General features: G+C 38.1%; 2 protein-coding genes across 3 annotated transcripts in view; one reads left to right on the top strand and one right to left on the bottom strand.

Moving 5' to 3' along the window:
* The window catches only part of LOC753849 (pyruvate dehydrogenase phosphatase regulatory subunit, mitochondrial), a 23393-nt gene extending 17174 nt beyond the window's left edge, over positions 1-6219 (top strand). For both annotated transcript variants that reach the window (XM_030975464.1, XM_030975463.1), the window contains 5 exons: positions 1-83; positions 907-1114; positions 1591-1680; positions 2213-2395; positions 5221-6219. The exon at positions 1-83 is cut by the window's left edge and continues 66 nt beyond it. In XM_030975464.1, coding sequence (XP_030831324.1) covers positions 1-83; positions 907-1114; positions 1591-1680; positions 2213-2395; positions 5221-5571 — 915 coding nt within the window. In that variant the 3' untranslated portion in view covers positions 5572-6219. The remainder of the gene's footprint in view (positions 84-906; positions 1115-1590; positions 1681-2212; positions 2396-5220) is intronic.
* Positions 6220-14215: 7996 nt separating this feature from the next.
* On the bottom strand, positions 14216-67027 carry LOC581452. Its single transcript, XM_030975647.1, has 21 exons — positions 66815-67027; positions 55732-55759; positions 40445-40519; positions 33268-33356; positions 32397-32475; positions 31848-31965; positions 31443-31621; positions 30448-30675; positions 29943-30083; positions 28970-29110; positions 26810-26956; positions 25089-25544; positions 24504-24650; positions 23697-23834; positions 21978-22106; positions 21006-21134; positions 20029-20481; positions 17827-17949; positions 17028-17147; positions 16594-16754; positions 14216-15970 (listed from the first exon to the last, which is right to left on the bottom strand). Exons 1-21 carry the CDS (start codon positions 67025-67027, stop codon positions 15599-15601), a joined length of 3666 nt encoding a protein of 1221 aa, XP_030831507.1. The 3' UTR covers positions 14216-15598.
* Positions 67028-72089: the final 5062 nt, after the last annotated feature.

The raw sequence follows: 72089 nt of genomic DNA, 5'->3' as shown, positions 1-72089 counted from the left end.
GGATCAGTAGCACACACACCTATGCTCAATGAGAGGGGAGGATACGAGAATGATTGCAGTGTCGCCAGAGTATCAGAAAACAAGTAAAAAGCAATTCTCATTCATTATTTATTACTCATTAATTGTATGTTAGTAACAGTAATGTTATAGTTCATTCTGGTTGTAATTACTGTGCTAGGACAGCCAAATCATTGTTTGGAGCTAAAGTTCTCCTATTACTTATTTCATTTGTTGATACTAAGTGAATATTCCCTTTGTAAACGTAATAATATCAAGAATATTCTATCCAAGCTGATCATAGATAGCAGATAATAAAAAAGAACTCAAATTTTATATGAAGTTCTTCTGCTTCAATGTGTAATTAACCAATGTACTTCCATTGGTGGTAAATAAGCTGAATGGTATAAATGCAAGTATTCCATTGGTCTTTACAGACTGTTCAAAGTGTCATAAAGAGGTCTCTTCATTACACTTTGCACTATTGTCACGTCCTCTGTTGTTGTTTTCTGTATTTGAAGATAAAGTTGAGTTGTTGTCATGTGATCACATTGTGAAAGTTACGTTGTGGAAGGTTGATCATTGGTATTGGTGTGTACTGCACGATTCTGGAATCATCAAAATGATAAGAAATTTGGCCCAGTCTTGGTAAAGTTACAAGCACTGTACACAGAAAGACGTGACAAACATGTGACATAAAAATCCGTCCCGATTATTATGATGTAGCATGCCATATTTAGAATAATAAGCCATTTCAAGAGCCATGCTTTTTAGGGAACATTTTTTATCTGATGTTCTTCTACACTTGTATAATACAACGATAGCGCTCACAAAGTATTTTTCTCCTCTTCCCAGAACTCAACCTTCTCTTTTAACTTATGTTTTTTCTTTTATTTCACATCTCTCCAGGTACTTTATCATCTCCCCCACCCAGCAGCTGAGACGAGGATTCAAATGGATCTCCAAGCACTTGCCTTCGGACGGTTCTGTACAACTCAGGGATGTAACGAGCCACTACACAGGAATCAATGTACTGGGACCAAGGGCAAGAAGTGTGTTACAAAGGCTCACCACGACATCCGTTGCTCTTGTAGATATGAAGCCGTTTACTGTCAGGGTAAATGATCAGTTTGTTTCTTTAAGCTGAATTTAGTTGATCTAGTGAATTGTATTCTTAGTCCTTCAGAGGCCCATTGAGTACCATATGTAAGCCTGGTGCCAGCCAACCAACCACTGTACTTAATGAAAGTTATGTCTGCCTAGTTACGCAAGTCATTTTGAATGAAGTTGAATCAAGTTAAAGAATTCACAACTTAGCCACATGATTTCTAGTCAAGTCAATTCAGATTACAATCACATTTAGTTGAGTTATAAATACATTTGTATCGAGCAGTTTCGGTCAAGTCATGGTTCATGTATGATTTTTCAAAAACAAAAATATGCTTTCCAGATAAACGAATTTAAAACTACATGTTCAAAATTCAAATATCTGCAAGTTAAAATGATAAAGAGTAACAAATATCAACTGGATTTTTGACTTGATTTTGAGGTTATTATGATTATTATGTTTAATTTTTATCTCTAATCCTACAGGACATAAGTATAGGATATGCCAACGCTGTGAGGGCCATATCGGTCACACATGCAGGAGAAGATGGCTGTGTACTCTACATTCCTAATGAGGTATGTTATCTACATAGGGAATCTTAAATATCTTTACATGAGGAGTTGGTCAAGTCCAGACTGATTCCACATTTGAAGTGGGGCCTAGGCTAGGTTTTGGTGTGAAATGTATTGGCATGCTGTTCAAATATGCTATTTCCTTTGATATTAGTTGTATATAACCAAGAAAATATAGGGGGACAATAAAGATTGGTAGGTGTGGGAAACTATATTGTTATTGAGTTTGGTAGATGATTTTGGCACACACAATGTCTGCTATTCTCTGTCCTGACTGATTCTTTGTGAAGCATAACCATGAAAGAGGTTGGGACATCGTAGTTGTTGTATGGCACAAAGGTGGGCTAACGGTCCTCGAGACCAACAAAGACCCACAGTAAATTCGCCAGATTGCCTGCAAGACCGATCTAGCGGATCTTAAGACAACTTTTCAGATGGTTCATAAGAATGAGACTGGTTGATCTCTCAAAACCTTTATTCAACTGGGCTGTCGCTGCAAGCGGTAAATAATGACTATAACCTTGTTTCTATACAGATGGCTATCAATGTGTACAATTCGCTGATGAGTGCCGGGAAGTCATACGGAATACGCAATGTAGGCTACTATGCCCTCAGGTGGTTGAGGATAGAGAAGCTCTTTGCTTACTGGGCAGATGATTTCAACGACACGCACACCCCATACGAGATTGGAAGGGAGCACAGAGTCAAATTTGACAAGGTTTGTGAATTTGGAAATATATTATTTTCTAAGGAAACAAATTTTGAGTCATACAGTAGGCTTGCGGATGCACCATGTGAGAGAGAGGGAGGATTGAGGACTCTCTGTAATCTTTCTTGAGGGTGTGTAGTCCTGAAATTTTGAGTTGTATACGACAGTGCTTGCTCAAATGTTATATCTTTATTGTAGTAGTAGTAGTAGCTGTCTGTCGCGAAGCGACAATGACCGCCTTCATTTTCACTTTACAGCTGTTCTCCATACAGCTCGCTGGCCTGCAGCAGTTGTCCAAGTCTTGGTTTCAATTTGCCTCCGCTTAAGGTTCCTCTTGATCGTGTCCTTGTAGCGAAGCCGTGGACGACCAATCCCTCTTTCGCCAGCGGGTAGTTGCGAGAATAGTACTTGCTTTGGTAACCTCTCAGAGGGCATCCTGATGACATGGCCTGTCCATCGTAGGTTCTTCCTGATGAGCAGGTCCTCCATAGAAGGAAGGTTTGCTCGCTCTAGTACCTCTTTGTTGGTCACCTTGTCCTTCCAACTGATTCTCATGATTGCTCGAAGGTGTCTCATCATGAACGCGTGAAGTTTCTTTACTTGACTTGTGTAGAGAGTCCAGCTTTCCGCACCGTATAAGAGAGTGGATAGGACGATAGCCCTGTAGATTTTGCACTTCACTCTTGTTGAGACATGATGGTTGTTCCATAGCCTGGTTCGCAGTCTTCCAAAGGCACTGCTGGCCTTTGACATTCTTTTCACCAGCTCAGAGTCGATGCGTCCGTCTTTGGATATAGTGCTGCCGAGGTAAGTGAAGTCATCTACCTGGTTTAGGGCTGTACCATCCACTAGGATCTCCTCCTCCTCTCGGTGGTCTGTACCTGGTTGGAATAGTACTTCAGTCTTTTTGATGTTTATTTGTAGACCGAACTTCTTTGATGCTGATGAAAATACATCTATAACATGTTGCATCTGCTCTGGTGTATGAGAAACAAGAGCACTGTCATCTGCAAAGAGGAGTTCCCTCACGAGAATCTGTGTAGACTTCGTCTTAGCTTTGAAGTGTGTGACATTGAATAGGTCGGCGTCTTGACGTGATTGTATGTAAACGCCTTCCTCAAAGTCCGCAAAGGCCTCCTCCAGCATCGCTGAGAGAAAGATGGAGAACAGCGTAGGGGCCAACACACATCCTTGTTTTACACCGTTACTTACAGGGAAGCTATGGGATGTTTCGCCTGCTTCCTTGACTTTAGCCATCATACCCGTATGTAAGGACTCTACCATTCCGGTGAACTTCTCGGGACATCCATACTTTCGTAGTAGTTCCCAAAGACCTGTCCTACCAACAGTGTCAAAGGCTTTCGTGAAATCGACAAAAACCACATAGAGGGATCGGTTGTGCTCAATGCACTTCTCCTGTAGTTGTCTGAGGCAGAAGATCATATCTACTGTGCTGCGGTTGTTCCTAAATCCGCATTGCGTCTCCGGCAATATATTTGGTGCTATGTGGGTATTCAATCTGTTCAGAAGGATCCTGGCAAAAACTTTCCCTGCTATTGACAATAGCGATATTCCTCTGTAGTTTCCACATTGAGTTCTATCTCCTTTTTTGAAGATGGCGACAATATTAGCATCCTTCCATTCCTGAGGTACGGAGCCTTCTGCCCATGCTTGTTGTATCAGCATTAGTAAACTGTTGGTTAGTGTGGCTCCTCCGTGCTTCCATATCTCGCTTGGTATCCCATCCACTCCGGGTGCCTTGCCATCACCCAAGGAGGCAATTGCCAGGTTTAGCTCTTTTCGTGTTGGAATATCATCGAGTGCAGTAACTACAGGTCGCTGGTTGATCCTATCACGCGCTGCAGGCTCGATATCTCCTGGCTGGTTGAGTAGTGTCTCAAAATGCTGCGACCATCGTTCAAGCACCCTTTTGTTGTCTGAAAAGGTTGTGTTACCGTCCAGGGACTTGAGATGAACTGTACTCCTAGTCTGGGGGCCCCAGACTTCTTTCAGTCCAGTGTAGAAGGACTTCATGTCATTATTGTCTGCGGAGCGCTGCAGGACCTCTGCCTTTTTCTCCCACCAGGTGGTTTTCATTTTCCGTGTGTACCTCTGCAAGTGTCTGCAGGCTTCCTTGTACGCGGTGGTGGTTGACCTGGTGCTTCTAGTCTGTAATACACGTTGGTGTGTTTCATTCCTTTTCTTCACGAGTATCAGAAGCTCGGAGTCTTCTGGGTCAAACCAGTCCTGGTGTTTTCGCTCTGGTTTACCGAGGGTGTTGCTCGCTGTGTCATATACTACTTTGCTGAGTGATGCCCAGGTCTGATCAACTGTCATTCCCTCTTGCACTCCCCAAGTCGCCAGAGCTTTCTCCATATCTTGCTCTAGCTTTAGCCGTTGTGTGTTGACGTGTAGCCGGTCTGTGTTCAGCTTTGCAAGTTTAGTAGCTCCTTGCTTCTTACGCTTTGAACGTAAAGCAAATGCAATCTTTGATCTTAGTAGCTGGTGATCGGTCAAGCAATTAGCTCCACGCATAGTTCTTGTGCTGTGAACATCCATTCTGTCTCGTTGTTTTGTTATGATGTAATCAATCAGGTGCCAATGCTTAGAGCGAGGGTGCATTTATTGTACTAGTATGTATGTATATGTATATCCATATCTAAGCGTCAGCCTTTGTGCCTTTGTTACTTTGAATGATGACTCTGCAAGATAAGTCTTGACAACGATAATGATAATGAATTCTCAAATCTCATATATCAGTTATTAAACCAATCATGCATGATTCAACCTCCCTGTAATTTTTTTGATGCTTTATTTCTCTCACCACAACTCAGGACATTGACTTCATTGGCAAGTCTGCTCTCCTGGCTCACAAGAAGGCAGGGATCCGATTTCGCCTCACTCAATTCACGTTGGAAGACCACGACACCGACTACCACCACTGGCCTGCCGGCGGCGAGCCAATCTATCGCAATGGTCAGTACACCGGTCTCGTCACGTCGAGTGGCTATGGCCCCAGCCTGGGCAAGATCGTCTGTCTGGGCTGGGTCACGAACTCTGACCCCATGACCCATGAATACATCACAAAAGCCAGCTACGAGGTGGACGTAGCGGGTCAGCGGTATAAGGCGAAAGCGACGTTGTACCCTCACAAACAGGCTACAAGACATGCCCTTATAGGCTGAGAATAGGAATAACAATCATTGCCTCAATTAAATGCTACATGAAGTAGGAAGGTTAACATTTATTCAAGCTATTATTCAACAATCAGTATTAACATTACAGGATGTTAAGGAATATGTGTGAAAATGGGGCAAAGTAATGCTTTCATATATAATGTCAATCCTAACATAGTCATTAACCAGAAAGAACAATGGCAATACTTTGTTTCAAATAACAAATAAAAATGTTCTCTCTAAAAAAATGATTTCTGACTTAACATGATTTTTGCCCATATAGTATCTACTTTCTAAGAATGTACAATAAACACCAACAGAGCTGCCACTTTTGATGCAGCTACGCAGTTTCTCAAAACAGAATTATGATGTGGACATTTTGTGGGGATTGAATTGAACATTATGAAGTTTTGAGATATTTTAAAGCCTGTTTTTATCTGCAATCCTCTGTTAATGTGATATTCACTTCCTACTCCAAGTCCAGCAAACAGAAGATGATTCTTCACTCAGGATAATCAGTTACTCTACGAAGAATCCAAATTCGTTTTTAGACTTTTGCTGATGACGGTTTAGACTTTCCTAAATGTGGCAGAGATTCTTTTTTATGCCTCCGTTACGAAGAAGCCAGAGGCATTATGTTTTCTGGTTGTCCGTCCGTCCGTCCGTCCGTACGTCCGTCCGTACGTCCCGTTCTCGTGATCGCGTTATCTGAAGAACCGATTGATGGATTCCTGTCAAACTTTGGTCATGTATGTATCTTGCAGAGCCGATGAACTGATTAGATTTTGGGGTCATGAGGTCAAAGGTCAAAGGTCACAGGGCTCATTATGTATGCAAAAACAGCTCGTGATCGCGTTATCCAAAGAACCGATTGATGGATTCCTGCCAAACTTTGGTCATGTATGTATCTTGCAGAGCCGATGAACTGAATAGATTTTGGGGTCACGAGGTCTAAGGTCAAAGGTCATGTGGCTCATTATGTATGCAAAAATAGCTTGTGATCGCATTATCATTAGAACAGATTGATGGATTCCTGCCAAACTTAGATCATGTATGCATCTTGCAGAGCCAATGAACTGAGTAGATTCTTTGGTCATGAGGTCAAAGGTCAAAGGTCATGGGCTCATTATGTATGCAAAAATAGCTTGTGAACACATTCTCATTAGAACTGACAGATGGATTACTATTTAACTCGGAACATCTTGCAGAGCCAATGAACTGAGTAGATGTTAGGGTCATGAGGTCAAAGATCAAAGGGTCATGTATGTATATGAGAAATTGCTTGTAATCACAATATTCTGAGAACCTGTTAATGGATTACAATTGAACTTGAATTTGAAAAATTTCTTCTGTTTTGGTTTGTAAATTGCTCTATGACGGAGGCATCATTTCGACTGCGTGCAGTCGAAGTTCCATCTAGTTTATTTGTGAAATAATCCAGTGCAACAGTTTTACAGTATTGGTACTTAATTTGTTTTATATTGTCAGATACTGATGGATTTAATGATATGATTTGTGTGGATGATACAAACTCTCCCTGAATGAAACAAAATTATTGTTTGGCTAAGGTCAAGGATTTGGTTCAAAAATTGGATTTCTCATGCTTCCAGAATATCAAATTTGAAATGAAGACCACAGTCGTCCAGAAGCCTTGTCATTCTTAAGGACCCTAAAATAAATGTTTTTATATGAAGTTAATAATTTGAATGTCAGGCTGGAAAAATCATGTTCCTTTAAGGCTATCCCAAATGTTTTATGTCAAAGATGTATATTTTTGTTCTTAGATTTACCATTTTTAAATGAACCTTACGTACATGTATGAAAATGATATAGCGTACTGACAATTTTTATCTTTGAGAGTGAATCAGCTGTTATAAAAAAATAAGTGTCACTATGCAATACAAATACAGCACAAACTACACAAGTTCACAAACTACATGTTTTGTGTAGTGCACTATTTTGTGTGTACACCTTAGTTTTAGGAGAAAAATAACTTAGTTTCAGGCTTTTTTATCGCTCTGACTTTTAACCGCACTTTGCATCACCTTAAATGCATGATAGATACCCTGTATGTGAAATATTTTCATGTTGAATCCATTTGGTACGTTACACTGTTACCTCTTGTCTTAATATTTAATTGTGAGAATGATTGTTTTATATGCCATGCTGAATTCAAGATTAAACACCCATACTATTCTGCCGTTCTGCATCCCCAGATAATTATAATTGATAAGGAACTACATGTATTTTTAATGTTCCATGTATAATAGTTTTTTAGAAGGTTGCCATAAATGCTACTTTATATACATCTCTTTAATGATTCTATAAATTCGACTTGCGGTTGATGATGTCCAATTTTGTTTCGATTGCAATATGATGATTGATATGTCATTAATGTACAATAAAATTTATCATTACGAATTGTAATTTCAGTTTCTGTTTACCTTTCTGTAATTCTAAATGGATTGTATATTGATGATAAACATGTACTAGACTATGTAGATAAGTTTTAGGTATATCTTTTCTGCTTTAAACATGAAGCAACTCCATTAAGATATTTTTTCCCTTTAACATAAATCATTGTTAGTTTTATTCATGTCCTTTCCAAGCTTCTCACAATTCAATACTCACTTTCTCTCCTTTTCTAACTATTTATTAATCATCAATAAAAATGTATTCACAACTTTCAGACTCCTCTCAAAACAACAAAATAAATGCTTGTAGAAATAGAAACATTTTGGTTTTTGAAGCAATCCGCCGCTTTTAAACTGCTCTAGGATTTAATTTTTTGTTTATCATCGGTGGGAAAGAATATTTTTAGATAGGATAGACTCAGCCTTGATGATTTCTCGCAAAACATATATAGGTCTCATTTTACTGGAGTTGCCCCTCACAAATATAAATGAATAATGGGGGGGGGGGGCACCTATTCAAGATCAACCATTGTCTTTTCAATCCCAACACTAAACTGTATAAAAATAGAGGGGGAACACATTCAGCTTTATTTCACTTTATTTCGAAGTACACACATATACTGTTTCCATGGCAAGTTGATATTGCTTAATTTGTACATTTTAATTTCTGCCAGATGGATCATGTTGAAGTTGCATTTTGGGTCTTTTGTCTTCAAGACGGTTGATATTTCATTGTAAAGCGGATAAGTGTTCTTATTAATCGTGATTCCTGATGCCTTGCATCTTGCTCAAGTTTGACAGGAAGTACAGAAAGTTTTTGGAGGAGGCGCTTAGCACAGAAGATTGAGATGGTGAAGAGCCTCATTGTTTTGAATCATTCTCAATAAATCACATGCTCTCGGAGGGCTGTCCATGTGTTCCTCCATGTAGTCTTGTGTTCTTTGAGAATGGTTCCTTCTCTGGACTTGGTCCTGTGCAAGTTGGTCATGGTTTCCTTCTTCACTTTTTGACCAGATGTTCAACCCTTTAGTTCTAATTGGCAGTCTGTCCTGCTTCCTGCTCATACTCATCATCCACTTCCTAGATGTTTCCTAGACTTATATGCACCTTATGAGGAGTTCAACCTATGGGTTCTGAATGGAAGTCCTGCATAACTTGTCCTTCATTGGAACATTGTTTGTTATGTCCTTACTCTCCATCCTCTTCATAGATGGTTTCCTGGATGCTTGCCTTCAGCTTCCTGGTGATTACCAAGGGATAATCTCTGCTCCAGAGCTTGTTCATCTTCCGCATGATGGCAGCATGACCCATGCGCCAGTCGCGACACGGTCCTCTCTTCACCAGGATGGAGGCGACAAAGCTGTCCTGCTGGGCGCTGACTTTGTCCATCTGCTCTTGGACGGTGTAGAAGGTCAGGAAGTTCTTGTTCATTTCTCCAAGAAAGTCCTCTGAGTCACCCACAAGCTTTGTGCACTTTAAGTCGATGATCTCAGTTTTGGTAAGACCAGAGCCGGGAAGTCGAGGGAAGGGACCACAAGTGATACGAGCTGCTCGTCGAAGAGCCTTCTCAAGCTGGCTGGTGGTGTTCTTTGAGAGCTGGACCATGTCTCTCAGATTCCGGAGGACCTCTGTCGGTGCGCACTTCCTCAACACCTTGTCTATGTCGAGGTAGTCATCGCCCTGTCCATCGTTAGCCTCGTAATATTCAATCTCCTCATCTAGTTCAGAATATTCCTCCGTGGTTGTTTCCCCCCTCTTGACCCAGGGGACTTTTGTGTCGGTATCATCAGGCTTGCTAAAGTCCACTGATGATCCGATACTCATACCTTCCTCTTCTGCAAGATCTCCTTCAACTGGAGATCGTGTCTTAGGCTCTTCCTCTTTCCAGCATTCCCTCCCCCTTCTCGAGAAGGGTCTTGGTTGCCATACCTCATCCACATTCAAGTCCTTGTCTTGAAAGTTGATATCAACCTCACTGTTGGTTCCACTACTTGGTGACGATGAGGGTGAGTGAGTAATGACGGGTATATCGACCGGGTGATGGACTTCGTCTTTTGACGGCGTGTCCTCACTTTCACCTTGGATAATGTCTCTATCATTATCTGAGTTTCGAGTCGATTCCTTTTCAACCTCAGAATCGTAGAGGTTGGCTTCAGATACAGCATCTAGAGCGGCTTGGTCGTTATCTCGACCCTTTCCTACGTGCGGGTAGATCAAGTGATCGCTGTTTGATTGACTATTATCAGTTCTATCGGTCGCGAAGACTTCACTTTCACCCACCGCACCAGGAAGGGAGAATCGACTGGGAGTGCTGACATCACGAATTCCACTCAGAGAGGAGCTTGATGCCACCGGTGAGCTCTTTTTGCTGATATATGGCCTGGGGCAGTTATGACTGCTTGTTGAGAAAGCAGCCGGTGTCAGAGGCTCACCCTTGTTGCTCCTGCGAGTTGATGACCTCTGTTCAGTACTGACGTCATTGACAATGTCACTGGGTTTGAGCATTGTCACGGGTGTACGTCCTCGAAGTCTGAAGTAGAGAGAGCGGAAAGCAGAAACGATGTGGAGATTGGGGATCCTCCAGCGCCAAGGACCACACGTAGGAGTCTGCTCCTTGCTGTCGATGATGGCAGGACTGGTGGTCGTCAGGCCGTTCTGGACTCGGGGATGTGATCGATGAATAAGCTAGAACGGAAAAGATGTCATACACTAAAGTTCAATATTTGGTTGTTTGCTCTTGCAATATTTCTTAAAGTAATTTTAATATGGTTAGAAGTAAAAGCAAGACATTTTGATTTACACCTGATGAACAGAAATTTGCTATAATTCTCAGTTTTATGATTTACACATTGACAATACGAATACACATTTTCCATATCCATGTATCTTAAACAAAAACGTATTTTTAAACTTAATATTTCTAATCGCATTATTTTCTACACCCCTAATTATATTTTATATCTGAATACGAAAGGTTTCTTTGAGTTTGAAAGGATCATACTCAGTAGAGGTTCAAGAAGGGGCGTGGGTTTGAGCTTCCGTCCCAAAGAATCTTGATTATAAATGATTTTAAGCATGGCACATGTAGACAATGAATGCAAGAACACCAAAGCTCCCAAGCCCCCCTAAAGAAATCTAAGACCTCCCCATATTATAATGTCGCCTTCTCTCTTGCTTTATTCAATCGACCTACTCTTTCTTATGAAGATTATTTTTCCGTAGTTAATGATAATCACTTATTAGTAAGACATAATTTATTCAAAATGAAATAAATTCTGTTTATGTTCATACGGTATAAGATAATTATATGGCAACTTTGTGATATTCTACTTCTACTTCTGCGACGATATTTTAAAAGTAAATCATAATTAAATTGATTTTTCTAAGGACTCACCAAGTTATTCATTTTGTTCAACGTTGTATATTTCTTCCTTTGCTTAGCAAAAATATCCCGAAATTCACGAATTGATGCCGGTAAGAAAAAATTCGTAAATGAGATTTGAAGATCAAAATCAGCATACGTTTCAAGTGAACTTGAAATGCGTCAGAAATGATTCTAATGCTGTGTTTGCGTTGCTATTAAACCCGTTGCGCGTTAAAATGATATCGATGACGTAACAATGCCTTGCGCGTCAGATGACGTAATAATGATATACGCAGGGTACGCAGGAGGCACAGCTGCAAACCAAGGATCAAAATAGTGGCATGTTTTTGTGGGGTCGGGGGTGTTGGAGCACATCCTTTTTTGTTATTTTATTTTTTGTAAAGATTTTCACTTCTTTCTTTGAAATTTGCCTCATCAGTAAAAAAATAATTCTTCTACCTTGTAAAATAAAATGTAAAGATTGCAAAATCTACGTACTTTGCGGACATGTTTCTATTGAGATCAAATAATGTTTGAAAAATGAAACATTAAAAGAGCCCCCTCCCTCCCCCCCCCCCCCAAAAAAAAGAACATCATTAATAATTGTTTTGTCAGAAATAAATGTACACAAATTCTAGAATCTGGACAGTACAATACACAAATAAAAATACTCGAAACCAATATGCACTTGCAAACATGAATATTCGTTTATGAGGTTGCGATATTCTCTATTAGGAGAGAACATCGAGGGCAGCATATTTTGTTCTTCTTTTCTCATTCCCTTATATCTTTTTCATGATTTATCTACTTTCCTTCTTTCCCCCTTTCACTCTCTGATATATATCCCATCTCTTATTGTCAGTCTCATTCGCATCGCTTCTCTTTTTCGCCTTCTTGCACATCCTGACACCCCCTCTCTCTCTTTCAATAATAATGTACTGTAATTTGTATGTCGCCCCCTCTCTCTTCGCCGCTTGCTCCTATATCATTTTATATAATATGTATCGTGAAGTCGAATCTCTCTATTCCCCTTCTATGTATTAAATTATGTCAATTCTTCCACCCTCTCTCTCCCTCTCTCTCTCTCTCTCTCTCTCCCCCTCTCTCTTTCTCATCCACTCTTATGTACTGTAATTTGTATGTCGTCCCCTCTCTCTTCGCCTCTTGCTCCTATCATTCTATATTGTGTATCGTAAAGTCGAACCTCTTTATTCTCCTTATTAAATTATGTCAATTCTCCCGCATCTCTCCCCCATCTCTCTTTCTCTCTCTCTCTCTCCCCTCTCTCTTTCTCATTCACTTTTATGTACTGTAATTTTGTATGTCGCCCCCTCTCTCTTCGCCTCTTGCTCCTATCATTCTATATTATGTATCGTGAAGTCGAATCTCTCTATTCTCCTTCTATGTATTAAATTATGTCAATTCTTCCACCCTCTCTCTCCCTCTCTCTCTCTCCCCCTCTCTCTTTCTCATCCACTCTTATGTACTGTAATTTGTATGTCGTCCCCTCTCTCTTCGCCTCTTGCTCCTATCATTCTATATTATGTTTCGTAAAGTCGAATCTCTCTATTCTCCTTATTAACTTATGTCAATTCTCCCGCATCTCTCCCCCATCTCTCTCTCTCTCTCTCTCTCTCTCTCTCTTTCTCCCTCTTTTCGTACCCTATTGTGCATCATACTAATATTCGTTTATAGGGTTGCAATATTTTTTAATAGGAGAAAACAGAGGACAGCACAGAGATCTTTTTCTTCTTTCCTCATTCCTTATATCTTTTTCATAATTTATATTTTAACTTGATATCTCCTTTCCTTCTTTGCCTCCCTTTCACTCTATATCCCATCTCTTATTTTTCAGTCTCATTTGCATCGCTTTTCTTTTCCCCCTTCTTGCGCATCCTCACATTTCTCCCCCCCCCCCTCCCCATCTCTCTCTCTCTCTCTCTCTCTCACACACACACGCACACACACACACACACACACACACATACTCTCTCTCTCTCTTTTTGTCTCACTCTCTCTCTTCTCCCTCTCTCGTTCTTCCTTTTTCGTACCCTATTGTGCATCATACTAATATTCGTAATATAAGGTTGCAAAATTCTCTAATAGGAGAGAATATAGAGGACAGCATAGATATCTTTTTCTTCTTTTCTTTTTCCCTAGATATCTTTTTCATAATTTATATTTTAACTTGAAAGTGACTTTCCTTCTTTTCCTTCCTTTCACTCTCCTATATATATATATCCCATTTCTTATTTTCAGTCTCATTCGCATCGCTTCTCCCCCCCCCCCCCTTCATGCGCCTCCACATTTCCCCCTCCCCTCTCTCTCTCTCTCTCTATCTCACCCACTTCTATGTACTGTAATTTGAATGTCATCCCCTCCCTCTTCGCCTTTTACTCTTCCCATTCTATGTTATTTATCTTATAGTCAAATCTCTCTCTTACCCCTTCTATGTATTAAATGATGTCACCTCCATCTCTCTCATCCACTTCTATGTACTGCCATAACGTCCCCTCTCTTTGCCTTTTACCCTTCCCATTCTATATATATACTATGTGTCGTATAAAGTCAAACCTCTCTCTTCCCCTGCTGTGCATATAATTCTCTCTCTCTCTCTTTCTCTCTCATCTGTTCCGGTTATATGTATCATGATATAATGCCATCTCTCTCTCTCTCTCTCTCTATCTCTTTCCCTTCCAATCACGTCTCTCACCCCCTTCACTCCCTGTTTCTCCCCCTCTCTCTAAATATATTTCTACACCCTCTCCCAATCTCCATCATCATGCATGATCATGATCTCATGTTTCCTTCCCACTATTCTTGAATCTCTTTCAACATAAACCAACACAAACTTTACAAACGAAGGACTGAAGTATACTTTTATCAGAAAAAATTAGTTTATTTCAAAAATCTATCATTAGTATAAAATTAAAATACACAATACTTTGAACATGCAAATTTGTAATAAAACTTTTTTTCTATCGTACATAAAATAATTTTACTTGCTCTGAAACTATACAATACTATCTATTAGCAATAGACAACCTTGCTACATTCCCCAAAATAAAACAAATCAATATTTGTTTTGTTCAACTGAAATTAACAATAATTTTGCTGTTGTTTCCATTTCTCCATAACCATAAATTGATAACGGGAACGGGTTAACTACATTCTTTTTGGGAGTAAATTTTGTCAAGCTTCTCCAAGATACAAGACAATTCCCCTTCGTTTTAATTCATAAAGAAAACGAAACTTTTACAAGATACATTATGGTCTGAAGTGTACTTGTCTGGGCTTTTGAGAGTAAAGTAATAACACAAATATTTAAACAAAATTAATGTCTATGGATTTCAAGAAGAAAATGTAAAACTCTGAAATTCCTGTAACTAATAATATTAATGATAATGTGATAATGAAGAAGTAAGAAGAAGAAGAAGAAGAAGAAGAAGAAGAAGAAGAAGAAGAAGAAGAAGAAGAAGAAGAAGATTACTGAGTAAAAAGGTAAATGCACAGATTTTGTCGGGGATATTTAGTATGGGTTCGGGCACAAATTATTATTTCAGTAGATGAAGTCAAATTAATGTACTTTATATCATTATGACAAGTAGTATGAGATGAACAGAAATTGCACGGAATAGTACCAATTGAATTCCATCTTGACAGTTTGACCCGCAACCTTTGACATTTGACCCTTCGTCACTGCGTATCAGATGTGCAACTCTTTCATCACTATTAGTATGTAATCGTGATTCTGAAAATGAAGCATCGAAGCATACAGCAAAATCTTTATGAAAGATTCAAGAAACAAAACGCTCTTTCAGATAGTTCTAACCCTTACGAACTTCATTTTAATCCTCCAAAATGTATTATAATGCTTTAACATGGAAAAAATATGTCATTCCAATTTCAATCATTTTATTCTTAAAATTCGTATAATCTTCCTACCTAAACACACACCTGAACGATTACAAATACACCTCAAACATCCCAGCACTAAATATAATGCAATTCCACCACCCATTACGTAATAATCTTGCGATTTTTATACCAAACTTTCTCTGGCGATATAATCTACACAAAACCGACTGCATTTACTTTAAAAAAATGAGCCATGGGCTATCATATCGGTATCGTCATCATCGTCATCATCATCATCATCGTCATCATCATGGCGATATTCCGACCATGATTTGTCTCTCTAACTTTTAATCTTTGAGTCGTGTCATGAAGGAAGAGAAAGAAAGATGGTATCAGCTTATCATTCGCGAACGGCTGCTTCGTCAAGTCGATCTATGATAGGTTCAGTCTCGCGGTTGAGGTTGTTCAGTTTGGCCTTCTTCTGGATAGCTCGGAGCTCTTTCTCCCGTTGCTGCCTCTGCTTGATCGCCTTCCGTGCCCTCTTGAGTGATTTGATCTGTTTCGCGGTCAGGTCCCCGTCGGTGTTGAGCAGCAGCCTCTGGACTTCCTCCAGACCCAGCGCGATGTAGCCATCGTCCTGCCGCTGTCGCTCCCGTATCTGTTGCTCCACGCGTTGTTGCTCCGCCTCCTGCTCTTGCTGCTCAAGCTTTTGTTGCTTTGTGAGTCTCGGCTGCTTCGTCTGTTTGGTCTTCTTTCCCTTCACTGGCGCAGTCTGGAGAAAGGAAAAAAAAGAGGAAAATTCAGGATAAGCAAAGTTAATACCTAAATTCGATTGGAAAGGCTAGCAAACCTCTCTTTCTTGTCGCTAAAAATGGTATGTCAGGTTTAAGAAAAAGATGAAGTGGGGAGACTACAGTAAATGTAGAAGTCATATTCTGTTGTAATTTGCTCCGCCATAGTCATATGGAGTGAAATAAAACAATTTTGATTAGAAGATCTAAATTAGAACTGACAGTACTCACCATTGATTTTATTTATCCCCTTTGTTTTCGTTCAGAAATTGAAGAGACACCTTTTTTGTTTCTCTCCACATCAACGTGATTTTGGATCAATAAATTTGAATTCTTTATGATGCGAGTGTCTTCAATAACAAATCTAATGCAGTCAGTGCGGACTGGTTAATGGGATATTTGAGATATTTTCCCTTTGGTATAAAAGGACTGGTCAGTTAGTAATTGGAGGACTTGTAATAATACAGTGGCCCTTCATATTCAACTCCTCCTACCGAAAATTAGTCACAAACTACATCTAGATATTAATGAATTACGGTAGGTCTTTCCAATCCAAGTTGCTTGGAGTGTCATAAAAATTAATTTTTATTAAACTTGTAATCACCTCTGGTACGGGTTGAACCACGGTGACGTTCTGGTTTCCTTGTCTGTTTTCGTCACAGAGTCCGCAGCTCGGAGCACAGAACTTCCTCATGAATAGGGGGCTTCGAGTACACCAACCTCCCTTCTTCCACTCACGGCACTTTCGATGGACGTCTCGGCATTCTGATATGTGATACAGGATAAAAAACATTAGTTTTAGTCTCTTGGCATCGATGGCAGTTCCTCCAAGACTATATGGCCCGAATTCACAAAGGAGGTTTGTCGACAAATCTAGGTTTATGTGCGTCTTATGACGCGTTTCGACGCGTTTCAAACCAAGGTTTTATTAAAGAATTCCGCATTATAGACGGATATTTCTGTCTCCCTTCAACCCTACTCTAATATCCCCCCGAATATCCTAGATCTGCCTTTTCGAAGATCGTCATATACACGTACCTTCCACTTCTCCGCAGTGTCCGCAACTCTTCTGACATTTATCACGGAGTCCCTCCTCGTTGGTTAGGCAGTGTCCTCCTCGAGCCCACTTCTCACAGCCAGCATCTATGTCAACACAGGCTGTAATAAAAAGTATTTAACAATTAATAATATTGGTCTCGTCCAGTGCGATTAGTTATTAACAAAAAAAAAACAAAAAAATCGGTTAATTGCACAGTTTAACATACACTTTAAATAAAAGAGTTAATATTTTGCCTCATTTTCGCCCACAGTAGCCAATTTTAGAAATTATACGTTAGAATCATCATCCTGAAAGAAAAGTAAAACGTGAGCACATTTGTTTGCAATTGGTCGGCTCATCTTTTACCCCTTCGCTCGTATTATTTTGTCCATGTATAGACTTGCCGTCAGTTTATTTCGTTTCAATATGTTTTCTAGACGTTCGTGTCAGGGGCGGATCCAGCCGGTGGCGAGGGGCCCAAGAGGGGGCCCAATTCGTAAGAAAATACTTAGCGGAGACTCAGCCGGCCAGCCGAATAAGCGGGTGGGAGGGGGGGGGGGGGGTGTATGGAGCTCTTAAAAAATTACTTTTTTTCCCAGGGGGTGGCTCGTCTTCTTTTTCTTTTTTAAAGGTAAAAAAAAAATCCGCCCCTGATTCATGTACATCAATATCCCAAACAGTTTTTCATTAATATTTTAGACGAATAAAAGTCGATTTGGTCAAGTACTTTACAAAGAGGTTGAAGAATAATATGATTACAAACGACTTCGATTCAATGTCAATCTTGTTTCTTCATACTTTCTACAGGTGGACACCATTTGCAGCTGAGTTGGCAGTTCTCCTGCATGTAGCCCTGGTTGACGAGGCATCGGGTGGTCTTGGCCCAGGTCGGGCACTGGGGGTTGCGGTCCCTGCACTCGCCTGGTGGAAGGGGGTGTGACACCAACAAAGAACAGTTGGGCGGGGCAGGGAAGTGATTGGGCGTGGTCGGGTGTGGTGGTAGGGTGTGACGAGTGGGAGGGATAAGCGGGATAATGATAACATTGACAAGACAAAGACGGGATTGAAAGTAGTTTGCCATCGAGAAGAGAGAGAGAGAGAACGAAAGTACAGAAAGATGGAGAGTAGCACAGAGATATAGGGAGTTAGAAAGACATTTTAATGAAAGAAACGTAGATTTGCACACACAAGATAATGAGGTCAGACGGGACGAGGATCACAAAGAAAAACACACAGACAAAGGAAAACAAAATAAAAGAACAAAATATATATTTAATACAATTTCACAGAACACAGCATTTTAATTAAGGTAAACCTTTTTAAGGATGTAACCATGCATGGTCTTGAATCTGGCAGATCGATCTAATTTTGTACTTGAACTGAACTATTTAAAATATAATACGAATATAATAAATGCATAAATCTTCTTCTTCATAAAAGCTCATGAAACCTTCATTGTCTTCTATGTCATCATTTATGTGGAAATAGTCCCACGCAAATATTTAGCACCTTTTTAAAGGTTGCTATAAATATTCATTCAAACTTGATACGGGGAGTTTCGGGCGTTTCAGTCGTTAGAAAGTCACTTTCATAGTTTGACAAAAACTAACCATGCTGTGTCAAGATGCATGTCTATTATATGCTTGATGCAAATTACATAATAAGTCATCGGCAAGTTCGTCATGCAAAACAACGAATAACGTCATAACAATCATACTTTGAGATTTGTAATCTTGCATTTTGGTATTGAACAAGCTTACAACGTTTTCAAATAAAATCTATATGCAAAACAAGGCAAAGAATAGAGCCAACATGATTCTTCAATATATTTTTAAGTCCAAAGAGATTGTATGACAAAACTTGAAAATGCACGTGCTTTTCAAACTGAGCAATTTTACATCAACACACACACTGTACAACATAAAGAGAAGCATTCACTGTCACATATAATACATCATTCAATAAACAAATACACAAACACACCGATCACAACACAACACATTGTAAAGAAATATTTACTCCAAGATTTTTTGTGGTATTCACCTGTGGATAGAATATAAACGAATGTGATTTCCTAAAAGAGCAGGAATTGGGAATAGATATTATGCAATTTCAAAAAGCGTCTGTGGAATGTATGCTCGATTAATCTGCTCTTTTTTAAAACACGCCTATTATTTTGTTTTCATCTAGTAAATTGTTTTAGAGATAGAATTAGCAGGAGTGCATTTTATTACGAAAAGGGTGAGGAAATGTTAGATCTTTAGACAGAAAGAAAGCGTAATTATGTTGGCAAATATATTTTATTGTTAAGGGAATAACTAGTAATTAGGCCTACTTTTCAGCATTATAGTATATCTTTTCTTTATCAGGTATTTGAAATGTTTCAATAATATGAAATTAGGTTTGCTTTAAAGAAAGCGAAATTATTAGGAAGGTATCGTGCATCAATTAATAGTTAGACGATTGTAGAGATATTGATATCAACAGGTTGAACATTCACTGCAAAGCAAACAAACAGGAAGAAAACAAAAACAATTAAAATCACATTGGTTACAAACAATACAACATAAAATGCACCATTTCGTAATCTATTTAAATTTTTTTCGAAACCTTTAAAAAAAAAATGCAATGCATAAGTGCAAACGCACAATAAAGTTACGGAAATTAAAGTACAAATAGTAATTTAAAAATGGTTTGTCTTTACATCATATAAATTTCATGGCTCATATAATTATGATAAAATGTGAAATACTGATTTTGGAGATAGATAAACATACAAATACCTGCATTCAAAACATTAAGAGGCCACTCAAGCAATGTTCATCCATGTGAAGACCAGAGGGAAATTACGGACATCAATAATTGCAAACACAACCAGAACAAAACTATATCTATACATTTCAAACAAATTCAGACAAGGGTTGGAATATTGTTAGTCACTCCTCGTGCGGGATTTTCTGTTTCGAAGTCGTCGTTTTCTTTGTTTTTGTTTGCGTTTACGTGAGTTATTTTGTCCACTCGATGTGAGGAACCGCCCTCTGCGGTTTTGGTTGGTGCTGACGCTGTTATTGCTGTTGTCGTTGGTGCTGACGTTGGTATTGCTGTTGGCGTTGGTGCTGACGTTGTTATTGCTGTTTTCGTTGGTGTTGACGTTGTTATTGCTGTTGACCCTAGTACTGGAGAGTCGTAGACGCGAGCGCAACGACTGATGCGGTCGTCGCTTCGACGCCGGTAGTAGTTCGTTTCCCGCACCGGCGCCGTTCTGTTCGGTTTGCGTTTGCATGCCTCCGAGCAACGCGGGGTCGAACGTCCGGTAGCGACCGCTTCGTAGAGTTTTGCCGACGCGACAGAACCCGCAGCTGTACGGACATACGTCTTCCATGAACAGCTGTCTCGTGTGGCACTGGCCGTCAGCAGCGTACTGCTGACATCGCCGAGTTTTGTCCCGACATTCTGTTGGTAGAAGGGAATAGGTGATTTGATACAATATTTATATTTGATGGTTTCGGTTTGTATTTATAGGGGTACATTCAACTCTGCTGTTCGTTAAAGTACTGAGCTTTATAGAATACTATAACCTTTCCAGCTTATAAGAATATCGGCTCACACAAAAGTTCATTCCTGTCTAACGAACCAGATGACATTTTAATGAATAATCTGAGTAAGATGATATTGATAATGAAGCCCCTTCTCCAACCTATCAACATTTCCCTGAAAGTAATAGATTAAAGAAGTGACATTTTCAATCTTAACGAATGATTAATGTGTGAAAAGATAAAATATCTTTCAATTTCTTTAAAACTCATAATATAATGTAATCAACCGCAACGTCAAGCAAAGTCAATAATCTGTGGAGGCCAAATTGAATTTGGGGCGATAATATCCTTCCATTTTACTTCAACCATATGGCCCACCGCAGGATATTTCATGATAGATTCATGTTTTTTGTTAAACATTGAATAAATTTGCCATCTTACCTTCAAATCGGTTCTGTTTCTTGCATGTATCGCAGCTGTGAGGGCACTGGTAGGCCATCCAGCCCCGATTAGACCGGCACTCCCCTTTGAGGGCAAGCTCCCGGCATCGCTGCTGGGAATCCATGCATGCTGGTTATACATGAAGAAGATTAAAAAGGTAAGGGGAATATTCATCGGGAAACACCGTACAAAGAAACATATTTCTACAACTCCGTCAGCTGCGAGAGATCTCGCCCAACCTAAAGTGATCAACTATAACACTACTTTTTCCTAATCTTGGATTTTTTTTCAAGCGACATAATCAAATATCACAATCTTCATTGTAAGATACGGGTAGCCCCCCCCCCTCCCCCCTCCCCCCCCCCCCACTCAGTGATATTCAGGGAACGGGTATGTATGTTTCCTCTTGTTTAAAGCACCCCCTATCTCCGGTGTGTAAATCCATGGCGGGCCGGACTTTGTCGCGCGAAAAAGTACCCCTTTACCGAAGATTGGGGAACACGCATGCGGTCCCTCCTAACCAGGGGGGGGGGGGGGGCAGTTTAGGCGGATGTGAGACTTTTCCCAAACATAACTTCTAGATACTTCATATAATTCAGTATCCATTCCAAGTGATGCAAACTTTTGTTTCATATCTCCGCATTTATTTCATCGTGACACCCTCCAATAAAAATGGTTTAGTGACTGAAATAAAAACGTATTCAGTATATTATGAGACTAAGTGATGATCAAGTTGCCACTCATAGTACTAAATAATGTTTTTTTTTCTTCTCTCCATTACTCTTACTTTCAAATGTTGTAGAAAGCTATCTCAATTGAGATTTATTTACATTTCAAATTGCATTTTGCTAAAAGTCTCTCACATTCCTTGACATTTTCTAATAATAATCCGCTCCTGAATATGATAAAAATGATGGTTGTATTATGCTCAAATTGAAACTCGAACAGCCGATGACATTGATGTATTCTTACTTGGGTTTAGTTTTGGTAGTGAGCAGAAGTCACAGCTCTTCTTACAATGTACCCTCAGCCAGACATGGCCCGAATCACAGCTACCGGTTTTAGCCCAATGTTTGCAGAACAGGTGATTATCCGCACAAGCTAGAAACGCAGACAAGAAGAAATAACTTAAATGGATCGTCATGAATTTGAAGAGTGAAGGAAAAGAGTCTGAAAATAGTTTTGCTGTCATTTCTCTATTCAATTCATACTATAAATACATGCAAATTAATTTAAAGATATTAGACATTCATAATAACATTCAAACAAAATGATTTAACATTTTAGTACATGTGTATATTGCAATTTTAGTCTGTATTCAACGCTTTATTGAATAATTTCTTTAACAATGAATTTAATGTATTTTGTTTTCAAATAATTGAGTATTTGTTTTAATTGCAATTCATGAAACATTATTTGTAATACCAGCGTCAATATTTAGGCCTACATCATTTCCATTCAGTTTCTGTAAAATTCATCCCCCCCGTTTCAATGTTCAAAGTCGTTTTATGTTTGAATCATCAAAACACTTTCTGTCCGTAATTAAAAAAAACAATGAATTCGTATGTTATTTGAAAATAAAAACTATTATCTCAAAGAACTGATAAGCTTTATCATCATGTTTAGTTAGTTTATCAACATGAGAATACGCATATTAATTACCGATGCTGTATGCTACTTGCTTTTGATTACGTTATTATAAGTGTGCTTTTCAATAAAAGTTTAGTGTAAACTATTTACTAGAGCAACATGCAGAATAATCTAAACTCTACTGAAAGTTGGATGTGTTAGACACAGATAAGTTAATCGATGTAATTCATTTTAAATGTAAATCGTAATTTATTTTTCAATCTAAATTGAAATTTGACACTACATCACAAATTTCATCGAATAGTTAGATAGTTAGAAATACAAATCAATCTGGAGTGAACGTTTTAGAATGAGAAAACTAGTGTTATTTTCAATATCACACAATTATTATTAGAAAACTGTTAGACTATAGCCTACAAAATGAGTTATTAATTTCAAACCTTTAGCAAACCATGCAGTGCCATAGTCCATTGTTAGCCAATCCGTGAATCCATCAAGGAGGCGATTAGGATGATGACGACTACCGACGATGTCGACTACGATGAGTAAATATTCCATCTCATGCACCTCATGTCCATCGTCTGGGAATGTATTGTCAGTACCATTATGACATCATCGTCATGATGACGACACGCTTACGTCTCAATATGTTTTGACATCATCATTCAGGTTAAATTAGCGTTCATGCACATTCGAGTTCATGGAATATGTTGATGACGCAGGCTGTTAAAATTTATTAAACCGCAGTGGGCGATTTCTCGTGTTAATTGTCAACAAAAAACAGTTGTGATCTATTTTATTTCTAAAAATGTTCATTTCTTTTTCGAGATCTGTGTGCACTGCATTCATAGAATAAAACAAAATGTTTGTTGAAAGTTTTCAAAGATTTCTTTTCTACACAAGCGTACCCATCTTAGCCACTCATTGTTTGTGTGAGATAAATTTCCAGGAGTATCTATATCTTAAAATCCGTATCTTGACAGGATTTGTAAAAAGAATCTCCATTCTGTCAAGAGATATGTTGCGCCCACTATGGCCTTTTACAATCATCAATGTTAGGGTCACTGCAGGTCATATCGACCACGCCCATCCCTTGCGCACCCTCAATCTCCTCTGCGGTCGGTTGCGGTCCGCACAGCCCGCAGCTCTGCGGACACTTGACGTGCATCCAGTCCGGGTACTCGTCGCACTCCCCGATCATCGCCCAGTATGAACAGTTCCGATGCCGGTCAACACAGGCTAGAAAATGGGAAAATATAATCACAGAATAGATAAGAAGAATAAAAGAAAACAGAGGCGTGATTAGCTAAATCGTGCTGAAAGATTTCGACAACTATAGAAAAACTGGAAAGCAAATCGATATCGAACACTTTATGATGCAAAACGTAGGAAAATGGATTTGAAATAGATAGAGAGGGGTTGTATAGTATAAAGTCCAACGAACCTACTTATATTCAAACTAACAAATACCTCATGAGCACATTATGACAACATTTTAAAATAATATTTCCATCACAAGCTATGGTGAAGAAAGTAAAAAAGTAGAAAGGAACGATTTTTGTTTTTGTGTGTTTGTAATCACTAGAATTATTGCGATAATATATAATGATACAGACTACGAGTGTGTAAAATAATCGACCAAAATCATTAAACTAAAATAATGTTGAGTACATAGAGACGAAGAATGATATTTATACGGATGGGAAGTTTGTAATGAAGTGTTGTGGATCCGAAAAATATACAACTCAATACTCCTGGTGGAGTAAAACGAGATAAATAAAAGTAAGTGTAATTATCAAAAGAGAAAATGGAGAACAAAAGTCAGAAACTCAACAAACAAGAGAGATTGACAATAATTCCGATTTTATACACTAAAATTTCCATACTAAATCCCCAAAACGTATTCACCTGGTTCGATATCAGTATCCCCGCATAGTCCGCAACTGACAGGACATTTGATAGCCATCCACTCAGGATTACTTATACAGTCTCCTTCTGAAGCCCATGAACTACACGTATCATGCTCGTCAACACAGCCTTGAGGTTTAATCCAACCTAAGAATGGACAGTACCGAAAAGATTTAGATTAATTAATTAACTTTCATAAATTACAGCGGACTGTAAAATAAAAATTGCGTTTCTATGAAGTAAACACGAGTCCTAAATGTGGTTATCTGAATGACTGAATTGTGAAAGTGAAGTTGTGTTTAGTTTACTGCCGTTGCGTTGTCGATTAGGCAACAAGGATTCCATAAATATAGATTAAATGGAATAGTAAATCCCCATTTTCTATTGCCCACCTTGTCCTGTTTCTTCTAAAATGATTTTGGACAATGTGAAAATGACATCCCAATTTTACAGCAAACAAATACAATGCTTTTTATACAAAGTTTATACAATATGTTTTCTACAGCGGAGTGTGAAGGTCTATTTCGTTATATGGGTCTACAATATATTTTATATTTGTTTCTGCTTGTATGAACAGATTTTTACCTGTGGAATTTACAGAGCCTCCGTAGAGTTCTCCTTCAGCATGGATTTGACTTTCCACCCTCGGGTTTCCCTCGACATTACTCCCTCCATCCGAGTCCGAACTCTTTTCATCGTTTGTCCTGTCGCCAAAATCTTCTCCCTCACTGGCTCCAATCTCTCCTTTCCTCCCTCTCGTTTCTCCGCCACCCACTCGGCTATTTTCGTCACCCAAGACGCCCATTTCGTCATCCACTCGGTTGACCTCGTCACCCGCTCGTGTTGTCTCGTCGGTGATGATCCCGCCCTCGGAATCCACTCGGCTTTCATCGGGCTGGTCGGTGATGGTCACGATTCGGTGGCTGCACCAAAGGCAGGTTCTTCGGCAACGTTCGGACATCCACTCTTGCCGATCCTTGCACATGTTCTGTGCTGCCCAGAGGGCGCAATCCATTGTCGTATCCTGACAATCATCTGAATCTGTACGCCCATGTGAAGGAAAGAAATGGCATGCAAGGGGGGTATTTGAGGACGAAAGGGGATGGCAAGAAAATGATGTCATAGAAATAAGCGGGGGATCATAATATAATGTTCGCCTTTAAGATGAATAGGACATAAAATTATATAAATGATTTGAGCGTTATGCCTTCGGCCACTTAACTTTGGGAAGGCTATATCGTATCGCAGGAAATTATAAAGGATGCTATTTCTGGGGTTTATGGGGTTGTTAAAAAGATTGCAAACAGTGTATAGCTCGGGAAGGAAATAGTAGCGATAGTGTATAAGTTTACAAGCACCAGGTCTGTTATACAAAGATGAAAAATTCATTTATAAAAGCTTTGAATTAAAGGCAAGGTTGAGCAGAGGAATTGATTGGAAATTCTTCCAATTAAGAGTGGAAATAGGTGCTAATGAATAAGACACAATTTTGGAGTTAGCCAAAAAGGTTCCTGCAATATTTGCGAAACATAGTTTCACTAGCACTCATAATGAAGAAGCATTGCACGGGAGTGTCGTGGTCGAGTGGTTTAAGGCGCTTGACTTGGAGATGCGAAGGTCGAGGGTTCGAATCCCGACACGGCACTAATATCCTTTGGCAAGATATTAACCTGCACTTGCTACTCTCCACCCAGGTGTTAAATGGGTACCCGGTAGGATGCGACCGTCATTGTTGGTCAAACAGTTTTTGAGCGTCATGTAACGCCTGGCTGGAATGCTCCCCAGGGAGTGGAGATTGTGCACACATTGTGTGCGGGTAAGCACTGAATCCAATGACCGGGGTAATAATATATTTGTAAAAGCGCTTAGAGACATTTGTATTTAGCGCTATATAAATTAAATTTATTATTATTATTATTAATAGGCTTTAATTTATGCAATAATTACCATTATCTTGAGAAAAGAATCATAGATAGTTCTTTGAGAGAAGTAATTGTTAAAACCTGCAAAAAAAATATCTTTGAATCATACAACTTAGACAAATATAATATCCATCAAACCACAACTCAGTTATCCACCATCCAGATTCAGAAACACTCTCACCAATCATAATTCCCACGCAGCGGGAATTAAACAAAATAAAAAATTATGCACAATTGTTGCTCATTTTACATTCACATAACCATTCGCATGCAATTTAGCCGTGTTTTCCCTTTTTTCTGCATGACATTCAACCTACGACATTCGACTTTCATCGGCAGACGACATCTGAGCGATCATTTATCGCTATATTGTCCATAACATACCGGTATCGATAATGATTCTACCGTCACCGCCAGTGCACACGTGACAGCTACGTCTACAGTGTGCCTTCATGAACTTTGAGTTGGTTCGGCATTCGCCCAGCGTTGCCCAATCGTAGCATAGCGTGTTGTCGTCTTGGCACGCGAGCTCTGCATATAATGATAAAAACAAATCAAAGATTAACTAGAAAAATATGTTTTTTTCTTCAAAAGTTTGAAAATAAAGGGTTTCTCGTGAAGAGGTGAACATACATGTACTTGATCGACTTACATCATCAAAGACGGGCAATTCGGCATCTAAACATTCTTTAATAATCTTGAATAAATTGTGTCATCAAAGATGGTCATTTTCGCTTCAAAACATGGATTGCATGATAAATTATATCGTCGAAGACGGAATTTTACTATCAAAACAAAATTGATTCAATTGCAACATAATGTTGTCACGCTATTTTGACAAATGGATTAGCAACATTAGAGAAGAAAACAAGGAACATTCATGTGGATATTTCTTAGTAATTCAATTTCATGACGAGACAGAATGAGAGATGAAAACACGATGCCCTAAATGAAATCATTCAAAGAAAAAAGACGTAACTTTTACCCCTAATTGATAATTTGGTTCACAGTCATAACAAACATTGACGAAGTCATGATCATATCATCATCGCACAACAGTTTGTGGATTACTATATGTCATAAACACACCTTAAATATGTTTTGACTAAATCGATGCAATTATTGAATTTATATTGAATTAAACATTCATATGAACATAAATATTAAAGGTACTATGTCCCTTTTGCAGCCAACCTCAAACTCTGTAGAACTTTGCAGGAATTATGAATATGTCATGTATGTCCTATCTGTGAAATTTAATCGTTAGCAGTGTCCTCATATTCAAATTATGCAAGGAAACCCGTTTACTTGCTAGACTTCACTGTCAGACACTATTGAGTGACTAACTGGCTTTTTTTCTTCTTTGGTAATAACATACATGAAAAGAGTTGTAAAGGGTACATGAGCATTTGTCTACATCAATAACCCACTTCTTGTGATGGCCAAGATTAGACTGATTGAATCTTTGCGCAGCATAAAATGTATGACCATTCGGTACGATTGTCTGAAAATCAAGACTATTACTTTTGGGCTCTATAGCCCTAAAGTCGATTTGACAATTAATAGTCGTTATTTTCCCACTTGAAGACATTTTCAAGCCCCACCTTTTTAGGGAAGTTCTAAATTAGTATTATCTTTCAAATGCAGTTGGAATTTAACTTTTTCATTTTTTGGGCCTGCAAATGGGACATAGTACCTTTAAGTGCGTTGTAGGTGGGCTTCAAAATGTTACGCTCATGAACATTTTTCAGAATGTAAATAGCGTATAAAAACATTATATTGAAGGCTGTTCAAGAAAACAACCATGACAAAATAGCTTGATCTTCCCCTCAAATATCTTCTATAATTGATACCACAACATGACTATAGCTTTAATCTAATCTTCCTCAAACAACAAAAATACTGTACTTTAATAGATGAAGCAACATGTGCATAGAAAAATAAAAAGATACACATCTATATTCTCTCTATGTGGTGACCTTTACACGTGATCTCTTTGTTCTACTTTTGAAAATACCAGAAAAATGTATTTTATCTTTCATTGCACCAATCCACCTAAAATGTGTATATACTCTCAATCCAACACACTGTCAGTCCCCCCCCCCCAAAAAAAAAAATGGGATCGCCAGAACATTTCGGGGCAAAAAGAGCTGGGAGGGGGTATCTTACATATGTATTATCTTATTGTTTATTCATTTACTTACCACTTGAGGGATTGGACATCCTTATCAAAGACGGATGTGTTTCCAATAGGGGTCCCCTCACATTCCCAAATATGAGTGGTATGAGGGATGTCATGGAAAATGGCCATCAGGAGAGCAAAATATTCAAACCATATAAACAAAAAGAACGAACAAAAAACAAACAGTTCCTCATATTTTGGAATTTGCTGACAAGGATAAACTGAGAAAAAAATAGGGGATGCAATTATTTAATTTGCCAACAAAAATGTTGTAGCAACGGGCCTGGTCAGATAGACTTCTACAATTGATTTAGAGGATGGCCAAAACATGGACATCTAGATATTTGACAATTCACACTTACCATCTTCTTGTCCCGTCTCAGTGTCAATAGCCTTGCATTGCTTGCAGCTTCGACGGCAGTTCTGCAACATGTAAGCCGGGTTGCGTTCACACTCACCGATCTTAGCCCAACGTTTGCAGTTTGACGTGGTGTCAATGCAGGCTGGCGACAAATGAAAGGTATGGTATGCGCAAATCAAATTTATGGGGCAAGTAAAGAAAATATTAAAATACGTCTGGGATTATGTTTTATTGCCGTTTGTTAAATATATAAATATAATGTAAAATATTTATCAATCATCACTACGTTCATATTCCAAGAACACAATTTAGTGAATTAAATCGTTATTCAACGTTATCCCCGTTACAGGCTAGGACGCGGTGCTGTCTCCCTAAGCATGAGAGATTTAAAGAGTTATTTTGAAAGAGTGAAATCAAGAAAGAAATCCAATGAAATGTAAACGAGACATATGGGATTGACTTTACAATACTTCTTAACTTTGTCACAAGATGACGAAGAAGAATACATTATAAATTGATTTAAACAAACAACAGCAAAATAATACATCTGTAATGGTGACACCAAAATGGATGTCCTTATTAATATCCGTACATGGTGTAAAATAAAGGAATAATCAGCTTTCAAAATCACGATAATATAAACAAGACACATTACCCTTAATTATCAACAGTTACACTGGCTCTCAAAAGAGAGATTAACGTATATTACATTGTTATGTTATTTATGTATATTTGTAGTTATTTGTTTTATGACATGTTAATGTATTATGATATTTCATACAAATGTGAATCGTAAGACGATTTTTATGCCTTCCTTTTATTTGTGCATGACAATAAAGAAATTCAATTCAATTACAGAATTGTCGTGAAAACGAACGCTATCAATTACCAATTAATTAAAACCTTCATGGAGGTTGAATGTGAGGGAGGTGGGGGGGGGGGGGGGGAGAGGGAGGGGGGGGGGGGTAACTTACCGAGTCCGTCACCCTTGCGAAGAGCGATGGTGCATCTGTCACAGCTGAAAGGACAGTATTTGGTCATCCATTCCTTGTTGGCCGAACATTCACCCATCATCGCCCAGATCGGACAATAGTACTTATCCGAATCCTCGCATTCTAGAATTGTAAAACATGTGAACAAATTGATTGATTATTGCTGTAATCAACCAGTAAAGGTGTTACCTAAATTTATTATATCCAGTCCTTGACTTGCTATTCGTTCCATACTGTAAATTTGAAGTTGTGATTTTCAATTCTATAAACAATTCAAACTATGAACAAGTGACGTATGAACGCTTTTGGTGAGTCTTTATTTACTCTTTAATCTAATATGCAACAAAATACAAATTAAAAATAAAACACAAATTGTATATACGTTTCAACCTTGTTGTTTGATACTGCCGATACTTCTTGTAATGAATAGTCTGTTTCCTTCTCATGTTTCATCTAGGAATCATATCAACACACGCATCGAACTCACGTCCGCATTTGTAGAGCAGGTTGATCCTGTAGATATCAATGTGACTGAAGTCGTTCTGATTGCCGACATCACCGATCTGATAGGTCGGGTACCTTGGGCCGATGGTGACCGATTTACCGTCATTGGAGAAGGCTGTCAGCGGGTAGTGCATGAGAGACATGAAGTCATAGCCGGTGCCAAGGGTCTGCACCTGGTCGTTGCTGTACTTGCGGAAGTTGGTGGTGAATCCTGGATGGGGTAAAGGATGGACGAACGTAGGGGAGAGGGAAGGAGGGGGGGGGGGGGGGGGTCAGGTGGCGTGGTGGGATGGATGGGAGGGGATGGGAGGGGAGGGGATGGGAGAGAGCGGTAGAAGGGAAGAGGGGAAGAAAAGGACGGAGTTTAGAGGGTGGGGTTAGAGGATTTAGGAAAGGAAGGAGGGTGGACGGGTAGGAAGGATGGAATGGAATGAGGGGTAGAAGGGTAGAAGAAGTGGAGGGAAAGGTACGTGGAGGATGAGGGAAAGGTAGGTGGAGGAGGATGGAAAGGGGTGGCAAGGAGGGAAGTTTCAGGGGAGGGGTGGGTGGAGTGGAAGGGACAAGGGGTGTAAGCAAATGAGGAGTGGAAAGGGGTGGAAAAGAATGAAGTGTGTAAGGAGTGAAGTGATGAAGTGGACACGAAGGATGGAGAGACGAGAAGGGGAAAAAGAGAAAGAGGGTGAGGAGGAGTAACATTAAAAAATATATATATATAACCAATGAACACAAATAAATATTTTCAAAATTAAAAAGAAGAACTTGCAATACAGAATGACAACATATATACATTGAGGAAATGAAAGAATGATTAATGCAATCGGTCATTGTACTTAAATTTTGCGACGACGCACATTGTTAAAAGAGTAACAGTTTTATGATAATAGAAGTGGTTGAGTCAAGGACAATAGTAAGAAAACTAAGAAATGGATCATTAATTTTTTTTACTTTTTATTTGTCTAAACCATATTGTATTCTCACCTGCTTTGATATTCTGCCAGTACACATCGATATAACCATCCCTGTCCGGTCGGTTGTGTTCGTGTCTGAACCCGATGGCGTGCATGAGCTCGTGCATGATGACGCCACGACTCCCCCTACAGGTTCCCGACAGCGAGATCTTCTGTCGACCACCGGTTCGTCCAACCATTGACCAACAACTAAAGGCATACATGAAAAGTAGGGTAAAATATTTCGGCATGCAAGATATGAGAGGAAAAACAATAATTGGATGTCCATTAGGGAGTGGGCACACTCAGATGGGTCGCTGGAGGGGGCAGGGTGTGACACCCCAAATACAATTATTCGGTCGTGAAAACAGGGTAAAAAGGTTGTTTTTATGTAAGATAGGTTCAGTCAGTGATGATTAGGAAAGAATAAACGTACCCCAAGTTTTGTGTGAAGAAAATATAGTCCCTTTCGATGGTCCTTGGGACGAAACGTATACAGGTCTTCTCATGAAAACGTTGCATACCGGCTAGGATTTGCTTCTTGTGATTAATATCTGAAAAAGGCAACGAACAAGACAATATACAGCTTTGGTAATAGATACACAATTCTGCTATGACGACGTATCCCTTTTCAATAATTTCTAACAAATCTAACATTATTTCTGCGTGATCCAAATCCAGATTGTATATGAGGAAAAACTTTTTTTTATTATGAATTAAGGACCCAACAGTTTACACACAAAAAAAATCGGTTAAATATATATTTCATTTAATCATACAAAATTTAGAAAATTGTCGTAGCTTGCAATTAATTTTTGAAATTATCGAATTGGTTTGAACTTGATCCATGCAGATTAAATTGAATTTGACTTGACTTGAATCGAATCTAGTTAAGCTGAGCTGAACTAAAATATAGTTTATTAATTTTGATTAAATTGATTGGACTGCATTGAATTCCATTAGTTTAAATTTGATCTATACTTACTATAGTACCCATCGATTACATAAGGGACTGCACCACCGGGCCATAGACTTTCTCGATCACGGAGAGCGTTGCGACGTTTCTATGATCATGGTTTTAAAAAGGAAAAATGAACGTTTTTGCTTAAAGGTAAAGACCAGTATTGGAAACGCCCCAATTTCAAAAAATGAAATGGAAGCTCTCATTACCAATCATGTGAAAGAATATGTTTTGACTAATACATGATGATAACAAATTTGCCGGGAAACCGCCTACTAATTCATATATTTGGTAAATTTGTTTCTCTCATGGTCTGTGAGAGATATAGGGTAGTCCCATATATATCTTTCTGTGTATAGTGCTTGTAACTTTACGAAGAATGGGCCAAATTTCTTATCATTTTGATGTTTCCAGAACCTTGCAGATGCTAGATGCTAGATGATCAACCTTTTCTGATCGATTCCACAACGTTTCTTTCACAATGCAATCGCATGACCATAACTGGTCTTTACCTTTAACGATTTCAGTTTAACTCAATTATATCATATCAATATAAGGGAAAAGAGACGGTAGTTGTCAAACCAATAATTCTAAAATATTGAATGTGTAGCTATGATGTATAATTTTCATATAAGCCTTCGTTTTCATATTTTACTTTCGTTGCTTCTTTCTTCAGCAACTTCTACGTTGCAATCTTATTCCTTTTCGCTTGTATTTCTGATAGTAATTCTATTTTCCTCCTCTATTTCTTCCACTTTTCTCCAATTTTTAAAGAACTGCATGCATTATATTTCCCAATTTGTAATAACTCTTCAAGAATTGTCAATAGTCCGTCTCCTTAATTCTTTATTGGTGGATTAGATAGATAACAAGTTTGTATGATCAGTGAACGTACCCTCCTTGTTTCATCTTCTTCAAGTCCTTCTATCTCTTCATAGATGTCGGCGTCGATAAGGTGCCCGTGATCACCAAGATGGTTGTTCTCTATGCAAAAAGAAAAGAAGCATTTTCATAAATGAAATTACAGTTTATAATGATGACAATAAACACTTATAAGCACCGTCTACATGCCTTGTGTTGAGTTAACATATCATGAGGCAATGTGTTGCATAGGCTTTTGCCAAGTTTCCATATAAGGGCTCAAGCATTTATTTGTCCTATCGGTCGCCTGTCTAAATTTATTTGACCTGGGTCGAGAGCGGCAAATGTACATCAATATTAATTTATGTGACCTTCTTTAAAGAAATAAAAATAAATGATTAAAGCAACCATTGAATCTATTCAATATTCATAAATGATATTGTTCAAGTCATGAGCACGGCATATGAACATGACTAATCGATTTATGTACGGAATAAACTCGAGTAAACAAAAGAAGACAATTAAATGACTCCGTAGATCATTCAGTTCACCTAAGCTGGTGAAACATCATCCATTTATAATCAATCATCATTTGAGAGTTTTTAATAATATTTGCAATGGGCTAGTGACTTTGCTCTGAAACGTAGCAGCCGGGGGCCACTGGTGGAATGTTTGACGATCACGTTCGGTGTTTAGTGATGCCTTAGGTTGTTTGGTGGTCCTTCTATGGATGTTTGACTTGGCATGATGACTTGCCAGACAACGATCAGGTGATTGATGTCGTTTGGAAAGAAGTAGATGGTTTTATGGATGATTAAGCTGTCTACGTTTTATTCACCCCAAAACGTTTATTTTATTTCAAACCTCAATATCAAATTGGGGGCGTCGATCCATTTTAGAGCTCACTACACCTTGATCAAGAGCTAAAGCTGCGAATAAATAGATGCCGTATTTATTCTTTAAAACAAAATTTATTTATAAACTTTTGTTTTTGGGGAGGAGTGGGGGGGGGGGGGTACTGCCCCAATGCTTCATGGGATCGACACCTCATTTGATTCGCAAAAGATTTAGACTTTATTATTACAGTCATCGATTTAAAACTATCCTTGCAGTCGTTAACAATAAACATGTATTTTCTTCTCTGAACAGTTTTCCAATCCTTCATGAAATGACGTGTTTCACAAATATTGCTTCTATCATGTGCTTCATGTGCTTTCATTACGCTGTATCAAATTCTCTCTTCCACCCCTCCCCCCCCCCTTTCCACCAACACACATCCCGACACTGTTCGCTATCTCTCAGTTCATCCTGACCATGCATCAGCTGGTCTTTCATGTCTGTTGGAGAGGTCAGCGCTTCTCATTCGTTAAATTTTCATTAATCACTCATTTTATTTAATCATTCCATTCAAATAGTTTTGTCTCGAGCATCGTCCAGCATAGATATATACCGCGTGTTGATATTGAGATTGGGAGTCTATTTGATAAATCTCATTTGTTCGCAGCTGTGACGCCGAAATTGAATACTATTCAAATCATATACTTCAGATAGCGGTTGATTTGTAAACGTCCACCGTTGATTAGACAGCTGCTTGTCTTTCATTTAAAAATGTGGCTCATCATCATGAACTTGGTTTGCTAAATGTAATTGTCTTTTGGTGTGAACTCTACCCAGGATAGAGGTTGGTCCATGATGATGCCTTTGTCCAAGGGATGTAGGAAGGCAGGTCATTGACCTCTACGAGCAAGATGATTAGAGAGTTGAATGTGCACAAAAAAATTGTCTTTGGTGTTAAGCCAGGAGAGAGGATGGTCCATGATGAGACCTTTGCCGAAGGGCTGCAAAGAGGCAGGTCGTTCAACTCCATGACGAAGATGATTACCGAGTAAGTTGAATGTGCCAAAAATTAGACACATTCAATGTCATCAAATGAGTATGCTCTATCCATCGCTCCTGTCTTTCCATCTTTTTTCCTCTTTTTCCTCTTTCAAAATTCTATTCGCTATAATATCTCTTTAACCTCTCTATTTTCTTTTTCTTTTTCTCTGAATCCTCTCCTTCTCTCTCTCTCTCTCTCTCTCTCTCTCTCTCCCTCTATCTCTTGTCTCTTGGTGTGAACTCTACTCAGGACACAGGATGGTCCATGATGAGACCTTTGTCCAAGGGCCGCAGAAAGGCAGGTCATTGACCTCCACCATCAAGATGATTAGGGAGTAAATTGAATGTGCAAAAAATAAAATACCTCCAATGTCATCAGAAGAGTACGCTCTATCATCGCTCCTCTCTTTCTATCGCTTATTTCTGTTGTTCTGTCCCTCTCCTGTCTCCAAATTATATTTCTCTTCTTCTCTCTTTCATCTTTTTCTCTTTTTGCTCTGATTTCTCTTCTCCCCATCACTCTCTCTCTCTCTCCCATCTCTTTTCCTCATCCATTTCTATCGTCATCTAGTTTGTAATTCTCTAACTTCCTCCCAATCCATAATATCAGATGCTGCCAATGCGTTTTCGAAAACAAACCCATTGTCGCCCAAACTTTGACGATCACAACAACAAAGGAAATGTGCAACATGAAAATTAAATTAAATCGTCTGCGACTCATTATCTTTGCCTTAAATTGAATGAAACTATAATAGGTAGTAGACGTCAACATAGGAGGAGGGCGTATCCATCAACTAACTGAACTGGCGTACACCCCCCGCCCGCCCTCCCATCAGTTTGGAGGCACAGACAAAAATGTATTTGGGTATATCCAGGTACACTCGGCCGCCCCTTCCGTCTGGAGCGTATTCCACTCCTATAGAAGAGTGGAAAAATGTCCTAATGACATGGATTCGAAGAGTACACTCGTCCGGCAGAGTGACCTGCTTTCAATAGATTGCTGGTGCGAATGAGATCCAAATCAAATTATGAGAATAAATTGAGGAAGAAAGAGAGGACGATGATATATCATTAGTTTCAAGGACTTACACGTAGGGTGCTAGACGGTATTAATTCAGCGGTATTACACCGGTGTGCAGGTATTCAATTTAAATACGTCCGATGATTGTTTGACATTCTCGAGATTCATTGCTAATGAAGAATGACAGTCTTGAACATGACTGTAATTTAAAGATGTATCCCGAGGTGTATTAAACTATGCATCATTTCCTCCGGCTGTATGAACAGGAGAAGTTTTATGATTTCTACATCCGCCGAATTGTAGCGGAAATTTTCGGCACTTAAACTACTTCTTATACATGTACTAGAAAGGCGATCATGGCGATCATCTGTGAAAATTTCGTAAAGCGTGACGGAATCTCACTCCAATCCATGCTTGACCAGTAAGGCGAGTACACAACAGCTTTTTTGCGATCTTCATGCACTGAAGGCGATGGCGATACGATGAATAAATGAACATAGGAATGATACATCTTCCCCCTCTCTTTCTATCTTATGCTCACAGCCTCACTCACTCTTCTTCTTTTCTCTACTTCCATGATTGTAGTTTAAACCCATTCAATGACGTATATCAACTTTCAATATTTTTCTCGAACATCCATACAAGTCATGTGTCATTCTCATTCAAATATCGTGTATTGTACTCCCCTTTTCTTACGTTGCCCGTTTAATATCAGGTTATTATCATATCTTCCTCTTTCATCTTCTTATTGTGCTGCTCCTCCTCCTCCTTCTTCTTCTTCTTCTTCTTCTTCTTCTTCTTCTTCTTCTTCATCATCATTTCTCCACGTATTCCTCCTTCTCCGACTCCTTCTCCTTCTTCTTCTCCTCCAACTCCTTCTTTTCCTTCTTCATCTTCGTTACGCCTTTGGTCTTCTTCTTCTCTGTCTTCCTCCCTCTAATCCTCAGTCTCCTCTCATTACATTCTCGTTCGTCTTTCTCTTCCCCGCACTATCTGCCATTCCTCATTTATTAACCTTTACATTCTCTTTACTTCTTTTTCGTTTACTTTTCAAACTTATCTCCCCACATTTAATCTACTTGATCTTCATAATATTCGGCAAGTTTGGAGTCACCGAGCGATCAAATACCAAATCAAGCGAGCAAACTCCAGCAGCATGGCAAAACTAGGCACGCTCGCTAGCTGCAGATAGATGGGGCTTCTTGAGGGGAAACCGCGCCTCAGATCCCGGCGAGAAGACATGGGTCAGTTACCCTAGCGGCGCTGTAAGCCCGCTAAGCTGCGACTGAGTTTGAGGGCGGTGATGAAATTGGAAATGCACTTGAGTTGAATGACAATGCGCAGTTTAATCTGACCTATTAATCTTTAAATGAAGTTATTTGCCATTTTGAAAATGAAATCTATGGTTGGTTATGTAAACACAAACTAAAACTACAAGAAACTATACATTTTCTTACCATTCAAGTTGTTCGTGATATATAGTTAGCACTTTCATAATACGCTCTGTATATTATTATTACACAGTGTTTACAAAATAAATATAACATGATATTGAATTAAACTTAAGATAACTATAAACAAAGTAATGAAATGCAACAGGGTTTAAGAATTCTGAAAAGAGAAATGTTTTCAATAATTCCTTGAAAAAGAGATCTTGTAACTACAGTGTATCTACATAATTGAATAGGCCTATACAACCTAATCACCTAGCCAATATTGTGTTCAGCTTTGCCGAATAATTATATTGTAAAACAGTTACACATTTCCTTTCAAATAACAGCCGCATGCTAATCAGATCGTTAGATCGGATTAATTCAAAAATCATTATTTAGATGCGTTGAACAACGAAATCCGTTATTTTTAGTTTGCATACTGACTACTTTAGCCCAAGAACATTCGGGATTTCGGGTACATTTTCACCAGTGGCTGACATCTCCTGACCGAATATAGACTTTCAAGGTCCCTAAATTTAGGAAGCGAACGAGCAAAATTTTGAAACTTTTATGGTGGCGATCAAGCCTCTTGTTAAATAATTTCAAATTATTCATAGCCTTTTATAAACTTTCGTTTGCTCAACAATACACTGGATATAAAGAGTTACCAAGAGATCACCTTGCTGCCAGAATATGAGTTTGCCCGAAACATACTTAAAGCCCGTCTGCACTAGTTTGGCCAGGGAGATTAAAACTCCCTGCAAGGTCACTGACAGATGGTTATCTCATCAAACCAGCTCTCAGTTAACATAAGAAAAAAGGGATCATGGGGGACCAACAGGCACCGATTAGGCATTGTTTGCTATATAGAGGGCGCAAGTAGCTATAAGTAGTGCAGTGGGGATTAAGGGGCCAGAGCTCCCCTCACTTAACCTCGAATGCTTATGTCTTAGGCTAGTTTTTATATTGATAAATGCATTATCAAATAAAACATGCCAAATCTAAACATAAAGAAGAAAGAAGTGTTTTTCACAAGCTTTTAATCCACATCTATCAAATGCACTAAACACCTAATCTTCTATTTGTTAATCATTTCCCGCAATTTACATTCTAAATATTACCCGCAATATTCACCTGCGATATCAAATGGGTTAATCTTCATGATCATCGAATAAAAATCAAAAGCAGTTTCCGACAAAATAATGCGATAATCGCATTATTTCTTTGATAACATAGAAAAACACACTGAAAGAGCCGGCATCAAATGCTGAACTCTATCTGACAATATTATACGTGAAATCAATTAGGTTCAATAACACACAATAATGGAATTAATTGAATTTTGAGGAGGTACAAATTTAATCATAACATCTTGAGGGTAAACTCATTTTGACTTTTTAATCCACCCAGACGAAAACATGAGGATAAATACTTTTTGAATATTATTGTCTGAGTGATGTATTGCCAGACACGGAATACATCCCAGTAACATTTAGAAGAGGAAAAACAAAACATGAAAAAGGACGCTCCAATGTATCACGACAGGAATCGCTTGCGGATATAGACTACATACCTGAGAATTACCCTCAAATTGATTCAATTATGTCGATAAATTTTGATATTTGCCCAAAGCTTTTTTTCATTGATTGAGACAGGTGAGCTCCTGGATGGTGAGGTTAAACATGAACTTGTCTGCGAAAAAAAAATTCTTTAGTTTATATTGAAATCTCATGGTTCGTTGACAAAAATACATTATTCTTTTCATTTTCAAATTGACTTCATTTATCGTTTTACCCCCCCAAAACGGATGCCGAGATTGAAATCACCTTCCCACAAACCTGATAAAAATTTCCAGGTGTCGAATTATCATTATCAAGAGCTAAAAAAGCAAGAAGAAAGATTACATGGTTTATTCCTCTGAATTACCAAGCTAAATTGCCCTGAATGACTTTGTACTCTCTCTAAAAAAATCGAGTGATCACGGACGTCACTCCTCTGGAGAGTGAAAATGTAGTGAAAATAGAGTGAACATTCACTCTTTTATTCTTAGAGAGCACTCTAAAATCAATCGATTTTCACTCCTAAACAAGAGATCACGGACGTCACTCCCAATAAAGTGAAAATAGAGTGAAAATTCACTCTTTTTTTAAAGAGTGTACCAAAATCTGACTAAATAATAAGTCAAAAGGTCATTTCACGTCAAGAAATCAGGATGACCACGTCATCGATTTTTTTCTCTCATTGTTTTTCCTTTTCTTCCATTTTATAAATGATCGATTTTCAGTTAAAGTGGTGCCCTATGTTCAACCTCTAGAATGAACGTGTATTTGGCCGGAAATATGGGTATAACATAAAACAGAGATTGGATAAGCTAGAGATTGTATCCGTACCAAATATTTCACACTCACGAGTACACAACAATGTTGACATTTTGGAGTAAGGAATATTTACTTATTGCGATATAAATATTGTTTACCCATGCGATGATTCATAATAATTTGAGCATTAGGCCCGAAACAAGCGCTGAAAACATACGATCGTGAAGATCGAAGACCTGTCGGAAACTAAGTAGGCCTATTTACTGAATCAGTCATATTAACATTATAAATATATATATATATATATATATATTGAATAAGGCAGACTAATGGAACATGGTTGCAACTCCGATTTTCACGCCTATATTTTGCTCTGCCTATAATCATTGAGCACTGTACGGAGGAATAGACCAAATCTAAGTATATATATATTTACAAGTATATCTCATTTTGCAAATGGAACTTTTGCCATGGAATTTCATTAACTTTTACATAATAAATAAATATTATTGATCAGTTTTATTGCATTGATTTTTGGTTCAAGGAATGAACGGTGCTCACCTCCATCGATCCCTTCGTTTTCTGCTATGATATCCAGCATACCGTCTATGAGAGTCTCGGGTGATTCATTCGGGCCTGTAGAGAGAGAGAGAGAGAGAGAAAGAGAAGAGGAAGAGAGGAGAGAAAAAATGAATACATTAACAAATCACATCCATAAAATAAAACTGAGAGCATATCGCCTGACATGTTGCCTGGATAGAGCCCCACCTCCTTTTTTTTTAAACATTGCATGTGCGTTTGGACATTTTCTGACGTTAATGATAAACAACTAAAGTCTAACCTAATGAACGACTTATTTCAAGTTTATTAAGTCATTCAAAATTCAACTTCACTACCTATCTAACATAACATCATTGACGGCTAATAAGAAGTGCTCGTTTCCGTAAGGGTTTCCCTGTCAATTTAAAACCACTCAGACGAAAGTTTTGAAAAGCAATTCCCATGACAAATCAAATTTCGTAATTTAAAATGGCACTTGCTCATTAAAGTTATAATTTTCTTAATAAGTTATGCGTCCACCTCATTTTTATTTCAGGAAGCATAACTCCTACCAAATTATTTCTAAGTGACAGTCTCTCGATAGATCAAGGACCTTGGATAGATTGACAACATGCAGGTCATCACGAGGTCACATATTTATGATTTTCTAAAAAAAATCTATCATTTTGGAGGACAAAATACACACTCCAATGACACGGTCACAGCGTGACATATTTTGAAAGGAACATGACTCGCCATTTTAAATCTTGAAATTAGTGACTCCTTCGTCTCACTTCGTCACAAGAACGAACGAAGGAAAATTGACACAATTTTATACTTTGAGTAGCGCGTAGACACGCATGGGCATGGGCCCACGTTACTCACACCGTGTTATTATGAATATATCTTATACTCTGTTTCAAAGAAGGCCATTAGGCTGTAAAAAGAAAACAATTTGTGTACAATAAAACTGAAGTAAATAGGAAAATAATAAATTAATAACTTGTTAATCAGCAAAATAGAACATGCTTTGATAACGCGCATCTACCCCCACATTGACGGTAAATGTGATAGTGTTTTAAAAAAAGGCAGAGCTTTGTCAGGCCATTGAGAAATATATGTAATCCTTCGTACATGTAAACGGTCAATATAATACAGATACCAGTATATGAACAATTTACTCATTCATATCTTGCATTTTACCTGTGTATTTTGTGTTTGAAAAGGTAAAAATCTGGGAATTAAACAAAAACCTTAACAAATATTAAACGTCAAACGAAGGGCTGTATATGGCATTTAAATTTTAAAAAAAAAGAGTTGGTAGCAAAAAAGTAATGGCCACACACCAGCACAAACTTATTAATGTTACCATGATGGTAATGTCTCATTATACCGAAGGTGAGTTAATCCAAAAGTTCATGACAAATGATAACTTTGTGATTGACGAACCTTAAAATTAAAGCATTAAAAAACAACGTTCAGATAAGCCAAGCTCATTTGATTTTTCAAATTAATGTGATCAATGGTCCGAGCGTAGGGAAGTTGTTTGTTCAGAATTACGAGTATCCGAAAAATTGAGCATAATCACTTTAAAGCAAGAAATAATTGTTATTTGACAAACCACAAACATCTTCAGGCAATTGTCTTGCATACCTCTCTAAGTACTGAGAAAGCAAAGTGTGCTGTTGTTTGTTTTCTGTCAAAGTTATACTGTGAATTATAATAATAACAATTCACAAAGCACATTACTACGTTGGTACCTCGAATAAATTTTGTGTATAGAGTATATAAATGTGCTATACAGCGTCGATAATTTGATTTCAAGACCATCGATGCACTCTTTGTTTCAGAGATTCCAACTTTACTTCAAACATAAAACATAAAAAAACTGTCAAGCAATCAAAGACCAACAGAAGGACGAGCAGGAGGTTAGAAAGAAAAAGCCGACGACGACGACGACGACGAAGAAGAAGAAAACAAAAGATGTCGGAGAAGAAAAGAAGGAGAAAAGGAGGAGGAGGAGGAAGAGGAGAAGGAGGAGGAAGAGGAGGAAGAGGAGGAGGAGGGAGAAGAGGAGGAGGAAGAGGAAGAGGAAGAGGAGGAGGACGACGCAGAGGGGGATTCATGTGTATAAGTACATTAGAACGGGTGCCTCCATTGTTTTGAAGGCAGACTGATGACAAACTTGCTTTTGTGCACTTCAGTGGAGGAAGTTATTAACAACATTGTTGGCAGGCACCCACTAGCGATTTATTCTGAAAGTACATATTGTTAGGAACATGACATACATTTGAGATGAGATAGGGAGAGGAGCGAGAGAGGGAGGGAGAGAGGGAGAGGGGGGTAATAAAGGGAGGAAGAGGGGGATAATAAAGGGAGGGAGAGAGAGCGAGAGAGAGAGAGAGAGAGAGAGAGAGAGAGGATAATAGAGGGAAGGAGAGGCAAAGAGGGTGGATAGAGAGGGAGAGCAAAACGGGAGGGAGGGATGGAGTGATGAAGGAAGGGGGAAATGTGAAAGCGTAATCGAAAGCAAGATAGAATGATTTAAGTAAGAAGGAAAGACGTAAAGAGACAGGAATAAAGAAAGGAATATGAAAGATAAGCAGGAAAAGTGGGATACTCAGGAAGAGGCAAGGAAAGGACGTTGTAACCTCTTTTTATTTTATCGAAATCATGTCCAGCCGACTACTCAGGCTACTTTATAACATGAACAGAAAGGGATGACAGATGTATTTTGGCAAGCTATAATCAAATTTTCGCATCAAGCCAAAAATGACAATAGTAGCCCATAGAAACGTTGAGAAAGGGATGAAAGATACAATATTTTAGACACAATACTATTTGTTAAAGGAACTATGTAACCTTTTAAATTGTATCGCGCAAAACCAGTTTAAATGATTATGATGAAAGGCAGCGTAAACTATTTCTCATCCCAAACATTTCGTCAATCAGTTAATATACCTCTCAGTCGTGCCGTGTTCAACTTTTTTTAATTTTACCATACGGACATAGATAATACGATACATACAAAACCCTACGAGGTAATATTAAACCAATACTCATATATTCAACATGCAATATTCTTCTCTGCGAGAAGACTTAAAGAAAAGCTAATTAGTATGTTTAAAATGCTCTCCATGTTTTGTTTTGTTTGATATATATCAATAAATCTCAAAATCACACAGTACTGATAATGTTGTTGAGAGACATATCAACTCAGTTATTGACGAATGGTTTGAACCGTTTATTTCCTGCAAAAAAAAAGTCAAAATGACGGAGTCCCTTCCACCCTCCCAGTATCTCTCTCTCTTCCCTCTCAATCAATCAATAAAATAAACATTCGATCTATCAACCAACCAACCAATCAACCAATCAATCGACCAGTGATTCAATCAAACGATCAATCAATAAATCAATCAATCAATCACAGATTACAACAAATAAATCTGAATAGTATCATGGCGGCTTGTAATTATACGAGATAGTTACTTTAAAAGATAGTCTAAATTGAAATATTACTCAACCCTTTCTAGTCGTCGAGCGACGAGACACGAGACCCCCCATAATTGCTTCAATTTGTCAGACATATATCCGTTTTCAATCAATGGCTTGGTCATTGCCGTGTACAAATACTACAAAAGAATTACGGTCTGTCTACCAGACTGTTCTCACTGCCTGACCATAGGCTCATTTGATCAATAGGCGTCATGCATTTCGATTGCAATATAACCTGCGCTAATAAAGCGCATGGAAGGCTCTGGCATGTGCCTAGTGAATGCGTGTGTCAGTAATTCAACGCAATGTTCACACTCTTCTTTTCGTAGTAAGATGATGACCACCTCACACGGTGCATGCGTCAAAGATCGCACATGTTAAGACGCAGCCCTACGCCAGGCAGATGACGCATCACGTGTATTGGCTTTTTAATAGAACATCGCTCCACACTACTGCAGAGTGGCCTATAAGCACAACGCGGCCAAACTTGGTTTGCACATGTGATTGTACACATGACACACTGGCTTCAAACTCAATAACCCGAAGTAGGCCAATGTATTTACGGAAGTGGTAACGGAGCTATCTAGGCCTCACCATATTTTATACATGAACAATGGTACAAGAAGATAAAGATGTCAATTCAGTCCAAAGTCACGGACAGTCAATTTGGTGAATTCGTCAGATTTTGTCTGCATGTGTGTCTGCTTTTGCAGGCATTATCCCACTAATGCTGGATATTAACCCGTCACGCGCGTCCTTCGTTATGATCTTCAAATTAGGGAAATGAATGAGACGTGAGAGACAAAACAATATACGTCACTCATCATTAGGTGTATAGTATGACTTGGAAAGTTGGGTAAGGTCCATGATTGAAGCTGGGTACGAAATAATGTGGTTTAATTTGTATCAGGTGCTGATTCAGATGATGTTTAACATAATGTTTCGTCGAATTAATTGCTAACGGAAGAGAGGGGGATGGGTTGAGTGGCGATGCCCCCACCATGCTAATATGGTGTTGCCGCTGGTTAGGGATCTCTCATTGTGTTTTCATTAATTTCAGCTACCAAAATGGTGATAGGGGGTGTAACCCTTTCGAATCGCCCTTTAGATTTCATGTTTTGCCGGGCTGACGGGTGGTTATCGGGAAAGCAAACGCTTTGACTTGGGGATGCTCCCATTATGCACCCTCAACCCCCCCCCCCTTTGAAGCCGTCCCTAATTCTAAATCCTGCATCGTCCACTTTTCTCTATCTTTTTTTAACAAGTTTGAGCTTCCCCTATATTCGTCAAGTCAACTGAGAGACAACTAACAGCGTCATCATGTACTTGACGTTATAGGACACTGGAGGCACAAGACAGCATCCGTCTTAAATGTCCCCTGTCATCACATAATTAGAATGTTCCTTGCTAATTCATGTTTCTTGAGGGTTCACCCGCAGTGCATCCTGGTATACAAGAAAGATTTCATGAAATCTTCAACAACTCAAAAATTAGGCCTACGTACGTCGTGTACACTTCTCTTTTTAGAGGTTTAATTACTCTTATAGTATGACCAGTTCTACGCAAATAAATTGTTGCATTATTGGTGTTTTTCAATACATATTTTATGATTTGTTTGTTCTAGGGTAATATCAGAAAAGTCAGACAAATAGATTGATATGGTCTTTGACTTGGATTTGGTGAATATCATTTATTTTGGCGATGTTGAAATCTAACATGACTAAATGAATTACAATTAACAACAGCACTTTTTTTTTGGGGGGGGGGGGGGGTTAAAGGTGTCGAAAGGCAATACCGTAATATATTATGACTCTCTTATTAGGCATAAGAGGTTCAAAATGATTCTTCCGAGGGGAATAACCGCAGAACATTTTGAGAGCTATTTAGGGCGCTATAGAGGAATCGACTTTGATTTGAATGAAAACAAGGACGTCCATCTTCGGAGAGTGTAGTATAAATAAAGAAGGATGCCCCCGTTTAACGACGAAAGTCGGTGAAAGCCAGTGCCCTAGGTGTAGATATAAAACGTAAAACGGTGGAGCATGCTTCAAAAAGCAGAGCTTGTAATATTCATGCCCCAGAACTTCATCACGTAATAGTGTAATCTTGGTCAGACATATTATTGCAATAATCTCATAAATATTGGATTAAGTTACTAACAAGAAAGTTTAGATAAAATGTTGACATTTATTATAACTAAATGAATACAAATTAATGACAACACTTTTCTTTTATTCATGCCCCAGAACTCCATTACGTAATGATGTAATCTTGGGTCAGACGTATTGCAATAAGTTCATTAATATTAGATAAAGACAATGTAGATATATAAAGGTTAACCTAGAACCTATTAAGGTGCACAGGAGAAGAGAACCTTTGGCTAATAAGACATGGAAAAGGACAGAGACAAAAATAGCAAATCGGGGAGAATGGGTTTCAGTATGAGTCTCCAGAATTTGAATTATAAAATATGAAGCTCCGTAGCTAATAATTGCAGGCAAGCCAAAACATTTGCCCGACCTAGATTAAGTTGAGGGACGAAACCAGTTTGCGAGGAAAGACAGCAGATGCTGGACGAACCATCCGATGATACATATCTGGCAGAAATGAAAATTGTTTAATTTTTATGACTTTTGTAAGCATAACATTTTCTCCCAGGTTAGCTTTCATCTTTTGGCAACGATTTGATTTTTGATCGTGAGGTTTTTGGTATCATGAGTTTAGACTTTAGATAACCGATTTTGCCAGACATGCAATCATACTGCCCAGCTATTATGATGTGATTCAGCAACTATTCAATATCTCATTGACACAGATTTGGTATAATCTTTCTTAATCTTTATGTAACATACTTTTCGTTTCGTAAATTGTTAAAATCAATTTAAAATATTGTACCTTCAAACATAACTCGATAACAGAGACCTGGTTTCATTTTTTTATCAGTGGTAGATATCTTTAATGCCTGATCATTTCAAAAAATGTAAACGGCATTTTTGTCAATATCATAACCAAGTCACGACAACGAGACTGACATCAGACCGACCTCAGACCGACTAGAGACCCAACAAGAAATTACATTACCACAATGGCAAACAATCGGTCGGTTTGGAGTTGGTTTAAGAGTCGAGTTTGGTAGTATGACTATAATTATTGTTTTATCAGATAGACTCCAGTCTGATTATCAAGATGGAATTAATCGATTGTTCAATATACCTCTGATGGTTGGGTTATTAAAGAGTCTTGATTGGCTAAAATTGTCGTTGCAGTGATACATTTGAATGAAGGGCTCTTACCATTGGATTTACCAAATCCACTCAAATCTGGTTCTATCTTCTATTTCTTTTTACTCTGTTATTTAATAGCAAAGTCTGCGTTTGACATAGGGTATTGCTTTAAGTCAATTGCACACGCGGCGTCATTTCGAATGCGCTAATACCTACGCTATTCCAAACAATGAGAGCTATCAGTGCAGGCATCGGCATGATCAGTATTTCTACGCAAGGTTGTAATTGTTCATTTTGCATTCACTTTATACTGTCTCTAGCGCGTCACAGACCACACCAGTCGCTGACGCAGTCCTGCATCAGTTAATAGGGACTTTTCGATTTGCACGTCGGCATAGTGGACTGCTATGTGTGACGTCCTTGTGTTCCTTAAAAGGACGTCACAAGTAGCAGTCTACTATGTCGATGTGCAAATCGAAAAGTCCCTAATGACGCCTGATGTGCAACAGGCGTCAAGACATAGTGATCATTTTGCGTCAAAACGCATTACAATTCTGCATCCAGTTTAGCTACCCCAAAAGAGCAATGTCGATTCGAGAGGAGACTTCTAGACTAGGTCTATAGGTGGTCTATAGGAGGTGAGCCATTATGGGGTGTATGGCTTTGTTTTAGAGTTTGTGTTTGCTACGTCCAAAGTCTCGTAATCTGTCTTTTGGAAAACAGACGAGAGGGAAGGTGGGGGGGGGGGGGGGGGGGGGGGGGGTTCATGAATGCTTAAAAATCATAGAATCACTCTTCTCCACTACTTTTATGTTCCTGGCTTTATTCCAGCTGCACTCTGTCATCAAAGTCTAACTTGAAAAACCCAAACATCGTAGTTTGACGCCGACAAAACAAAATGCGTGCAGGCAAGAGTTTACATGTACGTGATAGTGTTAAGTTTGAGGGGCTGGGGTTTCCACCTAACCACATCTATCTCCCCCACTTTCATTTGTATTTCATGATTACAGCCCCGTTGACCAAAGGTTCGCGAGACCGAAGGCCCATGAGGCCATGAGACCGGCATATCTATATTTTGGCATTTTCTAACGGTTCATGATGAGGTCCATAAGCCTTAAAGATTTGTTTGTGTGGGCCTTCTGATGAAATGCATATTAAGAATATCCACGAGACGAAGACTGTACCGTTGGCTGCTGACATTTTTGTAAATTTGTTCTCGGGGGCTTTCGGAATCGCAGACCTGAACTGGACCATTAAAGACCGTAGAGTAGGCTACTAAGTTTGTATAATTTTGGTCCCGTGGGCCTTCGTTCAGCCGGAATTTCCCAGTCCTTCCCCCATAGATCACACACGATAACGGATGAAACTAGATATTCTGATCAGGGGGTCGCAAAAATTGGGGGCGTCTGGATTCGCCCCATCCCACTACACTTTGCGTGCTTCACCTGCTATGCTTAATAACATGTAAACATTACTACATGAGTCCTTGGCCCGTATTCTGAAGTCAGGTTTAGTTAAACCCAGGTTTAACTTTAAACCCGGGTTTAACTAAGCCAGACTTCAGGTCTAAGTATCATTTCAGTTTCTGAAAGCCAGGTTTAGTTAAACCCAGGTTTAAGTCTAAAACCCAGGTTTAAAGTTAAGCCAAGGTTTAACTACCATGGAGATGTAGTCTGCTTCTACTGCACATGCTCAGTACAGCTCATCCATCTTCAAGGGTAGCTGATATGGCCTTTATAGGCTTTGTTATAGCTGGATTTCGTGCTGCAAATTTAATAATTTCAATTCAAAATATTCGACACAAACAAATCTCTTTCGAAGCAACCATTGAACGTTATGACGTGATTTTTTGTTTTGTTTTACCCTTTGATTTATTGTTAAACTGCTGAAAAAGTCTGAATCGAGGTGGAATTGATCTTTACGAATAATAAATAATACAAAAATCGGGATTCTACAATTTCTGCATGCCCATGCAGATTAGTCAAAACTTCCAGAACAACATAAAAATGCTCTAAATAAGATTTAGATGACTAAAAGAGAAACTAAAAATGATCAAAAATACCTTCTTGATGCAAAATAACTAGTCTAAAGTCAACATTGCTGAAGCTCATTTGTTTGATTTTTAGTTTTTTTTTAGGACAATGGAATCCTTTTTCGAACCGACATGTCGGGTATCATGATCCCCTTCTCGATCACCGTGCGCGCATATCATCGATCGTGCGCGCATTCATTTGTACAAGTACACACGGTTTAGAAATATTGCATTGTCCTAACAAAAAACGCTTAAAATTCGACCATATTATATGAGCTTCAATGTTGACTTTGGACTAGTTATTCTGCATCAAGAAGGTATTTGTGATCATTTCTCTTTCAGTCATTTTAATCTTATTAAGGCCTAGGTCTAGATCTAGATCTAGACCTCTAGTGCATCGTTCGGGGCATCTTAAGGATGTTCTCGATGTTTTGACATCATAATATAAATAGACTAGGCGCGCCTAATCGGTCTAGGTCTAGAGTCTAGACTAGATCTAGGGCAGATTCTACCCAAAACTCTACTAGATCTAGGTCTAGAGTTCCGGCTTAATACACTCGTCGGCTCTTAATTATACTAATCCATGATTGTCTTATAAATATAGATTATTCTAATCCAACCTTAGGCCTACAGTTTTATTTTAGACCCTATCTCGCATTTGTTTACATCGTTGGGACGCAATTTGAAAATGTGTATTGCACTCACAGTTTCAAAACTACGTGAGCATAACGTCAAACTAAAGGTATGGGGCTACTATATTTGTTTTCCTCTGCAACAAAGTGATACGTGTTGATTTACTTTGGCAACTTTTTAGTTTCAAGGATTGTCGTACTATACAAATCACACAATCTTATATAAAATATAAAATCTTAAGACTTAGAAAATATTAGGCATAAAGATTCAATAAGCAAATGAAGTATCCAAATTAATGTTCAAACTTGCCGAAGGCATAAAATCGCAAGGCCCACTTTTATCCGCAAGCGATGTGTGTGTCTCTCCAATGTTGGAGTCAATGCAAATCGCTGTTTGTTTGGTATTTAAAAAAAAGACAGCGATGACAAACAAATCATCGTCGCCATGATTGTGAAAGGTTTTTTTCTTTCCACAAGAGCTCTCTCCGGTCTCATTATTTGCAATAATTCGTCGTAATGTCTTTTAATGTTGTCTTCTTCTCCTCTGAATATCCAACAAATAGTTAGACCTGACTTAAGCCAGACTTAAACTAGGTGTACCCCAGGTTTAAATATGTGTACAATTTCCACAGAGTTAGACCAGGCTTAAACCTAGGTTTAAGTTAAACCCGACTTCAGAAACGCAAAATTAAACCTAGGTTTAAATCTGAGAGTTAGGCGAGGCTTAGACTAGACTTAAACCTAGGTTTAAAGTTAAACCTGACTTCAGAATACGGGCCATTACGACGAATTATTGCAAATAATGAGACCGGAGAGAGCTCTTGTGGAAAGAAAAAAACCTTTCACAATCATGGCGACGATGATTTGTTTGTCATCGCTGTCTTTTTTTTAAATACCAAACAAACAGCGATTTGCATTGACTCCAACATTGGAGAGACACACACATCGCTTGCGGATAAAAGTGGGCCTTGCGATTTTATGCCTTCGGCAAGTTTGAACATTAATTTGGATACTTCATTTGCTTATTGAATCTTTATGCCTAATATTTTCTAAGTCTTAAGATTTTATATTTTATATAAGATTGTGTGATTTGTATAGTACGACAATCCTTGAAACTAAAAAGTTGCCAAAGTAAATCAACACGTATCACTTTGTTGCAGAGGAAAACAAATATAGTAGCCCCATACCTTTAGTTTGACGTTATGCTCACGTAGTTTTGAAACTGTGAGTGCAATACACATTTTCAAATTGCGTCCCAACGATGTAAACAAATGCGAGATAGGGTCTAAAATAAAACTGTAGGCCTAAGGTTGGATTAGAATAATCTATATTTATAAGACAATCATGGATTAGTATAATTAAGAGCCGACGAGTGTATTAAGCCGGAACTCTAGACCTAGATCTAGTAGAGTTTTGGGTAGAATCTGCCCTAGATCTAGTCTAGACTCTAGACCTAGACCGATTAGGCGCGCCTAGTCTATTTATATTATGATGTCAAAACATCGAGAACATCCTTAAGATGCCCCGAACGATGCACTAGAGGTCTAGATCTAGATCTAGACCTAGGCCTTAATAAGATTAAAATGACTGAAAGAGAAATGATCACAAATACCTTCTTGATGCAGAATAACTAGTCCAAAGTCAACATTGAAGCTCATATAATATGGTCGAATTTTAAGCGTTTTTTGTTAGGACAATGCAATATTTCTAAACCGTGTGTACTTGTACAAATGAATGCGCGCACGATCGATGATATGCGCGCACGGTGATCGAGAAGGGGATCATGATACCCGACATGTCGGTTCGAAAAAGGATTCCATTGTCCTAAAAAAAAACTAAAAATCAAACAAATGAGCTTCAGCAATGTTGACTTTAGACTAGTTATTTTGCATCAAGAAGGTATTTTTGATCATTTTTAGTTTCTCTTTTAGTCATCTAAATCTTATTTAGAGCATTTTTATGTTGTTCTGGAAGTTTTGACTAATCTGCATGGGCATGCAGAAATTGTAGAATCCCGATTTTTGTATTATTTATTATTCGTAAAGATCAATTCCACCTCGATTCAGACTTTTTCAGCAGTTTAACAATAAATCAAAGGGTAAAACAAAACAAAAAATCACGTCATAACGTTCAATGGTTGCTTCGAAAGAGATTTGTTTGTGTCGAATATTTTGAATTGAAATTATTAACTTTGCAGCACGAAATCCAGCTATAACAAAGCCTATAAAGGCCATATCAGCTACCCTTGAAGATGGATGAGCTGTACTGAGCATGTGCAGTAGAAGCAGACTACATCTCCATGGTAGTTAAACCTTGGCTTAACTTTAAACCTGGGTTTTAGACTTAAACCTGGGTTTAACTAAACCTGGCTTTCAGAAACTGAAATGATACTTAGACCTGAAGTCTGGCTTAGTTAAACCCGGGTTTAAAGTTAAACCTGGGTTTAACTAAACCTGACTTCAGAATACGGGCCAATGTCTTTTAATGTTGTCTTCTTCTCCTCTGAATATCCAACAAATAGTTAGACCTGACTTAAGCCAGACTTAAACTAGGTGTACCCCAGGTTTAAATATGTGTACAATTTCCACAGAGTTAGACCAGGCTTAAACCTAGGTTTAAGTTAAACCCGACTTCAGAAACGCAAAATTAAACCTAGGTTTAAATCTGAGAGTTAGGCGAGGCTTAGACTAGACTTAAACCTAGGTTTAAAGTTAAACCTGACTTCAGAATACGGGCCCTTGGGTTTACGATGACCCATAACGGAGGGAGGGGAGGAGGGGTTACATGGAAGTGTGATAAAGGTGAACGTTCTTTCATCATCATCATCAACATCTTTCAACCAACCCTGGTTACGCCACAGTAATGTTACAAGTGACGCTACTCTGCTATCATCACTGAACTCATGTGAAATGCTGGCATGGTATTTTGATTCCCATTGGACACATGCCTGATATTCCATAGCCTTACTATTAAAATTGGGTAGCGACATGGGGACATAAACTGACAGCAGAATGCAACAAGTTTTGTAAAGCTTTTCCATTATCATTACTACTACAATTACAATAAGTTGTTTTTATCATAAATTCACTCAATAGATTTTTAAAGTTCATCAATTTTTTTTTTTTTTTTTTTTTTTTTTTTGGGGGGGGGGGGGGGGTCAAAAGATCAAAAAGTTCCTTAAAATCTATTTGAACTATTGTCCACTATTCTTTTATTTCTGTTTGTTTTATTCATTCATTTATTTCCTATTAATATTCGGTTTGGGATAATTAGAAATAAGAGGTAATTAAACTCGAAAAGAGGGGAGTCCTCAACATACCGTTTTTACATTTAAAAAAAAACGCGACTTTATTTATCAATCTTGCACAAAGAAGGAGACAAAATAGGCAATGAAAAAAAGAAGAGCAAATGCAGAGCCCCCCCCCCCCCCTCGTACCAACTACTCTCACCCCCCTTCGCCTTTCGCTACGCCCATGTCAGCAGCAGCGTATCTCGATGCCAGTATAAGCACCTAGTCGTTTGCGTATACCATACCGTAGTAGTGAGTTTGGCATTTCACTCCAGCCGGAAATTGGCTTGGGTCCTCGACAAATAGGCGAAGTTCCCTTCAATAACAAGTGATCCCTTTAAAAGTCTCCCATCCTCCTAAACCCCTCCTCTGAAAATTTGACCTCAATATGAAATGCAATATTTTTGTTAAAATTGTCTCTTTCTACCAGGTTGATGTAAATGTAATTCAATTAGCTACCTGGTGCCCAAAATGGTACCTCAGCCAAAGATCAAATTCAGGATAATCTTTGTAATGTGTCCAGCCGCGCGCCAGAAATGTCATGATCAGGTAAATTTGGACATTGACAGACATGACACCATAGGATTATCAGCGTTGACAATGATAATATGGTGTAATTCCGATTATTTTTATTGTTATAATAATCAATGCTGTAGTTATTTTATCCATATCATGATCATGATCATCATCATCATCATCATCATCATCAACAACTATACCACCATCTTCATCATCCTCATCATTATCCTCATTATTAATATCCCTAATATTACTATTTCCGTTGTTGTTCTTCTTCTTGTCGTGAGTGGAATACTAATATATTGGTAAAATTATAAGGAACAAATATCACCCGTTAAAACATGCAATTGAAGATCGTGGCTTTAATGCAAGGGTTTTAAGATAGAGACCGGTAGTGGTAAAATTGCGGTTCAAGGGTTTGAGGTGCAAAATAAGCATTCAATATTGTTTAAATATTGCCGTCAGAGGTTTAGATGGCAATACTTCAAAAATTCGCAAAAAAGCAGAAATATATCCCCAAATGTTCAATGTTGAAGTGCATTCGCGATATCTATCCATGCCGGATCGATATGATAATTTATCAAATATACCAAATAGTAGGCGGTTTACCGGCAAACTGTGTATCATCACGTATTAGTCAAAACATATTCTTTCGCATGATTGGTAATAAGAGCTTCCATTTCATTTTTTTAGAGGGGGGTATTTCCAAAACTGGCCTATACCTTTAAACCTGTGAGTTAAACATCAGCGAAGAGCTGTGCCAAGTTTTATCTCAATAACACGTCAAATTTGGGGTCTTCCTTCATGTTGTATAAAACCAAAATTAGAAAGCATTACATTGCAGTTCTATCAATCGTGGTGGGAGAGCCTTCTTTCTTTCCGGCAAACATCAATGACATGTTATTTGTATATTTGTTTATTTGAAGAGACCAAACATGAATTTAATTGTGTAATTTTAAAACGTTATGCATATCATGATGAAAACGAAACCATACCAATTGTTATAAGTATCTTTTACTGTTAACACGATTTGTTATATTATAAACCATGGCAAGATCGTAAATGACTATGAAAGCAGGATGAAAAAATTTAATACATTTAAAAAAATGATATATTTACTATTTAGTTAAAAAAGAAATATCAATTCAGTGACTGAATAATGTTACGATTCCATCAATTTATGCTTGATTTGTAGACTCTCGGCTTCAGAGCTCAATCAGTCTGTTCGCAAAGGAACTGAAATCGTTTTTTCCCTATGAATATTGTCCAACTTACGTGACGTCAAAGGATCCAAGTTTTTAAACCGCAAACGGTGCAAATCTCATTTGATCCACTCTATTCATATATTTATCAATTATTGTGACTTAATGGTTTTATGCTTGATTTGGACCCCACCCGTTTATTTGAGTAAAAATTTTATGTATTCCTGCTAATTGCCTCTGACTGTATATGTCTCTGTCCCCTCTCTTTAAAACGTTCGCGATAAGTGAATTGCTGATTTTAAACGCAGTAGGGGCCCTGCATGTTTTATGAATTAAGTACGTTGGATGTTAAAGGTAATACAAAGTTTTGGGAAATTTTGGAAATTGGGTGGATAGTGATTCTTTAACATTTTGATATATTTGGATGCCCCTGTGGATGTATTATAAGCACCAGAAAATTTAGCCCCTCAAACACTTGTGTTTTCGAGAAAAATTGAATATAAAAATTTACCGGTGCTCCCGGTAAATTGTGATAAATTTCAAATAGCGCATACGGCCAAACAATGGTAGCTGCGAACATGAAAATCTCAGAAATTGTAGTTGTGATATATAATTTCCAAACGGGAAAAGCCAACCGGTCGATTTTAGTCAAGAAACATTGTTTTATGGCTTAATTAATATCGTGACCTTGAGAGGGAGCTATACATCATACAGAGTTTATTATTTACAATTTCATAACTTAAGACTCGGTTTCAACCGCGACAACAATCTCTGAATATTGTAGGATCGCATATGCTTCCAATATGTTCATTTGAACCAAATCCATGACCCCATACCAAAACTTTGTATTACCTTTAAGTAAATCAGTAAGTTATAGAAAATTCAACAAAAAATAATATATAAGCAAAGACTTACTTTGGGGGGCAGGACTTCCAGCATCTCCCTGTGAATAGACACAAAAGAAGGAAATATAGTTAGATTTAACTTTGATATTTTAATTCTGTAATCACAGAACATCATGTATATATGCCAAAAATAAACTTCACACTAAACATGCCAGATATACATAATAATATGGTATTTTCAGAAAAAGAATTCAATGATGTACACACGTGAAAAAATATAATTGATTAGCGGTTTTACACGAACTTCGGAAGAAATTATTGGTTTACATAAATATTGTTTTTATATAAATGCCGTTTAGGGATAAACAAACATAAATAAACGGTACATGGATATATTTTTAAGTATATAATTTAATAAATATATAGTTAGATACAAGTGATGAAATGTTGTTAATAACGTCTAGCATACATTACAAAAAAGTTTAAACAGAATCACAGATTCGCACAGATTTCTATTGATCAGTTTTCGTACGGTTTGGATGATTTTAAAAATATACCATTTGATACGTGAGCTGAATCATGATTTTAAAAAAGATCTGTTATCAAAATATACTAAAAAACGAGATTGAAGTCTTGCACTTTCTGAAGTACAAGTACGCGCAAGTTATCTCTCACAGATAGCAGGGAAGCACGTCACGAGTTCGAAAATTTCCCCGAAAACAATGAACCCGTGAGAATACGCCATCCTGAAAGTTCTACATTGTAAAGATTCTCGAGATAAAACAAAGTGTACTCTGTTCCTGACCATATATTGTACATTCGTAATACATTTAAACTGGAAAAACGTTAAAGAAAAAGTTTAGTTCAGGATTGAATACATCGTTATAATATCATTTGAATTGTACGGTTCTCTGCCTCTGTTAATCAGATGTGAACGCAATTTTTGTTCATATAAGGCTTGTTTGCTGACGTGTACTACCTACTTGCATCATGTTCATTTCAGTCATAGCCTTGACTTATTTTTTAATTTCTTTTAAATACCTCTTTTCAGTTGGAATTTTGTTGCATGTAAATTATAGGCCTACTCTGTATATTTTCCTTCTCTATTGATAGCAATGACGTTGATTTTCTTTGCCATTTTCAGTGGCTTAAAAAGAATTTGATACTTCGGGGTGACTTCAAAATTTTACAAGACGCGTCAACAAGTCAACATGGTCAATAGATTTGCTTTGTTGTTGTTGTTTTGTTAGGGGTATATGTACAAACTCTTCATTCGATTAATTACATAGAAGTATTACTCAATACTTAATGATAAGTACCGATGTATTTGGTTAATAAAATGGAAAGATAATGATCGTAAATATCACAGATTAGACTATGACTATTTATAAAGCAATTTATTACGACCTGACTGGGATTACAAAGTGCATGGTCGCAGATTAGGAAGTCACGAAGTCAATGGCTTTTACCTCGATATCCGCTCTGTGCCAATTTAGATCTCACCAAATACAATGAAGTGATTCTAAGCCAATGAGCTACACAATGATACACATCCAGGTAATCAGATAAAATATGGTATTTTCTCTTTAAGGCAAAAACCAGGTAAGAATAAAGGTATAACTCTGAATCTAGGGCAGGTGGATGGGGAGGGAAGATTGTGGAGGATCGGTGCACAGGTATTTAGATAAGATCTTTTGCTTGGATTAAGTGACGGCTGTAGGCGGAGATATAACTTTAAATGGGTCGTAATTCAAAACATAAACGGATTAACACGATTATGTTTTTTCTGATATTCCTTGTCCTCACACGAAACACAAATATTGATATTGATCATCAAGACCAATTTTATAATCCGGATTGGGACTGCGAGGCAATACAGGTGTGAAAAGGGTCATTATAACGAAAATCTATTATGATAAAGAGATAAAGGGTGGATTAGTATTATGCATCGAAACCTGTGTCTGTGTACTTCTTTTTATAATTTCAGAATTGAAATCTAGGACTCCCACAAGTTCATTGCGGGGTGAGAGACCTAGTATAATTTCGCCCTCTGACTTTATCTTAACCCTAAATTATTTCCTTCTTTGCTTCTTCTTCATATTTTCCTTTCTTTTCTTCTTCTTCTTCTTCTTCTTCTTCTTCTTCTTCTTCTTTTATTCCTTCTTCTTCTTCTTTGATATCATCTTTTTCTTATTCTTCAGCTTCTTCTTCTTCTTGTACATCTTCTTCTTCTTCTTCCTGTTCTTATTTTCTTCTTGTTCATCATCTTATTTTCCTAGTTTTTATTCCTGCAGGTACTGAATTAATACGAATGTATTAATTAATTTTTCCCCCTCGTTTTCAGCGTTAGCAAAATAATTCAAAAGGATGATGAGCGTACTTAAATTGAAATTAAGCTTTTATTTTTTAGTTCTCAGATTACGAAAATGAACAGTTTGAAAAAGGTTTGATTTTTAATTTATTTAGTCCCTCCTTGAATGTAAATTCTAAATGTATAGGGTAGAATATTTCTGGACATATATCACTTTCTCTTTTTCAATCACACAATTATATGATAAATCCATTAAATACAAATTATCATATCACTTACAAGTTCCAATTTTTTTAATGGTAGGCTCATAATGAGCGAAGTACAGTAGCTCCTTGCATGCCCGTAATATCAACCTACTTGACCTACATTTGACTTGGCGCGAAGAAAAGACTCCAAAATATTTAGGGCAGACGGATTCGTGGGAAATTACGAAGAGCTCTCTCGCTTTGATTGGGAGGCATATCAAACCAAAATTGCTTTCTAAGATCCAGTTTATATGTTACAATCCTGCCCTGCGGTGAGATTTATGTCGTCGCAGGAGGCGGATGACACTAGTTGTCAAACATTACTTTTCAAATGTTTTACCTGAACAACATGTCATTACAATAAAGAAATAGAGAAGAAAATGTACTTTGGCACGTACATACAACGTTCTGTTTTTGTTATGTTTCGTGATTTAAACAAAATTGACCGCATTTTTCAAGTTGAAATTGAGGGCAAGCAATTGATAATTTTGCAAACTATGTTACGTAAAATCTACATTTAAAAACGAAAATGTTAAGTTAAACTAAGGCAATCGGTCTGTACAAGAAGAAAGCAACGTCAAACAAAAATTGGGTGGTCTGCCTAAGCTATCTCATTGTTTGACATCTTGTTAATCAAAACATTTGACATTGTCAAGAGCGTGCCCAATTTCCTCAGATGGAGGGATCACCTTTAGAAAGTTATCGCTTTAAAGCAGCTTGTCGTTACCATTCAACTTCTACTTTGTAATTCATCGAAGTACAAGCTCTCCAGGCATTTGGTCTTTTATTTCGGTGTCCTATCTTTGCCTAAGTTATCCCTCAAAGTATAAAATTAACCCAAACTACAATGTAGCCCCTTTGGCTTTCATCAACATATTCATTCGTTCTCAAAGATGTCTGATCTTTAATTATGAGAGTTTATAACCATGTGTAAAAGATGTGATAATAACAAAAAATAGGCAAAAATCAAAATCGAACTTTACTCAAGTGACTTAAACCATGATCCATGATTAAAGGAACTGCTTCGTCGAATGTCCATGTATCCCTTATGCCCCTGGAACAAGAGGCCTCATCTCGATTGCATGATCAGTTGCGCTAATAAAGTCTGTAAGGGCATTATGTCCATATGCCAATAATACAACGCAAGGCTTATCATGCATACCCTGTTCACATCGCTATTCACTGTTTGTACGGTGTCGCTCTCACAATGGGGCGTCAAAGACCGCGTCAGTCGCTGACGCATTCGTACGTCAGACAAATGACGCCTTGTGTGCAATGAGTATGTGGACTCCCAAGTCACATCTCTGACGTATTCAGAACTAAGGTATGAGCAATGTGGTGTGATACCCATGACTTATCTCTGTTTCTCCCTCAAGAGGAAACTTTGGTCACCTGACTCATGAGATATACCTGCCTTATTTTGCAAATACAGTTTAGTTATATTGTTGTATAGGGGTGGATGATTCCCAGTAGGCGTAACAAGGTGTATCGAATTCTAGGAAAATCCAGGCACGTAACTCGAAGAAAAAAACCTACTCACTTGTAAGACAAAGCGAATGGCTCTGTTTCTTAAATAATATGCTGATGTTTCTTTCTTTTTTTCTTCTTCACGAATTTATCTGACATTTCACTTTGAACAATAATATTTGACTTTGTTCTTAGTCATACCCGTGGCACTTACTTTTCCTTTTAAAACAATTTGTACTACCGTGTTCAGGCTTCTATTATTCTTCAGTTTAAAGTCAGATATTTACTTATTTGAATCAATTTCTAAACTATTGACTAAACCAAACCAATAAATAATAATCTACTTTATTATATTTTCAATTGTTTAAATCCAACATTATTTTTAATCATCCATGTTATGGGCAGTCGTGTTTAATATAGCATATTAATAATGCATGTCAAGTGATTTTAATTCAGTTCAGCCAATGGCGCGCTGGCTCAGTGGTAGAGCAGTGGTCTCGTAACCTGGAGGGCCCAGGTTTGACACCAAGTCGTGCGCTAGTGCCCATTTGGTAAGGCATTTATCCTCATTACCAAGTCCCTTGGAAAGGATTTAAAGCCGTCGGTCCCCTGGTTGCTTACTCACAAGCATGCACATGCTTTCTTAGCAGTCAGGTAAAACAACACAAGACAAACAAATGGGCTACTATGCTCATGATATACGAAACAAACCATTCAATGCAATCCACTCATTTGACGAACCCTGCATGTGCGTCAGGTGTTGCAAACAAGTCTGTAAAACTACATGAATGTAAGCATGAACCTAATTAGGTTCATGATGTAAGTCACTTGGCAGGCAAGACGCAGGGGAAATGACAAACCGAAACATCACGAAGGATGTAAGAGACAAGAAAGTAGGAATGTCAGGGAAAACCCAAACGACATCAAGGTGATCAGATGTAATCTTTATTTTGTTAAGCCTCCCGTTTTCCTATGAAAGTTCCTGACCAACTGTCATGTTCGCATATTTCAACCTATATGTGCATTATGCTAGTAGCGAACGAGGCATCATTTCTATTGCAATATCGACTGCGCTAATGGGGTCTGTGGAGGTAACTAGTCCATATACGTCAATAATTCAATGCAATTCTCACGTTGTTCGTATTGCATTCACTTTTTGTACCGAGCCACGCTAACGCGGTGCATTAAAGGAAGCGACACAGATACTGACCGACGCAGTCCTAAGTCAGGGAAACAACGATTCGTGTACAATAGTCAAAGCAACACTAATGTGAACGATAGATGAACCTATATCCAATTTATTCTAGAGGTCGTAACGCATTTTTCACTACTCGGATAGGGATATGTGTTATTTGTGAGAAAGAAAAAAGAGAAAAGAAATTATGGAAATCGCTGTTTCTAAGGAGACCAATTTATGCTTTATTACCACTAGTTCTTCAGAGATTTGGCTTTATCCTGCCATCTTCTAATAGTAAATACGCACAGCTCTTCCATCTGACTCACCGGAAGCGCGAATGAATCCTCTTTGTGATTGTAACATTACCCTTTTTAACCAATTTTTCTACTATTACGTCATACGGAGGTACTTTCCCCGATTTCCAGGTCCTTGAGAGGACTGCGTCAGGAAACGAATGCCATCCTAAATGGTCAACGAACTCACAAAATCTTGCTTGAACTTTTGCCCGCTTAATTAGCAATTACATTGCATTTACGACGGAATTAATATAACTTAGCAGAGGGAAGCAATGAATCATTCCATATATTTGCATCACGTCATGTGTTGCTATGTTGACATATTGAATGCTGAATTTAACATGTGACCATGAACAAGGGGTCGTTGTTTGGCAGAAGTATCGTGGCCTTCTTGCAGGAGGGAGAGGGTCCGCTGGCTCCACAAAATGCTGGATACACCGCTCTTTTCAAGATAAGTCGAGTACTGTGCCCCGTCTTATGGTAGTGGTTGTGGTTATTTTACCTTACTGCTAAGAAAGCATACATGCTTGTTAGTAAGCAACCAGGGGACTGATGGCTTAAGGTCCTCTCCGAGAGACCTGGTAATGAAGATTAATGCCTTACCAAAGGGCACTGGCGCATCGCCTTGGTTTCGATATAGAGTTGCGATTGATATCAATCGAAAATGTGTACATAGGAGAAAGGAGACGGTAAAATTGCGAATGATTCGAATCAATTGCAAATCTTTATATTACGGGGCCCTGGTCATGGAAAAAGTTCCCTCACCCCTCGATTGAGGGGCCACGTGCCCCTCGTGCCCCCCCCCCCCCCCGTGTAGCTACGCCACGCCACGGTAGGGTACTCAGAGGGGGATAGGAAACATTACATTGTCATGACAGCATCGGGGCAGCTGTGAGCAGCATGTATCCTTTCCAGGTCAGGCTACTTCAAACTTGAGTAGTATATATCATCATTGGTGTCCCTGTTTCTCAAATGCGACTACAATTAAAGGTTAGGCCATGGTCTGAAAAATCCATTCATATTTTAAGGTTTACCTCAATTTTTAACTTATTCTGAGTGTATCTTGTTCCTTTTCAAGTGATCAATGAAAAATATAATCAAACAAAACAATACTTAATTCACAGTAGGCTTGCGGTTGCACCAATTAACCGATGTCAAATCCACTGTTATTTGTTCGTTTCAATCAGCTTTGCTATTGTTGCTACGCTGGGAACACCTTGAGAAAGCCAATGCAATTTCTCGACAGGGCCATGCGAATCTGGCGACACTTAATGTGGACCATCTTGTGGACAATTTTGAATCGTTTATCATTTAATCAGGTTATGATAGCGACACTTAGGCTTGAGATATATACAAACCAGACTCGTTCATACCTTCAACGTTTACTTTGTCGACCTTAAGAATGTTTTCATGTTGTTCCAATTTTTCATTTCTCTAGGCACTCATCGTCTACACACTTCCTTGTGGCTTCCCCTCCATGCTATTTCGAGCATACCAGGGCTTCGATGAAGAGCTGTCGATGCTTAAAGGGACCACAAATCCAGGGGAATAGTGTTACCTATTTATCTGGGGAAACATTCTGTGGCTTGTCGAATTCAAAATGATTTTAAGAAATCGGCTTAGCTGTAGAATATCCCAACGCAGTATTACATCGTATCAAAGTAATGGGGTTAGGGCCACGGTCAGTGTTAGGGTATTAAGGATTGTGCTAGGGTTACGGTTATGAGTAGGTTTAGACATCTGGCTCTACAGGTGTAAATCTGACATTTGGTTTTATCTTATCAAAGATATGAGTCGCTCGGATTTCAAATGCACATCATTATATTACTATTACGTCTGTCCTTACTTTATTCCCCTGTAGATTCGAAATTAAGGATGTAATGTATGTACTCAATGTTATTCGTTCTGTACTGTATTCTATAAACCAATCATTACCTATTGGCTTCTTCTGTTACTTTTAGGCCCATATCATTCTCTTTCCCTTTCAATACCCTTCCTTCACTCCAGTTTTCATTGCAATGTAACATTTAAAAACATACGCTATTCTCTATGAATAGTTTTAAGAAAATACAAACCCTACAAAATCTGGTTCAAGAAAACAACCCACTCGGGCTACTCCCCTAATCCCCTTCGCCACTCCCCTCATTCGTGTCTATCCATCTTCATAATAAACTGAGAGGGGAATAGGAAACATTGCATAGTGGAAGAGCAGCTGTTGAAACCATGAATGAACGACCTCTGAGGGCGCGCGTCTGCAAGAGGGTGACGAACTGTGCTCGGCATTGGCAGACCGATGACATCTATACGAATGTGCAAGCTTAATAATTATTAAAGGCCTTGCTTAAAGGCTTTGGAAAGCTATGTAGATTGTCAACAGTATAGGGAATACGTTATTATGCTGTACATATTTGGGACCAATAGAAAAAAATTGAAACATTGCACACTTTAAAAAAAAACACCTCTATTTGAAGAAGGGTGACGAACTAGCTCGGCGAATATTGGCAGACTGGTTGCATCGAAGAATGTGATAGAACAATATTAAAGGCCTTGTTAAGCTATTAACGTAGGGTATCACATATGGAAACACAGTCTGATGCTGATCATCCTAGAGACATCGGCAAGTTAAAATAGAGAGAGAGAGAGAGAGAGAGAGAGAGAGAGATGGGGGAGGAAAAATAGAAGGACAGCGTCTAAACTTGTCGACGAACTAGCTCAGCTACTCTTGGCGGACTTACATGTTGAATAATATGGTAGCAAAATATTTAAAGGGATCATTTAACAATGTTAAATCTGAGATACACGGCCCTACGTGTTATCAGTGGCTGTGATATGTTGTAATATTGAAGTCCTAAAAAAATTGCGCTCCAAAATGATCAAGAAGTGCCTCAAAAAGTAAAAATCTTTGAGTGACCGGTTTTACCATACTCGTTTTCCCTAATAGACTGTAGTGTTATGAAAACCGTCAGGCGAACGGTTTTCAAAATTTGTAATTCCAATCATAAATATCTTGATAATCAGACAGGCGATCGGGTTGTAAAAGTCATGGGGTTCCTGACTGACCTAAAGGTTTATAGTTATCATTGCATCATGAGCTAAATCCAGAATTTTGTTTCAGAATCTGAGACAAAGTTACCGGATCCCTTTAAGGCCTTGCAAACATAGAGTGAGTTTAACAATAACAGGGAAATACAGCTTGATGCTGCATATCGTTGGGACATCAAAATATGAAATAAACTGAAGAAAAAAGTCTACCGGATCTGAATTTAACGAAGGTCGCTAAACTAGCTTGGCGACTCTTGGTGGACTCATGGCATTGACATTTTGTTTGGCAAGTGTCACAAAAATTGGGAAATAGAGTATGATGATGTACATCCTTTGGATACTTTTAAAATACATTGTTTATTTTGGAAATCCACCACGCGTAAATTTGACGATGGTTGACAAACTAGCTTGGCGACTTCTGGCGGACTTATGGCATTGGTTAGTAAAAGCAAGGAACGTAGACTGCTGTCAGAAGATGGGAGGGGGGGGGGGGTTGAGGGTCGTAGTCAGAGGGGTAGTTATCTCAGTTATTTTGAAGTGGTGGTTATATCGGGGAAAGGTTTTTTTCTTTTCGGGGGGTTTCGGGGGGGGGGGGTAGGTAACTTAGGGCGATCGTCTATGAAGAAGTGTTCTTCGAATATTCAAAATATTTAAAATTCTACTATTTTTAACTGTATTATCTCACTTCAGATTTTGAAATCAAGAAAATGAGGAGGAAATCTGCCACGTGGCTCTCTTTCCCCCATATGATACAGACAGTCACATGCTTCTGATGAAACTGGCAAGATTTCAAGTGCAAATCAAAAACAGTTTAGGCAAGAATGCCATCTGCCCTAGGTGTTAAAAGACCAATTCATATGAAAGTCACGTATAGAACACACATGTGACTTATTACCACTATCAAACTCCCGAGATTTATTTACAACCAAAGTCTACAAATATAGCTCTGGAGCCATCTGGAAATGATCATTCACAGCCTCGACCAGGGATTACCCATCGTCATGGCCACATCAGCGACCACGGAAACAATACGCGTCGTCAGAAACACCATTTCCTGGTTGCATATATTTCCTTTCTTCCGAAATCAATGTCATATTTGGGTCAAAATAAATAAAAAACAATCAGCATATTCGAGACACGGAACCAAGTGATCATAGTTCCTCGACTTTGGGATAAACATATACTATACCATCGGAAGTTGTTGGCGAGAAATGATGGCGTCACCGGTTTTAATATCACGATTCCAAGATGATTTTTGCGTACTGCAATAATACATGTTTTCTCACGATGTAAGCATCATAATGCGTCGAGACTAGTTTGTGCGAATGTGGTTTAATTCGAAAGGATGTTACAGGGACAATAAACTTGAAACAATATGACCAATAGCATTTTCCCCACTTTGTAGAGAAAGTATTGCTAATGGGATCGTTCATTATGATATAAGAGTTATTCTCACAGGACGGGTTTCGTAGCACACTGCATGGAAACGAACATCCAACATAATGTACTTCAAATAAATACGTGAGCAATACACTCAGGTACATCACTAGAAAAAAGGTAAATAAGGCAGTAAAATAATCTAACAATCTAAATTAGAATATGAATACAGATACATAGAAATCCCTATCAAACATCACTTTGATGCTGTTGTTATTTTCTAATGTGTATTCTTGAACACCACAGCGACACTTGAATTCAGTCTCTTATTCACATCGACGATGATTCACTAGTAACATGAGAAAAAATTATTACAATTGTAAATTTGTAAGAATATGATCCATGGAGCTTATGTTTTCACATCTGGTATGTATTTCGTGCGAAAAGAGAAAATCATGACTATAACCACGCAACAAAATACGTGACGCGACATTAAATCAGGTTTATTACGAAGAGAAGAAAATAATCGAGAAAATGGCGACTGATGAGAGAAAAGTAGAGGATATAAGTGGAGGTGGTTTGGAAGAAGTGCGGTGGGGGAAAAGGGATGAAACTTCCGCGACAGATCCCCCCCCACAACCCTCGTCGACATAACTGATGAATGGTAACTTGGTCCCATGGATATTCTGTGTAATTTCATTTTTGGTCGTCGATATATATGAAAAAGAGTAATCCTCTTGACTAACACAAATTGTCCGAGAAACGGTTTTAGATAAAAACGATACAACATCAAGAATCGAAGAAATCCACTCATCTTGTATTCTAATATTATATTCAGGAAAATTGTGAGGTTAAATTGTTTACGAAATTGATGATTACCTGGTATTCAGTTTTAATATAAATATTTATCCATTAGTCTTTGTTGTTTATCAATGGGTATCAAGTCTACCGTTTTTTCTTCATAAATAGTCATATATTGTTGTTAAGCATAACTTCTCGCTTCATTTAGGAACGTGACATTCGATTTGATAGTTGAGATGCGAGTATAGGGTATACTTTATATTCATGTAGGAACAAATCCCACGACGATTCCTGAATAATACGACCGTGCCCAAACCAAAAAAGCATGACGACAGAGAACAACATTAAAAAGTTCATTTACAGCAGTAACACGCCGTACTCAAAATAGTTTCACGTCGGCAAAATAGAGAAAGGCAATGTCTGTTAGGTCGCCCTACCCCTCCAGGAACAACTTCCAAGTTCTGCAGACAGATCCAAGTTCGACCTCTAGCTTTCATGGCCACTTGGCTCTCAATACGATGACCTTTGACCTCCACACGTGAGCCATTTATTACCCGCAGACAGACGAGGTTGGCTGTATCCATACATGTATAGGCTGTACTGTCAAGCAAAGCATTCGATCCGTCGTCGGACAGGAGATCGTCTTCCATCTTAACTCCTCGTTGATTGCACTTTTGTTATCGAGACAATTAAGATAAGGTCTGTGGTGGACGCAAGGGAGTTGGCATCTTGTTATCTTGAAGATCCATTGGCTGGGGAAGTGGGGGTTGGTGAAAATTGTTTAACATGATGTTGTGTCAGGCCGACTTTTGTGCACCTCTCATGATGCCCAACTATTATGTATTTAAATCTTTAAATAAATAAATGAACAAAATAGAGGAATATATGATTAAACGAATACATCAATACTGTTAATGTTATATCATTTTGTCAACTCTGTGATGTTTTCTATGTATTGTTATTTCTTACCTGGAAATTAAATATATACAAAACATATACGTTAAAAACATACATAGCCTAGGCCTACATACATTTTTTTTCTTCCAGATCAAACGACTCTTCAAATACAAATTAATAGCCATCGATTGGTCTAGTAGGTCCTTTGGCAATCCGGCTAAATTCACCTGGTAGCCCTATACCACCCCGTCCCGCCCTTCGTTGCATTTCCAAAGAAATCAGTTTGAACAGATATTACTGTGCACTCGTTGAAATCCAGTATTATTGCCTCTGTCTAAGAACTTTAGATAAATAACATTATTTTTTCTTCTCGACTCAGAGTACATTATTTCTCGACCGTGCCGAATATAATTGTACCATGCATTAACCTAGTTTAAGCATGGTCAAATTAGAAGGTTAACTAACAAAAAAAAAAAAAAAAAAAAAAAAAAAATGAAGCATAGCTTCATGTTGAGCACACACATTCTGCAATACGACACTGTCTTTATTTTAGCCCCCGTAATTGGAAGACATTCCATGAGAGTCCTCGTTTAGGCCTGGTCTAAAATTACTTTCTACAAAGGAGTTCGATGGCATATTCAATCAGAATCCTCATTACTTTAATTCCCATCTGAGAATTCAAAACATTCAAGGGAAACATGAACTCCATCAATCGAACATCGGGTTAACGAAGACCATGATTTATCAAGCTAAAATTACCCGACAAGGATTTCCCGTGAACTGATTTTCAATACGCCCGAAATAACCCTGCTTTAATAATCCAATTGACATGCCTGGTATAGTTTCTAGAAAACTCAAATAGCAACAAGATGTATGTTCCATGTTTCCATAGTATAATTGTGATCAACATCGACAATCAGAGTCCGCTACATTAGGTTCTCAGGGACACTTATTTTGAGCAATAGAATAAAGTCAGTTTTTCAATGAATGTTAGAACCTTATTTATATTGACAGGAGGTGGATCATTCATTTATCATGTTTAAAAGACTTTTGTTTGGATATACTTAGCAAATATGCTACAAACAATAAATATAAAGGGACTAAATTATATACTACGGTGAACATTGAAAATGAAAGTAGAGGCAAAGAATGAGATTTACCTTTAAATCTTATTCATGATTATCGTTAAATATAACTTATATTTATAACTCACAAGTCTAAAATATGTAGCATTGTATTCTCTTCTATTTCCAATTTCTTTCGGTTTAGTAAAACTTTAAAGTAATTTTCTTCACTTTAGTTTAATTTGGTGATGACTATTACCATGATTACTTTACTAAATGGTTAATAAAATCAAATACAAAATGATTAATTTAGTCTCCATAACCGTTTTTTGTTTCAAACATCATTCTCGCTGACCAATGTACGGTGCAAGATTCCTCCAATTTTACATTTGATAATTTCAAGTTAGAATACTCTTACAAGTAGAAATACTCTAAGAAGTAGAAATACTCTTAAAAGCTTTACAAATCTGACAGGTTTCATATTCTCCTAGGTCCACGTCTCTACAGACAGACCCTCCACCGGTATTCATGTATCCAAAACAAAAAAGTGTATCAAAATGTTCAGCGTGGCAGTAAGCTGACACCAAACTTCATTTTCTAGGAAAAATATTTGCTTTCATTTGTGATGTGAACGTGTTACTATCACATCCATCACTGTCAGCTTAGCTCAGTGTCATTTGGTGTTAATCCGGTGTTAACCCGTCTGCCCTTTGACCTCTGACACCCCTGGTGACATAAAACTGGAGCACGTCACAACTTTATGTGCGTGCGTGGTACAATAGAATGTGTTTCAACTGTCCCATATATTGCAATCTGTGTCAGACAGAGGTGATTACAATGCTGAGATTTTAAAGTGGTAAAACACCCGAAAACACATGGAACGTGTTATTGTGACACCACATTGATAGCTTACTCAATTTATCTACAGAAGTATGTGCCTTTCCACAGTTGATTCATCATTATTATGTATTGTGTGTATCTGTGGTATAAATAAAAGGAAGCATAATGACTCATGTGTTTGTAAATGTTTCAGATATAACCGTGACAAAAGACAACTGTATTAAACTCGTAACAAAACTTCTACGGTTTTTCTCTCAATCACTAATACGAAGAATAATGTTATAAACTTATGACAAGTTGAAATTGATTTAAATCAACGAACCCTTTTGTCTTGTTTCGAATTAGACTATATAGACTTTTAATTATAAAACACGGTGCTTATAAACTTGAATGATATTGGTAGCTGAGATTTTTTAATAATTGTTAATCATCATTCGTAAGAACTCAAATTACTTAATGAAATCATATCCCAAACTTTTTCATAAAGTTAGTAGCCGGTCATAAATTATGTTCTTTATGCCTGCAATAACCAGTTTAGTGCAGAACAGAACATATTAAAGTAAAAATGCCATCCCTGCGCCAACAACTTTCAGGCAATAAGAAAACCCCAATTCTCAATCTGTCCATTCGTTGTTCGTACTTTCAAATAGTTATTCATTCAAATACTACCAGGCACCTACTACGACATGCATTTGTTTTAGTTCGAGTCTCCCAAACGAATTACCGCTCTTATTCAATCTCGACACTATTATTACAAAATCGTGATAACGTGATAGAAGCGTTTCGATTTTCAACCCATTACCTATACTGGAACGGGATTGTTCCTGTATTAAAGATAAAGGTGGGTTCTGGTAATGCGATTGCATTGTGAAAGAAAAGGTGTGGAATGGATCAGAAAAAAGTTGATCATATAGCATGTAAGTATTGGTGTGTACTGCAAGGTTCTGGAGTCATCAAAATCATCATAAATTTGGCCCAGTCTTGGTAAAGTAACAATCACTGTACACAGAAAGATGTATATGGGACAACACAAATGGTGTCGGGGCTAGTACTACCTTGATTTCCTTATCTTTCTATGCTCATTACCCAGCCAGTATACATTTTCTTCCAAAATTGTTTGGCACACGACATTTATTTGTAATCTTGAACATTCAGTGTAAGTTTCGTTAGATTCTGTGAGAATTAATTTTTTTTTTTTTTAACCAGAACTCAAGTTTATCTTTAATATAATACATACTGTATGAGGAATATAAATTAAGGTAAAGGGTGGTGAGAGGTCCCTATATGCCATTGCCACAGGCATTGTCAAGGCGGAGTTTTAGCGCTGATAACGTAATTTGAATGTAGTTGCTGTGTTCATATCTACGGTAGCCATTATCGAAGGTATACCAATATAAGCCTATATACAAACACCATTGTGTATCTAAACTGGGAAACATGTTCGTCTAAACGCTCAGAAACCACCATGTGATCATTTTGAAAAGTGATCTTACTACCATTATTACAGCTCCCTCCATTCAATCTGCCGAATTGCAGGGTTGCAAGTACATTGAGTAGGAAGGAGTACTACAAATACATTTTTGAAAACATCATTCAACTGCCACAATTCATAGACACCACTTTAACCTACACGGCATTGTCATTTTTTCTTCATTTAAAGGACTTTAATTTTTTTTCAAACGTAGTTTCAGTATGATAATGTACATGTAAAGCCGCCAAAATCACTAGGCATGGTTTAGGATTAAAAGAGAAGATGGAAAACAAAATGTTTCGACATTAGCTGGCGATGGATCTGTGGATTACCCCACTTATGGGGTGCAGCCTGATAATTCAACGCAAAATTGTAAATAAGTATCTTGTTCTTCAAAACTGTTTTCCAGTTGATGGATTTATTGGATTAAAACAAAACCTATTTCTTTGCAAGAATGGTAAGCCAATATTTCGCACTAATTTCATAATACAGTGGCAATTATTGTTGTACCTCATCGGGGAAATTGCTCAAGACCGATTTCATGAAATCACAAATATCAAAAAAAGGACATGCTCAAATGATTTTGAACACGGATTACAATATCTCATATCGGTGACACGACATTTGCTCCTGCGACAATTGCTCCGGGCTTTATTTCGTCTAAGATGTAGGGTTAGGGTTAGGGTTAGGGTTTCAATAGGGTTTTATGTTAGGTTTAGGGTTAGGTTTAGGGTAGGGTATAGTGTTGAATCCAGGGTTGAAGTTAACCATTCGATTAGTGTATGAAATTTACAGCGGAGCAATTGTCGCCGGAGCAAATGTCATGGAATCCTCATATCCTCTCCTTCTTACAATTTTGATTTGGCACTTGTTTGAACAATGACTCTTATTTGCTAGTCGTTAAACGCTCAATACATTGGCGCTGAACCGTTGAGTGCCGATCCTTTCAATATTATCATGATGAAGGTTACCTGGTATTCTGCAGTTACTCCAATCGTTTTCCCCCACCCAATTTTTGTTCTCGTCAAACAAAGCCCCTTTTCTCACTATGGAAGAAAATTACAATACAAGAATCTTACTATTCTGCGTGATTTTGTCTAAAACATAAATGAATACATAATGATATCCGCGAGTGTCAAATTGCCGCCCGATTTTCAAGATTATTGCGTTCTTTGAAATATTGTCACAGGGCCGTAATCTGTTTTAAAACACCAAACATGAGTTGCAGTTGTCGTATCAGGTTTAAGGGGTATAAGGTGCCGGGTCATAGAATGTGTGAACTTGTCGAAATATGTAGAGCATCGGAACGTAAGGGAGTCGTAACTTCTGTTACGACATTCTATTACGAGCTGTCAGAAAAATAAGGGTGTCGAAACACGGGCGGTGGAACAAAGGTTTGCAAATTGAAATTTTCAGTAAATTAAGAAAACATCTTAAAAA

Source organism: Strongylocentrotus purpuratus, unplaced genomic scaffold (assembly GCF_000002235.5).
Source record: "Strongylocentrotus purpuratus isolate Spur 01 unplaced genomic scaffold, Spur_5.0 spur5_scaffold_8, whole genome shotgun sequence".
In the NCBI taxonomy this organism is placed as follows: Eukaryota; Metazoa; Echinodermata; class Echinoidea; order Camarodonta; family Strongylocentrotidae; genus Strongylocentrotus; species Strongylocentrotus purpuratus.
The sequence above is the reverse complement of the archived record's forward strand: the minus strand, read 5'-3'. Positions and strand labels throughout refer to the sequence as shown.

What these genes read in the sequence shown, in the direction of transcription:
- LOC581452 (XM_030975647.1), bottom strand. Translation starts at nt 67,027, where the DNA reads ATGGAAGACGATCTCCTGTCCGACGACGGATCGAATGCTTTGCTTGAC. An exon ending in GACCGCAGAGGAGATTGAGG is followed by an intron (nt 22,107 to 23,696) that starts GTGCGCAAGGGA and finishes CTGCGTTTCTAG; the next exon opens with CTTGTGCGGATAATCACCTG. An exon ending in ACTACCAAAACTAAACCCAA is followed by an intron (nt 21,135 to 21,977) that starts GTAAGAATACAT and finishes ATGTATAACCAG; the next exon opens with CATGCATGGATTCCCAGCAG.